This window comes from Polypterus senegalus, chromosome 14 (assembly GCF_016835505.1).
Source record: "Polypterus senegalus isolate Bchr_013 chromosome 14, ASM1683550v1, whole genome shotgun sequence".
NCBI classification, from domain to species: Eukaryota; Metazoa; Chordata; class Cladistia; order Polypteriformes; family Polypteridae; genus Polypterus; species Polypterus senegalus.
The window spans coordinates 126,205,366-126,267,291 of NC_053167.1; the positions used below are offsets into that span (position 1 = coordinate 126,205,366).

Consider the following 61,926-nt stretch of genomic DNA (forward strand, 5'->3'; position numbering starts at 1 on the left):
ATGATGCTGTTGTGGGAGTTGTGATGCAGCAGGCTTAATCACTGAGGCACCATGCTGCCACTTGAAGAGCAGTAGATTCTTTAATTATGCTTCAGGACTGTAAAAATACAGACAGTCCACAAGGTTCTGTGACAGATTTAGATTGTGTCACATAATTTGTACCTACAGTATGTATTGAGCTGTAAGGAACAGCAGTACTTAAAACAGGCCAGCCACCTAAGATGTATGCGGTAAAATGAAACAGAGAAGAAGCCTATTTTTAAGCAACTTGTTAAGACAAAGAATGCCTTACAGAAAGTATGGGTTTTAACTGTAGAACTCAATACAAATTTAAATTTGATCATAAACTGTTTGTTTCTAAACTCTAACTGCCCTAAATGCCCATTTACTAAATGCCTTGACTAATACAGTGGTTATGGGAAGGCTGATGTCAAAGATGGGAGGCTCTCCTGTTTTACTGGAAACTGAAAATATCCTTTTTTTCAGCATCTCAAATAAAATAAAATGCTTCAATCAGCTTAGCACAGAAACATCTTTTAAACTGAAAGACACCTACACAGTAATGTAAACCTGCTAATGGATGACAGTGTAAGAATGCTAAAATAAAACGGTCAAAATGAATCTCTCAGTCACTTAAATGGGGCATCTGATTTTTAATCCGCAGCAAGCAAACCTTTTCACATAATTCCCTGGTACTTGGTGCACTACCATAAACTACCAAGAGATTTGATATCATTTTGTGTCATTTATTTCATGGTGATTATCTGTCAATGTTCTGCAATCAAATCTGTCATCTTTCTTTCTTTCTTTCTTTCTCCTCAGGACCTTTGTTGTTTTTGAAGTGTTGCGGGAGGATGAATTTTCTCCATTAAAAAATGCAGACAGCCAGGACGGCAAGGACAATCCAACCACTGCACGCCATGCCCTTATGTCTCTGCATCATCGATGGGTTCTCAATGCTGGGGGGCACTTCATAGATGAGAATGGCACACGCATACCAGCAATTCCAAGGTAATGAAATAAAATTTTGCTGAAACCAGCAATGGGCATTTAATTCCGTTTGGCACTCTTTTCTCCCATCCCCCTTCTCTATATAAGATGGAGTGGCAACACTATTCACCTTAAGGGCAGTTGAATTTTATTTGCTTATTTTTTTCTTAATGTTGTTACAATAATTACATATACCGTGCCTATTAAAAAGTATTCACCCATTTTATTTGGCTTTTTTGACAATCATCCACAGAAAAATGGCTTTTTAATGTCAAAGTGGAAACAGATCTGTGCAAAGTGGTTTATACTGTGACAAAACCACTAGGGGGCGTGCCAGCCACCCACCCTGACACAAGCAGACATGGGAGGCATAATCATAAAGCATGAGTGCTTTTATTTTTCTTCACTCGTAGAGAATGTCTTCCCCGCTCCCATGAGCCTACAACACAGTCCCAATCCACAAGCACAATATTCCTCTTTTCCTCTCTGTTCTCCTCCAATCGACTCTGGCTCACCAGGTACTGTCTGCTGGCCCCTTATATAAGTGCTTCAGGTGGTCGTTGCCCCACTTCCAGTAGCATTTCCAGGTGTGGAGGAAGAACCACTAACACAGGCTCAGGAACAGCTGCAGAACCCCCTGGCAGCAACTCTGGATCCCATCAGGGCTGTAGACAACTCCATCTCCCATGAAGCCCTTCAGGAGTCTGAGGCATGGGGGCTGCAGCCTAGCGTCCCGGGGATGCTAACACTCTGACCAGGCTTGCTCCCCTGATCCTTTCAGCGAAGAGGTGTCCCAGACAGGTAAGGATCCCAGCCAACTATGACAATATATAAAACACTAAATAATTGATTGCATATGATTGCATAACATGACACGCCTAAATTCTCTCAGGGGCAGCCAATTGACTTTAGAAGTCACATGATTAGTTCCACAGAGATCACCTGTCTGGAGTTTCAGTTTATTGTAGTATAAATGCACCTGAATATATGTGGAAGAGCTAACTAGTGGTGAGTCGTTATGGTGGGCTAACCTACATAGTGAAGTCACAGGAACATTTCAGGTAGCTCCAAGGTGACTGGATACAAGAAAATAGCCAAGTCACTGAATATCATTTAGACTCCATCTAAATCAGTCAGTAAGAGATGGAAAGAATATGGCACAGCTATAAATCTGCCTAGAGCAGGCCATCCACAAAACTGCGCGATCACACAAGAGGAAGACTAGAGAGGGAGGCCAAAATGAGAACTCTGAAGGAGTTACAAGCTACAATAGATGAGACTGTAAAGACTATGCAGACAACAACTGTTCCTTGGGTACCTCCCCAGTCACTACTTTACTGGAGAGTGGCAAAGAGATAGCCACTGTTTTAAAAAAACACACATTAAATCTTGGTTAGAGTTTGCCAGAAAGCACATAGGAGAATGCTGGAAGAAGGTTCTATGGTTTTGGCCATCAACCTAAATCATATATTTGACATAGGCCAAACACAGCACGTTACCAAAAACACATCATCAAAATTGTGAGGAATGATAGTGACAGCATTATGCTATCGGGAGGCTTCTCTGCAGCAGGCCCTGGAAGACTTGTTGTGAGGGCAAAGTGAATGCAGCAAAATACGAGGCATTCCTGGAGGATAACCTGATGTAGTCTGCAAGAAACCTTTACCTTGGGAGAAGAATCTTTTTCCAGCAGAACAATGACTCCAAATGTAAAGACAAAGCTACACAACAATAACAATGTGCTGGAGTGGCCGATTTAGCGTCCACATCTTAATCCACTTCAGAATTTGTGGTTGAACTTGACAAAGGCTGTTCACTCACCATGCCCATGAAACTTGAAGGAGCTTGAACGATTTTGCAAAGAAGAATGGAGGAAAATGGCAGTGTAGAGAAGTGCAAAGCTGACGGAGAGACCTGTGCACACAGACTTGAGGCTGTCATGGCCACAAAGGTGCATCTACTGACTTGAATACTTTTGCAATCAAATATTTTACGTTTTATTCTTTCAAATGATTTAGACCACATTGCTGAGATCTGTTTTCACTTTGACATTAATAACCTCTTTTTAAAACTCAAGTTAAATCCAATGAGACTGAATGTTGTGTAACAATAAAATGCGAGTACTTTTTATAGACATTCAACAATTTTTATTATCTTTACTTAACTGTGCTTACTTCTTTACTTTCATATTAAAAAAATAACCGATTGTTGCCTTGCAATAGATTTTCTGTTATTTTTAACCAATTTTATTGAATTACATTACTGTTTTGTTATTATTATTATTATGATTGCTGTACTTTTTATTTATTTTGTCTGACTTGGGTTCAATTATTCATTTCTTGTTCCTGTATGCCAGTTCTAGAAGTGGACCTGCAGCGACAGGCATCTCCAATGTCAATCAGAAGTAAATATTTTCTGAGTCGTACTCAGTGCATGGTGGTGGGGCTTTGCTACCTCTGCTATAAATATAGTAATAATCTCACATAGTTTGTAGAAATATTGCAAGTATACTGTTAAATTAACTGTGAATCTAAAGGCTGTAAAGGCTGCTCTTTTCTTCCAGTATGGCTGGTTGTATATTGTAGTACAGAACTACTAACTGAGATTAATGCTGCATGTTATTTCAAAAATTAAGGGGCATGTGTTCCAATCAATGTTTTATCTTTTTTGGGGAGTTTTGGCTTTGCTTATATTAATTATGGTGATGAATATAACCATAAGTAAAATTTTAGTTGGGTGTAAGTACAGTAGTTTGCTGATTATGAAAGAAGAATGGATCCTGTTTCACAGCTGTAGCCCTTTGAAATATTGAGAGACCAAAAAGCTCCACCACATTCTGGCTTCAATGTTGCCAGAAAATGGTAAGCCAATTCAACCAGTGGAGACCAGTGGGCAACTGGGAACAAAACAGTAGTAAATGTATAACATGAAGCTGCAGCTGGTAATGAGTCTAAGGCAGTGGTTCCCAACCTTTTTTTGGCCACGCTCCACCTAGGCCTCTCTAAAATCATGATGTCCCCCACTGTAACATATACCTTTATTCTTATTATTACCTATTCAGAAAGTGAACTCCTACTCATGTAGAGGAAGCCCATAATGTCATTAATTTGGTCAAAACAAGCTTCAAAAGAACAATGGAAACAAAAGAGGGAAAGGATAGTTGGATGTACTAAAAGAGAAATCACTAAGAAATTGTTAAAAATAATATATAATATGAAGTAATATGAAAATACAGCAAATACAGTTTTGAAAACATATAATAAGAGACGTGATATTCATAAATATAAAATAACTCTAATGACAACTTTTTATGTAATATTTTGATCATTTTATGTTTTTGTTATATTGCAAAATTGTATAATCATTGTTACAATTCATATTATTTTAATGGTAAAAATGATTAAGTAGTAGAAAAACTCAAGCCGGTTGTAAAATCATAAATCCATCCCTTCTATGTTTATATAAATATATAAATGTCTCTGTAAAAAATGAAAAATTATTTGTATATATTTTTCTATCTTTTTTAACAGTGAATTTCTGTTTTTTCATTTTATAAATTATCGTACCTAAATTCTCTAATTGCCCCCCTAAAATAATCAAATTGCCCACCCCAGTGGGGTGTGCGCCCCATGTTGGGAATCACCAGTCTAAGGTGATGTAAAGAGGGACAGAGGCCGAAAAAGGTTTGGGGTACCCACGCCCCATACACTTGGCACATGATATGCTATAAATGTAGCAAAGAGTAATCACTAGGGACTGAGTCCAAACCGAACTGACAGTACATAGAACAGGCTGGCTTTTATAGAGGATGGACAGGAAGGGAGGGGTGTGCTTCTAGAACAGGAACCGGAAGTGGCTATTGTGCTCGAGGGTCTCGTAAAGAGGGAAGAGAGAGATTGTTAGTACACATTGCCACCCCCTGGCCTGGTGTAGAAATACAATCACTTAATCCTTTCAGCTGCTTACCACACGCACATTTGTGACAGTAGGTATAAACGTTGTCCAAAAAATGTGAAATTAAACAAGTTTAGTGTCAACTATGATTGAAAAGATTTCCTATTTAAATGATATGGAGCCAACTAATGGTATATTGGTCAGCACATCTGCCTCAATGCTCCAATCCTGTCTTCATTACCTTCAATGTTCACCCTGATCTGTTTGAGCTTCTTTAGTGTATCCCTGTTTCCAGCCACATTTCAAGGACAATTGTGTTAAGTTGGTTGACACATTAAAATTGGCCCCTTCCCAGTAATTGTAAGCGTATGCATGAAAATGCCCTGTAAATCAGGTCTGATTTGTGTACCTGATCCTGCTCGGGTATGCCTTGGTTTTTAGTGACCCTATAATGGAGTAAGTAAAAGATGTAAGCTTTGCCTAATCAGAGTTATACTGTCTCAGTTCTGGAAGACATCAGTATTCACAATTTTTTTTGGACTTGTAGAGTCTTCTAAAATGTCCATCCATTTTGGTTTTACTGCATAAATAACTGAAAACAAAGAATATGGACACATAGTCGTACCACACGTGCATTGTGAGACCAGCACATCAGCTTCTGTTTCATGTTAACCTCCCAGCGCAAACAGTATAGGGAGACGTTCAGATAACCAGTTCTGGAACTCATTTAGAAGGCAGTCTAAGGCATGACTAACATGCAGGACCTGTTTCTCTTTAATAGACTTGGGCATGCATTTTAGACAGAGAGACTGCTCTCGACATGCACTTCTGCAGGGCCAAATACAACCCATGAATAGAAATTCATGAAACGCATTTAAAAAAGCCCTAAAGTAAGAGTCGTTTGAAAACCTAGAAAGCAAAATGTCAAATTAAACAAGGATATCAACAAGAGATCAGTTATCATTCTGTTATATTTGGCCGATACCTTACAAGATCAAGAAACAGTGTAATTGTTTACATGTGTGCACTGGAGAGATTAAGTGATCCGCTCAAGGTCAATCTGTAAGTTGATGGCAGAACCGGGTAACTTGCATTTTAAAGTTTAGTGCTTCTGTAATTAGATTGCTCTGTCTCTTTGAGTCAACAGTGATGTAAGTCTGATTAATTGTAAAGCTGCTGTCGACCTCTTGGATTGAATTTACTAGATTTTTGCAGAAGGCCAAGTACACCCAAAAATGAATGCAAAATAGTAGAGAGGCATCACATCTCACTCAGTGCACAACAAGGTTTTCAGCATCGTACAGCTTAGGTGGCTACAGAGTTCAGTTGACAAAGCTCTGGAGAAAGTGATCATGCATCTTAACCACCTTTTAACATTATCAGACAACGCATGGAATTTCACAATTTTAATTTCATTTTCAAAACAGCATTTGGCACTGTACAATTGATGACCGTATGGAAAATTGTAGGTACATGTGGCATACTGTCACCCCATACCAGCATTTTCAGGAATGCTGACCTGGATACAAGTTACTTGCGTGAGAATAAATGACGGCATTGTGGAGTTCTTCCATCCTATTATTGGTGTATGACAGGGCTGCCTGCTGTCACCACTTCTATTTCACCTAGTGGTAAATTTTGTTCTACGAGAAGCAATGGAGGGTCTAAATGTTGTTATCCAGAATAAGGGCAAACTGTCCTTTAGATCTCATCTTTGTTGATTACATAGTGCTGCAGGGACAGATAAGAAGCTGCCTACAGGAGATCACCTCTAGGTCAGAAGAGAATAATGGAAAAGTTGGATTCAGAAAAAAAGTAGAAAAAATAGGTGTCATAGCAATCACAGAACTAACTGTTTGGTCAACACTCAGCTTGTTCACTTACCTTGGAGGCATACTGACCCAACAATGGCATCTGTAAAATGCAGAGCTGTGAAGAAGGCATCAGTTTTCCAGCACATACATCCAATCTGGTAAGCAAGGCAGTAAAAACTAAAATGAAAACCCACTTCTACCAGGCTATTGTTTTTTTTCATTTGTAGTACAGTATGTGAAAATAAAGCAAGTAAAGGCTTGGCCAGAATAGCAGAATGTTGGGTTCAATAAACACTTCCTGTCATATGCATTTTACTCAAGGGTGACTTCTGTGTAGCCACTCTACCATTCATCCCTGATCAATGGAGTGCTACTGAGATGGCCACCTTTCTGACAGGTGTTCCTGTCTCAGCAAAGGACTACTGAAGCTCTGTTAGAGTGACCATTGGGTTCTTGGTCACTTCTCCTAGCCAAGGCCTTTTTTGCCCACTTACTCAGTTTGGTCAGATAGCCAACTCTAGGGAGAGTCCTGGTAGTTCCAGACTTCTTCCATTTCACTTAAGCTGGCACTTAAGTCTTCAATCTGCCTCAATAATGATTTAAGATATGGGAAGTGACGGTGAAGATATAGGGGTGAGAACGGTGCCCGTACACATGCGCCGCACGGCCGCCCTGCTAGCCACTGCCGAGAGTTGATTCTAGAGTAAAATAAAAAAATAACTAATTAGAGTAATAAAAATCACCCTGAAAACGGACAGTAGAGGTCACGTAGTACATGTGTACAAAATTTCAGGTCAATAGGTCAAACGGTTTGCGAGCTTATACAGGTGATTTAAAATCCTGGACAGACAAATGGACAGCCATGGTAACGTATTAAATAAGAAGATATATATAGTGGAAGTTCAGCCCTGACACAGACAGACATAGTGACACGCAGTTCCAAAAAGCACACACACTTTTATTTTCTTCCCTTTTTACAGCACACAGTGCATAATCCCCAGCAATCACTGCTCAGTCCTTTTTTTGTCTTCTCTCTCTCTTTCTCTGGTTCTCTTTCTCTATTCCTCTGCCACCTCCACTCCTCTCCTGCAAGCTCTGTCCTCCACCTCCCGACTCCGGCTCCCCGAAAAGAGTGAGGCGGCCTCTTTTATACCACACCCGTAAATGCTCCAGGTGCTCTCTAATTAACTTCCCAAAAGTGCTGCATTGGCACCCGGAAGTACTCTAGGTTCACCCAGATCCTCTTCTGACAGCGCTTCCGAGTGTGGTGGAAGTGCTGCATTCCAGGGCTCTGTAACTGTCCAGGCGCACCCTGGGCCCCAGCAGGGTTGAGCTTCCAAGCTCCAAGGAGGGCTGCCCTCTTGTGTCCCCGGGGAGGTATTGTCTCTCTACCGGTCCTTCCATCCACAAGGTGTCCCGGTTGGGGCTACACAATATATATATATACAGTGGTACCTCAGGTCACGACCGTAATTTGTTCCAAAACTCTGGATGCAATCCGATTTGGTCACGACCCAAACATAATTTCCCCATAAGATTGTATGTAAATACAATTAATCTGTTCCAGACTATACGAACTGTATGTAAATATATTTTTTTAAGTACAAAAATAGTTAATTATACCATAGAATGCACAGTTTAATAGTAAACTAAATGTAAAAACATTGCATAACACTGAGAAACCCTTGAACAACAGTGAAAACTAACATTGTAATAGTTTGTGCTAGACGCTTACGAACCACTTGCTGTAAACACTTTTTTTAATGAGTTTTAAGTACAGAGAAAAAAAAATTAAATGCCACATCTCTTTGCGAAACTTTTCAAACCATCCTCTACTGGCTTTAAATGCCTCACCTTTGCCCCTCGAAGAAGGATTTTGTTTTCAGCAAATCGCTATGAATCTTCCTGGCTTTCTCGCGTATGATCGCCTCGCTTACGCTATCCCCTGCAAGGTGCTTCTTTTTCAGCCACACTAGCAACATTTGAGAATGGGAAATCATTGGCGCTTACGAACGCGCATAGGGAAACTGGCCGCCAATGTTTTTGTTCACCACCAGAGCGTGTGGTCGTGAACGGATGCAAAATTTTGTCAGACGTTTTGGTCATAACCCGATTTGTACGTGTTCGGAAACGTTCGTGACCCGAGGTTGTACTGTATATGTATTCCTACATACTTTAGGAATCCAAATTCTAGTGTTCCTAGGTCAATCACATTCTAAGGATATTAAGGATTATTCCACATGCAAATAAAAACGTCATTTGGATAGAAAACGTCTGAGCAGCGTCGGTGTCAGGTTATTATGCATCCCAGTCCAAGCCTGTTAGTGCACCAACCAACTGTTCAGTAGCTAACCCGTGTGGCTGGGTTTTTCCCCCTTCATGATCTGCACCCTAAATGAATGCCTAATTTGCAAAATGGTGGTGCCGGCCCTACGTCTGAGAACTAGTCCATCATACTTGACACATCCAATGAAGGCAGACCACCACAGAAACCGAAAAAAGAGAAATGAAATGGAAGAGACTTAGTCATGTCAAATCAATAACAATTACCATAATTATTTCAAAAGCTATATGGAAGAGCAAAAACTGTTTACAACAGGGAGCTATGCTAAAATAATACATCTCCAGGCTTAGTTTAAATACTGAGACTGAGGGAGCATCTCTTCAGTATATCTTTGTCTTTTCTTCACGTAAAACTTGATGTACTGCGCAGTGTATGTTTTATGTAGAATCAGTTAGAGCTTTAAGACGTTTCTCTGGTTGGCATTGCTCCACTCAGAACTTTTGCATCCTTCACATAATGAGTCGCTTCTCACAATGGTACAATATAATGATTTTTTTCTGTAATATGTTAAATCTTTGAACTTTTTGTTCATACCAACATATTTAGGCATGTAGGGATGAGTTTTTTCATTCACGGAAAACTCCTGCTGCAGTGGGCCGGCGCCCTGCCCAGGGTTTATTTCCTGCTTTGCGCCCTGTGTTGGCTGGTATTGGCTCCAGCAGACCCCCATGACCCTGTAGTTAGGATATAGCGGGTTGGATAATAGATGGATGGATGGAAAACTCCTGGCCACACATGTATTTTAACCTCACCCATCTCCAATATGCGCAAGCATAGGTCTTATTGTACTGCACGTACAATAGGCTTGATAAACATCTGATTTGCCTGAAATTGACAAAGCAGGTACACGGCCTGAGAAAAGCCAGGAAACAGAATCCGTTTAAAGCAGGACAATTAACATCTGTTTGGAGCTTTTTGGAAAAAAATGATGCAAGCAGTGGCTAATAAACCATTGATTCCTAAATGGAAGCAAATATCCAAATGAATCCTGCATGATTGGGAAATTTTTTTTAAATTTATCACTAAATAATAAGCTTTGGAATTTTTTTGTACAAAAAGGGGGCTAGTTATAAGAAAGCAGTCTGTTTACCTTCTAGCTCATATGAATTATTCTCCCAACTCTCTGTCTCTCTTTCTCTCTGTCTCTTTTTCAGTCTGAAGGATGTAACCGATCTGCCAATTAAATGTGAGATTTCGCCCCTTGTTTCCTATGCCGGAGAGGTAAGTTTACAAAAGCAAAAGTAAAGTTCTTGAAATATTTTTAACTTTCTGTAATATGGAACATGTTAGTGCCTCCCTTAGCACTTCTGCCTCATGTATCAAGTGTCCTGGTTTTAACTTCCACACCAGGTCTTTGTCCGTGAACGTTTTGCGTGTTCTCTTCTTGTCTGGACAAGTTTGTCTGTTTACCTCAGTTTTCTTCTCATTTCTCAAAGACATTTGTGTTTAAGTATATGAGTGATTCTCAGTGGGGTAAGGAACACCTGTGTACCCAGAGGAAAAACCACAACGTGCAAACTTGACACAGGCCCGGGTTTCAAAAGCCTGTGTCTGTGAGCTGACAACATTAACAACTGCACCACCATTCCACTGCCCTTTGCAATTTCTACATAGAACTTTATAAATACATCTGCAGAATATTAATTAACTTTGTGGTAAAGTATGAATATATTATGCCAAGGCCATTTGGCAAGGAAATTGTAGCTTGCACCGATTCCAGAAAAAAATAAACCTCTAAACCCATAGCCATAAGGGAAAAATCTATCTTCCCTAATGCCAAGCACACATTACAGGAAAATCAGACCCATTTTTAGGCCAGATTCATCTCTGTCTATGATCTCAAAAGTGTTCTGATTTTGGGCAGGTTTTAAACTATTATATTCCCTAATTATCCTGTAATGTCAGGTACATGTGATTAATCTTAGGCATACACAATACACTTACAATCTAGTAAGAGCCACCATGATTTCAAATTATCCAGTATATAATTAAACACCAGGCTCTGTGTGTCCACACATTCTAAGCAATCTGTTTGATCAGTTTGGCTTTGGTGTGTTTAGTCAGTTTGGCTTGGGTGACACAATGAAAGTAGGAAGTGTGACATTCGAGGAGGAATAATGGCGTAAGAGATACGTTGAGAGTGGCACCTTCATTGTTGGAAAGAGTAAAACCGAATAGGAGGCAAGAAAGATGTATCGAAAATGATGAGTCTTAGAAGTGGGCTTTATGGGAACGCACTTAAGAGAGGGAGCTCATTGACACACGCAAATCCAGAGGAAAGACGCTGAAGGTACACGTAGGGCATAAGTTGGCAAACATTTGTTAAATATTCAGTTTCCTGTTTTCAACATCTACCGTGACTAGTCAATAATACAAATGTTCAATATTTACAACTCCAAGTCATTTATTGTGAATGGGAAAACCCAGGTTTTTTATATACAATGTATCTTGATGTATTAGCCAATTAGACACGAATGAAAGTATCCATGTTGCAAGATGTACAAGCCATACCAACACTGTCTTACCCTCCATAGCTTCAGCCATCCAAATTTTCTTTTTGATTTTTTACTACAAAATAAGACGCTAAGTATGATAGCAACTTGAATGTGGCTTTTGTCTACTGGGTTTGTTTTGAAGTCATGTTTTTGTTGACAAAAAATGTGTTGAGATCCCAGGTTCAGAGAGTGTAAATCTTAATGGGTGATCACCTTCTACTGTGTGCTCCAATAAGTGAAGAGAGACAAATGGACGAAAAAGAACTGGTGAAACCTGTCATCATGTGCTGGGGCTATGTGATACCCCATGTCTTCACACTTTAAGGCATAACCTTGACTCCTTGTAGTTCAGGTACCAAAACCAATCACTGATGTGTAGAACAAGACACAGACACAAAAATAAAAAAAATCATGATTTCTTTATTTACAGCGTTTGGGTTATTTTATACAAAAAAGGAAACAAAGCAAGTCCTCTTCCTCTTCTTCTTCTTCTTTATCAGCCACAATGATGCAAAAGAAAAGAACAATATCAATCAAAAAAATATTTACCTTTTAATACTCATGTACAAGTCTGATCTTGAAACCCGAAAAATCGATCATAAAATCAGACCCCGACTTAAACGCTCGTTCAAAAATGCGACATTTGCATTTTTGCCTCCTCCAATCTCACATCAGTTTCTCAGACACATCGAATTTAATTGCAGCAGCGCAGTTACCAATTTCTTTCACCACTTCAACGACGTTTAATTTAAAACCAGCTTCATATTTTCTTCTGATCGAATGCTCCAACGTAGATAAGGGTGTGACGATGTGGGTTCGGCTCCATGCTCCCATTGCTGTTCGGGAGCCCTTGAACCCTACATCGTCGGTAATGTCACCGATGAGCTAGACAGTTGAGGCAATAACAATTGAGCAAGGGGATGGTTCAAAAAGTGCAAAAGTGCTTTTATTAAAAAGACAATTCAAAAACAGTGTTCAAATAAATAGTGATGTGCAGTTCAAAGTCTTATATATAAATAATCCATTAAAGAAACACGCAGAGGTTAAAAACATACAATAGAAAAAAAACAATCCTTTAAAAATCAGTGGGGTTCAAATGATGCTGGAAGCAGTCTTCTAAAACCAATGACAAGTCCGGTGTTCTTTCAAACTAGCGTTAGCGTCTCACCTGCTTCACCCGACTAGGCTTTGCAGCAGGTGAGACGCTCTCTGCAGCTGCCCTTTTCCACTCACACACACATGGTCTGGAGACCTCCCGATCCTGGCTTCGGTCTGGCACTCATCCCAGGCCTGAGACTTGGACTCCTTAGTCTCCAGGACGCCCACAACAAGGACTGCTACACCAAGCCCCCGCTGCCTTTCCGGTCTTCTGCGGCCAGTTGCCTTTCCCTGGTCACTCCCGCTACCTGGTCGCTCAGCAGGAGCAACATCAACTACGACTCCTGAGCATCGGCCTAACACCCAGGTTCCTTGCAGCCGCCCATGAGCGCTCGTTCGCTCGACCACACACTCCTTGTGTGTCTCTCTCTCTCACCGACTTGCTTCCTCGCTCCCCGTAACCGCCGTCCTTTTCTTTCTCTCTTTCTCTGATCTATCTCCTCTCCCAACCGACTCGCGCTTCTTTTAAACAGCGAGGGGCCATTGCAGATGCAGCACAATAGCCACGGGAACAATCACAGATGTGGGCAGTTCCTCACCTGTGCACTCGGTGAGAAACGCCCACACCGCAGATCGCCCCATGGCTTGCTATGGCCACTACGCCCCCTCATGAAGCAGCCTCGAGTTCGGTGATTATTTATTTAAAAAGAAACGGCCTTTGCTCAGCGAGCTGTGGACCCATAACACCACAAAGGGATGCTCTTACGATAAAGGTGTATGAGGGTGTAAGATACAAAAAAAAACACAAATCAGTGAAAACGCCGCTTTGGAATAGTTTGTGTATTACCGCGTGGTCACGTAGGTACATTATAAAATATCAGAAATTATACTGTAAAAGGAAGTCAGGAGAACTTATCTGCAAGTATATATACAGTACAAGAACACAATGAGCTCACTGCCCTCCAAATTGCCCACCACTCTAGGGTGTTGTCACTCCCAGCTCCCTTCACTCTCTTTCTACTTCAAAGGGCTCTCTCTCTATATACCAGCTGGTTAGCAAAAGACAACCTGTTAAACTAAACTGCAGTCTTTTAAACTGATTCAGAGTTTGTTCTGCCAACCCCAAACTCACCTGAGCTCTCTTCCCACACAGTCCTTTATCCCCTATACCTGTGTTCCCCAAACCAGAATTCCACACCTCACCACTTTTTAAAACTGCTTCATTTCTTTAATGCATTTCTGCCAGTGAGACCCTACAGCTGCTCCATCTGTCTGATAACTTACTGTGGCACACCTTTTTACCCTGGGCTCTTCTTTCATGCCAGGACCTTAACACTCTTTTCATTTTTTTTCTGCAGCTGCCGTAAGGTAAGGTAATGTAAGGTAAAGTCCACCCTTGACCCAAGGCACACTTGAGCCATGGCAGTGCTAAATGCAGTAGAAGGCTGCTGCTTACCAGAGCCCATCCATGCTGTGGCAGATAAACAGTGGGACTGGACTGCGTGTCTGCCTGGGGGGTTGCTAACCGAGATTCTGAGCTGTTTTATCATGTGGTGGGTACGGCAACATGCTGTACCAGTGCCTGCTCCCCAACCTGACCTGGTGGTTTAGTGGTTAGAGTTGCCTTCAAGCTCCTTGACATGAGGTTTGAATCCCAGCCTGATCACTGACTCTTGCATGTCATCACCACATTCGTCTGAGTGGATTTTCCTCTGGGGGCATATGGTTTTTCCTCCTACATCACACATGAGTTTGAGGTTCATTTGAAGACTGAATTGTCTTGGTATTCGTGAGTGCGAGTGTATTACATTACAGTGCATTCATCAAGTGTTCAGGGCACTTCACTTTTTTATATTTTGTTATGTTGTACCCTTGTGTTAAAATTATTTAATTTCATTGTTTTCCCTCACCAAGCAACACTCAAAAGTCTCAGAATGACAAAGCAAGAACAGGATTTTAGACATTTGTTGCAATTTATTAGAAATGAATAACTGAAATGTCTTTTTGACACAAGTATTCAGGCCCTTTCCCCTTTGGCAGCGATTCCAGCCTGGAGTTTTCTTGGGTATGACGTGACAAGCTTCACCCACTTGGACTGGGGGATTTCCCTTCATTCTTTTCTGTAGATCCCCTCAGGCTCTGTCAGGTTGGATGGAGACCATTGGTGCACAGCTATTTTCAGGTCTCTCCAGAGACTTTCAAATTGGGTTCGAGTCTGGGCCCCTCAAGGACTCCCTGTGAATATCCTGTGTTGTGTTTGCTTTGTCTTTTTGGAAGAAGAACTTTCGACCCTGTCTAAGGTTTAGAGCACTGGAGCAAGGCTTCATTACGGATATCTCTGAGCTTTAGTCCATTCAGTTTTCCCTTAACACTAGAATAACCAGAGCCTACGAAAAAAACTTGTAGATCCGTCCCACTTTAAATCACTTCTTAAATCCGTCCACACCTCTCCGCCAGCGTCTTTTGTCTCATCTAAATGTGCTGATAAAGACAAGCAGCATGTAGCCGGCTGTTCCATCCCCCCACAGCTGCAGAACGTGCATGAACTTCTCTCAGCTCATGCCTTGATTGATTATTTAGGAGTGAAGTGGAGTTTTAGAATTGAACTAACAGATCGTAAACACATTGTTAAAACAGAAACGTTTTTTATATTCTAGTAGTAGATGACAAAATGTGTAGGCATAAACTATATAATATATGAAGCCTGAAGTTATATGTTTGAGTAAAGGCGCAATTGTTGTGTTATACAGTGGAACCTCTAGATACGATCACCTCTGTATACGAGAAATCCAAGATATGAGGAAAGTATGAGCGAAAAATTTGGATCTAAATACGAGCATTGGCTCGCATAACGAGCCACGAGCCAGGCTGTGGTTATGCGTCACGCGTTTCCCGATCCGCCTTGACTCGGGGATTCACCCAAACTGACACTGCCAGCCCGTCAGCTCACTCAGTGTTCCTTGTTGTCCCGTAGCGTGAGGATCTACGCGTTTGTGGGCTTGTGATTTCATTGTTTCGCTGTAGCTGTTCGCTGTATAAGCGTATCCAAAAATATCGCGGACATGCAGACAGAGAATAGGAGACGATTGCCCTCAAGAGGAGAGAGAGAGAGAGAGAGAGGCGCACGCAAGCGAGATAAGGAGAGAGAGAGGCGAGTGAGAGAGATGAGGAGAGAGAGAGAGAGACGCGTGCGCGAGCGAGCGAGAGAGATAAGGAGAGAGAGAGATAAAGAGAGAGAGAGAGACGCGTGCGCGAGCGAGAGAGATGCGCATGAGAGAAGAACCATCAGCTCAGTTATGCTCACATGACGCTCAGCAGACAAAGTGTATCCATACTACTTGTATTCCAAGACATCGCTCGTTTTATCAAGTCAAAATTAATTAAAAAATTTAGCTCGTCTTGCAAAACACTCGTAAACCAAGGTTCCACTTGTATATATTATTAGTGTTATTTGTTAGGAAAATTGATTTTTATGTTGATATTTTTGGGGGTACGGAACGGATTAACTGGATTTCCATTATTTTCAATGGGAAAGTTTGTTCTAGATACGAGAAATTCGCTATACAAGATCAGTGCTGGAACAAATTAAACTCGTATCTCGAGGTTCCACTGTATTTGTACCTTTTATGAAAGTGTTTCTTTGATATTTGGACTTGGTCTGTCACCCCCATCACCTGCATGTCCTCTCTCATCTTATCCATAAACCTTCGCTTAGGCCTTCCTCTTCTCCTCTTGCCTGGCAGCTCTATCATTAACATCCTTCTCCCAATATACCCAACATCTCTCCTCTGCACATGTCCAAACCAACACAATCTCATCTCTCTGACTTTGTCTCCCAACTGTCCCTACTGAGCTGGCCCTCTAATGTCCTCATTTCTAATCCTCTCCATCCTAATTACACCCAATACAAATCTTAGCATCTTTAACTCTGCCACCTCCAGCTCTGTCTCCTGGTTTTTGGTCAGTGCCATGTCTCCAGCCCATATAACATAGCTGGTCTCACTACCATCCTGTAGACCATCCCTTTTACTCTTACTGATATCCATCTGTCTGTCACCTACATACCTTTCCTAATCAGGTGTAATCAATTTAAATGACCACAGAAGATGATCGATAGAATGGTGTGCACCCGAGCCAAATTTCAAGCATCACAGCAAAAGGGTCTGAATAGTCGTGTCAATGGGATATTTCAGTCTTTGCAAAAATTTCTAAAATTCTGTTTTCACTTTTTCATTCTGGGGTATTGACTGTTGCCAGAAGTGAGGGAAAAAAATGAATGTAAATGATTTTAGCACAAGTCTACAACATAAAGTATTAAAAAGTGACAGGGACTGAAGAATTTCTATAGACCTCATATATTTTTGTGTATTGCATGTTTTTGTTCACTCAGAGATTCTGCTTCTGTGACTTATTTTTTATTTTGATTTCTTACCATCTTGCAATAATAACGATAATTCTTTACATTTATGTATTGCTTTTCTCACTTCTCATAATGATTGGGGAGCCACTTCAACCACCACTAATGTGCAGCATCCACCTGGATGATGTGATGGCAGCCATTATGGGGCCAGTACGCTCAGCACACATTAGCTATTAGGTGGTGAAGGGGTGAGAGAGTAATAGCCAGGGGATGATTAGGTGGGCAGAATGACCAGGCTGTGGTGGGCAATTTAGCCAGGACATCACGATACACCCTGCTCTTTACAAAGGACACCCAAGGATCATTTATGACAACTGAGAGTCAGGGCCTTGAGTTTTACATCTCATCTGAAGGACGGTACCATTTTAACAACACAGTGTCCCCACCGCTGCACTGGAGCATTGGGATCCACCCTTGGATCTCAGGATAAGCGCCCCCTGCTGGCCTCACCAGCACCTCCTCCAGCAGCAACCCAAGCTTTTCGTAGATGGTCTCCCATCCAAGTACTGGCCGGTGCTGAACATGAATGCATTTGTTTCTGTTGTGTATGCGGCACTCCATATACCATCACGTCACCACTTCTGTTGCATTGCTGACGTCACCAGATGACCTGCTATCATTCGGTGGATGAATCTCCATCTCGTATTTCTACACATTAAGCTGCAGCGGAACAAAATGTGAAAAAAGTGAAGGGGTCAGACTGCTGTCTGGAGGCACTTAACTGTTATCTATCTATCTATCTATCTATCTATCTATCTATCTATCTATCTATCAATCATATAGTGCCTTTCGTGTCATCTATCTATCTATCTATCTATCTATCTATCTTTCATATAGTGCCTTTCATATCTATCTATATATCTATCTATCTATCTATTATATAGTACCTTTCATGTCTATCTATCTAGCATATAGTGCCTTTCATATCTATCTGTTTATTTATTTATTTGTATAGAGTTTGGAGTTTATTAAGGACCATGAATTCCGGTCACCCCTAATAGTTGATGAGAAAGGAATTCACGAAATGGTGAAGAATGGAGTATGAAGTCCAAGTACAGGCCCGGGACGCCAGCTGGAACCTCATTGTCTCTGCTCTGTTTTCAGAACTTGTGAAGCTACTGTAGTGTGCAATAAAATGACAACTCTGTGAAGGAAAACGCAAAAGTACAATGTGTACAATTTATTTTCTTAACTATTTTTGTAAGGATGTATTATAAGCCAAATTATCAACAGCTTTAAATTTTAATTTGTAATATTTGTACATTACACAATGGATCTTTTCATAGCTATCTTAGTTTTATTCAGAATTGTTTTTAAATTGTTCCCAATGTAAAATAAACTTAATTTCCAATGTCTTCTTTCAGGCTGGTGTGTTTCATTTTTGCCTGTGCGTAAGTAATGCTAGGTGTCTTGTTAATTGTTTAGTTTGAAATAACCTTTACAGGAATACTTCACCCAAAAATGATCATTTCTGTATGTATCACTTAGCACTTGTAGTTTATAATGAAAGCTGAGCCATTAAGAAGGCTAACAGACTGTCAGGTTATATAGCACCTTGATGTGTGGAGTACAAGTCACAGGAGGTTCTGGTCAGTCTTTATAACACACTGGTGAGGCCTCATCTGGAGTCCTGTGTGCAGTTTTGATCTCCAGGTGCTAGAGAAAGTCCAGAGAAGAGCGACGAGGCTGATTCAGGGGCTACAGGGGATGAGTTATGAGGAAAGATTAAAAGAGCTGAGCCTTTACAGTTTAAGGACAAGAAGATGAAGAGGAGACCTGAGTGAAGGGTTTAAAATTATGAAAGGAATCAGAACAGTGGATCGAGACGATGACTTTAAAATGAGTTCATCAAGAACACGGCAACGAGGAAAATGGCTCCTAAAAGAGAATCCAAGACCATAAGCAGAGTATACAGAAATAAAGCAGAGGAGCAGATACAACTTTTTTATTCACCGATTATAAATCTTAACCATAAATGTCTTTAAGCCCTAAAGTGCACCTGAAGCTGTATGGCTATGGCGTCTACCCCAAATGCTAACTGAATGGGTATCAGCACTTCTCACCAATGGCTAGACACTCAATGTGCTTCGTGCTCAGGTGGGAGGTCATCTTGCAGTACGCAGTGAGCTGGTCAGTCTGTCTGGCAGGCCTCCATCTGCAGGTTTTGAGATGAAACCGCCCAGTCAAAGTGCCCTGAGAATTTTGCATTCTTGGGCCAGTGGGCCGTAGAAGAGAATGAGTGGGCATATTTTTTATTTTTTTTCCCTTGATTTAACCGTGTGCTCCACAGTTTAAGATTAAAAATCTAACAATTCGGACGTGATTGAAGTGCACATTGCAGATTGTCATTTAAGGGTCTTCGCATACATTTTCGTCTCACTATGATTGCAAGGGCTGGTGGTGGTGGTGTAATAGTCTGGGGGGGATATTTTCTTGGCACACTTTTGGCCCCTTAATACCAATTGAACATTGTTTAAATGCCACAGTATTGTTACTGACCATGTCCATCCCTTTATGATCGCAGGGTACTCATCTTCTGATGGCTCCTTCCAGCAGGATAACGTGACATGTCACAAAGCTCAGATCATCTCAAACCGTTATAAAAGAAGGACAAGAGGTAGAATAAAGTTTGCGGTAGCCACTCCATTTACTGTAACTGGCACAAAATGAGCTGTAAATATAGCAAAGAGTAGTCACTAGGGACTGAGTCCCTCCAGAACTCACTATACGTAGAGAACAGGTTGACTTTTATAGGTGGTAGACAGGAAGAGGTGTGCTGGTGGGGCCGGAGCCAGAAAGTGATGTCCTGCTCGATTTTTGGAGAGTCTGCAGAAGAGGAAAGAGAGAGTTTGAGGAAGTTAGTACACATTGCCATCCCTGGCCTGGCATAGAAGTACAATCACTTAAGCCCTTCGACTGCCTCCCATGCACACGTGTGTGACACTGGCCATCTTGAACATGACAATGACTTCACCAGACTCAAATGGCCTCCACAGTCATCAGATCTCAATCCAGCAGAGTACCTTTGGGTTTTGGTGAAACGGGAGATTCATATCATGGATGTGCAGCTGACAAATGTGCAGAAACTGTGGGATGCTATGATGTTAATGTGGACTAACATCACTGAGAAATGTTTCCAGCACCTTGTTGAATCTGTGCCACGAAGAATTAGGGTTGTTCTGAAGGCAAAAGGGGGTCCAACCGGGTACTAGCAAGGTATACCTAATAAAGTGGCTGGTCAGTGTACCTACAAGTCTTACGTCTAGTTCTGTTCTTTCGAAGCAATACAAATAAAGAGATTCTTTTATTCATGTTTATCGTTTTCTGATAAGTATCCACAGTATAAAGAAGACCCCTGGGCTTTGTAGCATTTGCAGGGGCAGATCTTATTCTGTCAGAATATGGACACACAGTATATGCTCACATATAAGTCGGGTCTTGAATCCCGAAGAAAATCGATCATAAAATCAGACCCCGACTTATACGCCCGTTCAAAAATGCGCCACTTAACTTTTCCATCTTCTTGCCTACTCCAATCTCGCACCAGTTTCTCAGGCACATCGAATTTCATTACAGCAGCGCAGTTACCAATTTATTTCGCCCCTTCAACGATTTTTAATTTAAAACCAGCGTCATATTTTCTTCTGATCGAATGCTCTATTGTAGATAAGGGATGCTCTTACGATCAAGGTGTATGAGGGTGTGAGATACAAAAAACACAAATCAGTGAAAACGTTACTTCAGAATAGTTTGGGTATTACCATGTGGTCACGTAGGCACAATACATAGCAAATAAAAGGCCGTGTGCCCCGTGGTTTCTCTCTCAGGTGGCCGTTAGCATAGCGTAATCTCTTAGACCAATAGCGTGAGTTTTCCACATTCGACTTAAACGACCGACATTATAAAATACCGGAAATTACGGTAAAATGCCGACTTATATGCAGGAGAACTTAAACACGAGTATATACGGTAAACTGAGGACAGGGGATATGCTGCAAGTTAAATCTAATTGTGAGGAAATCTATCTTTCTTGCCACTGTGGGAATATCCAGTGGATATGGAAGAGTTTGTTATCAATGGAATGAAGAACACGTAGTGAAGAATTACAACACCATAGCATCAGGGGGCTGGCCATTGCAATAGAAAGTGTGAAACAGTAAATCTGAGAGTCACACGTTGGACAGGACATTCAGCGGATAGCAGGTAGGCCACAGATTGAGCTTACTTACTTAATGTTTTAATGTAAAATTGAGACATAAACAATCAAATCATTTATTTCGGTTTTAGCTCATGACTTAATAGAAATAAACATACAAATCACATCTTCACTGCAAAATTTCTACATTCTTGCATTGTCAGCATTGGCACCTAAAATGGCAATCTTGTGTTTTAGGTTGTGTTTTATACACAAGGCCACACTTTCTACCATCTTTATACTTCCTCCATTCCACGTCTCTTTACAGTTATTGTAATAAACAAGTACCGCATATACTCACGCATAAGTCTTGAAACCCGAAAAATCGATCATAAAATCAGACCCCGACTTATACGCCCGTTCAAAAATGCGACGCTTAAATTGTACATCGTCTTGTCTCCTCCAATCTCTCTCATCAGTTTCTCAGACGCATCGAATTTTGTTGCAGCAGCACAGTTTTCAATTTCTTTCGCTACTTCAACGACTTTTAATTTAAATCGTAGATAAGGGATGCTCTTACGATAAATGTGTATGAAGGTGTGAGATACAAAGAAACAGAAAACAGTGCAAACATCACTTCAGAATAGTTCGGGTATCACTGTGTGGTCACGTAGGCAAAGAGAAGTTAGGAGCACACGCTGATACAGCGCATTGCCGCACACATATATTGATAAAAGGCCGTGTGCCCCGTGGTTACTCTCTCAGGTGGGCGTTAGCATAGCGTAATCTCTTGGATCAATAGCGTCAGTTTTCCGCATTCGACTTATACGACCGACTTTATAAAATGCTGGAAATCATACAATAAAATCAAGCCCCTGACTTATGTGCGGGAGAACTTAAACACGAGTATATACGGTAGTTGATATAAAGACATTATTTCCATTCTATTATTTGGAATTTGGTGTAGTTTGAAAGTTGAAACTCCCTCACATGTAGTAAATAATATTCATCATTCAACAAGAAAGCCATGGTGGGCCGGTGGGGCAGGTGCTGCTGTGTTGGAGCCATTCGGCCATCTTTGAGGAAAGAGACAAAAACATTTCAATGTTGTATCGGGGGACGCAATCCAGCATTTTAATGACAGAATAACATACTTTTATTTTATCAATCAGGAAATGAATGGTTTTGTGCAGTTTTTTTAAAAAATGTTGCACTATTGTTCAGTCCTAAACCCTGGGGGGGGCCGAGTTTAGAGGGCTTTTCACTGCTTTTGAAACCTACTGGGAATGCATCACAATAAGTGAGCATCGTACTGAAGTCTTCCAGCTGTCCGTGTTGGTTTTTTTTTTTTTGCAGCGATTGCTGTTGGGGTCCCGATGCAGCGTCAAACAATACAGACGCCTGTCTTCCTGCCGGCGGAGGGGCAGCCCACTTGTGTGTTAAACAAGAGACTGGCCAGCCTGTAATTTACAGGAATGTCTGTGCAATTGGCACGGCCAGGAGAGCCACAGTCTCCCCTCTGGGGTCCGGCACAGCTGTGCAGCTGCTTTCTGTATTTATATTTTGTGTGAGCGTTGCTTGGACCACTTAAGCATTGTTAAGCTATATAGTTCTAAAAATACATTTATGGGAGCTGCGCTGCCAGAGTGAGAAATGGGCAGCGCTGCCTCACGCTTTGCCTTTTTCTCCTTTGGGAATTGATCTCCTGCACAGTTCTGATGGCTGTCCATCACCATATAAATCCCTGAAATAATGGTTTGGGGGGTGAAGGGGTCCATTCTCTCATCTATCACCCGGATTCTTTGGAAACACACACTTACGCTGGGCCGTCTTAACGTATGGGCACAATGGGCACTGGCCGGAGTCACCAGGCACATAGGGCCCCACAATATCTCTGATGCCTATGTGTGTTTCAGTTTTACTATTGTGACAGATAGGGGGCGCTATCGCTCCCTTGAACCCTTGTCCACGACTCCAGACACCAGATAAAAGTCCAAATGTTGACTTTATTCATACAGCACAGTGCACAAAGCACCTTCTCCTCCACAATACTCATATAATATACCAATATAATCACAATTAACTCACCACCACTCCCAGACGCGTTGCCTTCCTACCACCCAGCTCAGCTCGCCTTCTGGGAGCTCCCACAATCCTTTTATTGTCCCTGACCCGGAAGTGTTTCAATCCCAAGTCCATGTGATCCTTTATCACTTCCGGGTCAGATAAAAAGTCCTTTTCTTCACCCCGGAAGCACGTCATTCCCCTTGTCCATGTGACTCGGACGTACTACCGGGGCGTAGGGTAAATAACCGTTGATCCTCCCTGCAGCGTCACCTAGTGGCCCCCATGGCATCCAGCAGGGCTGTGTATAAAAACTCCAATGTCCATGATGCCCTGCTGGTCTTCGGGGAACCTCCATACTGCAGGGAGGGCTCCACCTGGCGGCTTGGGGGTATTGGCCGGGATGAACGGCCGGACATACACCACTCTATCAAAACACGGGCCGCAGTGCACTACTTTGTCAGGGGGTCTATAATGCTGTTAAGACCACCCTGTGTACACACACACACACTGTCTCATCTAAATCAGCGCTCTTGGAGGGCTGCAGTGGCTGCAGGTTTTCATTCTCACCCTTTCCTTAATTAGTGACCTGTTTGTGCTGCTCATTAATTCCGTTTCCAATGATTTTAATGGACTTGTTTTTTAAGATTTGTTCCCCCAAATTTCTTCATCGTTCCTCACAATTGCTTCATTTCTTTCCTTAAATGGCACCCAAACAGAAATGAAACGTGAAGTGAGAAGACCAACTAAGTCAGGGCCTCAAACTCCAACCAATTTCACTCCAACCAGCTGCTTAATGAGGCGCCGATTCTTGTCGTTAATTAAACTCGTTCTTTAATTCCATGGCTTGTTGCTGCTCTCATTGTGCAATAGCAGACATTTCTGAAATTACTGATTTTCACTTTTATGGTAAAATGTTTTGAGGACCTGAGCAGATCAACATTCCTGATACCTTCATCTTTCTTTATCTATATATATAAAATTCTTTTCGCGTTTGAAATGGAAATTACATATGACCACAGAACATATTATAATGCACTCGCACACTAGCATTTGAAACGGAAATTACGTACGACCACAACAGTCAGGCTACACAGACAAAGTGAGACAGAAGCCGATCGAGAGAGAAGGCTCACAGGCTCGCTGATCAACGTATACGACAATCACAATTGAGGGCCTCACAAACACCCGAACAACGTGCTTACGTACGACCACAACAGTCAGGCTACACAGACAAAGTGAGACAGAAGCAGATCGAGAGAGAAGACTCACAGGCTCGCTGATCAATGTACAGTACTGTGCAAACGTTTTAGGCAGGTGTGAAAAAATGCTGTTTCGTGTTTCATGAAGACAGTTTCATGTCATGGCAAGATAGAGTACAGCAACAAGACACAAGGTAGAAGCACAAAGAAACGGGCAACGCTGAGGATCGTAGACGCAGTGGTCTTCCAAAGGAAACTTAGTGCAGCAGATGAAAGACACATCAAGCTTATGACCCTTCGAAATCGGAAAGATTTCCAGCAGCGCCATCAGCTCAGAACTGGCAGAAACCAGTGAGACCCAGGTACACCCATCTACTGTCTGGAGAAGTCTGGCCAGAAGTGGTCTTCATGGAAGAGTTGCAGCCAAAAAGTCTTACCTCCGACGTGGAATCAAGACCAAGCAACTCAAGTATGCACGAAAACATCGGAAATGGGGTGCAGAAAAATGGCAGCAGGTGCTCTGGACTGATGAGTCAAAATTCGAAATATTTGGCTGTAGCAGAAGGCAGTTTGTTCGTCGAAGGGCTGGAGAGCGGTACAATAATGAGTGTCTGCAGGCAACAGTGAAGCATTCTGGAGGTTCCTTGAACGTTTAGGGCTGCATTTCTGCAAATGGAGTTAGAGATTTGGTCAGGATTAATGGTGTTCTCAATGCTGAGAAATACAGGCAGATACTTATCCATCATGCAATACAATCAGGGAGGCGTATGATTGGCCCCAAATTTATTCTGCAGCAGGACAACGACCCCAAACATACAACCAAAGTCATTAAGAACTGTCTTCAGCGTAAAGAAGAACAAGGAGTCCTGAAAGTGATGGTATGACCCCCACAGAGCCCTGATCTCAACATCGTCGAGTGTGTCTGGGATTACATGAAGAGACAGAAGGATGTGAGGAAGCCTACATCCACAGAAGATCTGTGGTTAGTTCTCCAAGATGTTTAGAACAACCTACCAGCCGAGTTCCTTCAAACACTGTGTGCAAGTGTACCAAGAAGAACTGATGCTGTTTTGAAGGCAAAGGGTGGTCACACCAAATATTGATTTAGATTTAGATTTCTCTTTTGTTCATTCACTGCATTTTGTTGATTGATGAAAATAAATGATTAACACTTCCATTTTTGAAAGCATTCTTTGATTACAGCATTTTTTCACACCAGCCTAAAACTTTTGCACAGTACTGTATATGACAATCACAACTGAGGGCCTCACAAACACCCGAACGACGTGCTTACGTATGAGCACAGGAGTCAGGCTACACAAAGTGAGACAGAAGCCGATCGAGAGAGAAGGCTCGCTGATCAACGTATACGACAATCACAATTGGCGGCCTCACAAACACCCGAACGACGTGCTGAACAGAATCAAATTCGACAGATGCAGTATTCACAGGCTACCACGTCACACAGGCGTCAGGGTCTGTATATGGAGGGATTCAATTAAAACACTGTGTGAGGGATTGCCGGCCGTATATCCAGGCCAACAACCCCAAACCGCCAGATGGAGCCATCCCTGCAACATGGAAGGGTCCCAAATTCCAGCAGGGCATCGTGGAACTTGGAGTTTTTCACCACAGCCTTGCTGGATACCATGGGGGCCACCGGAGGACGCTGCAGGCCCAGGGACTTATACTTTCCCTATAGCCCAGAAGTATTTCACAATCTGCGAAATGGAAGAAATGATATACTTCTGGGCTGAAGAAAAAGAGAAGTTTTTACCTGACCCGGAAGTGCTAGATAATCACATGGACTGAGGACTCAGAAACACTTCCGGGTCGAGGACTATAAAGGACTGTGGGAGATCCCAGACGGACGAGCTGAGTTGGCAGGCAGGGTGGATAAGCGTCTGGGAGTTTGGAGGATTGGTTTATTGTTTATTGTGTATTTCATTATTGAGAATTGTGGAGAGGAGCGTGCTTAGTGCACTTTATTATTATAATAAATCCTATTATTGGACTTTTATCTGGTGTATACCGTGGTGTCTGAGGGTACAAGGGTGCAAGAAAGCCCTAATCTGTCACAACTGAAAAAGATTATTGCCTACATCCAAAAGTTACAATAGGAGAAATGGACATCATGTGTGAGTACTGCCAAGCACAGAGGGTTACATTTGAATCACGTGGGATGTGTTGTCCAGACGGCAAGGTGAAATTAACGCCTTTAAGCCATCCATCTGAACCGTTGTTGTCTCTTATTTCTGGCGCAAATCCACATTCAACGACTTTTCTACAGAACATTACGAAATACAATTCATGTTTTCAGATGACATCGTTTGGCACAACGGCTGCTACCGAGGATTCTGGCTTTATGCCGACATTTAAAATGTGCGGGCAAATCTATCATAGAATTGGGTCATTAATGCCGTTGCCTCAGGAGAGCCACAAATGTTTCTCTTCCACTCAGTGAGCGAAGCCACCGGGTAATCTGCTAGTCTTCTTCCATAATGCGCTACCGTGGCTGTTCGTTTGTCTGTCCAGGATTTTAAATCACCCACAGCTCACAAACCGTTTGAACTATTGACCTGAAATTTGGTACGCACGTACTACGTGACGTCTACTATCCACTTTCGTGGCGATGATTGACCTCCAAGGTTATCCTCTTTTTATTTTATTTTATTGTAGAATCAACTCTCAGCAGTGGCTAGCAGGGTGGCTGTGTGGCACATGTTTACGGGCGCCGTTCTCATCCTCTACCAGCTTCGCCGTCACTTCCCCTACCTCTTCATATCTTAAGTCATTTTTGAGGCAGATTGAAGACTTAAATGACAGCTTAAGTGAAAAATTAAAGAAAATGTACTAAGTAATTACAACACAACCACTGACTTAATTCGTTTTAACGCGAAAAGACGCCGATGAAAGAAGAGAAGAAGCGAGCCGCTAGGGTGGAGAAAACAAGAGCTGCTCAGGAAGCAGCAAGCGCATCAACCTTTCGCGCAAACATTAGGAAGTTTTTCTTTACACAAAGAACGATAGACACTTGGAATCAGAGACCAAGTAGTGCGGTAGACAGTAAGATGTTAGGGACTTTCAAAACTGGACTTGATGTCGACTTGAATAAGTGGAGAGGACTGGCGAGCTTTGTTGGGCTGAATGGCCTGTTCTCGTCTGGAGGGTTCTAATGTCCTAACCTCTGAGCAAATGAATGCTAAACGTACAGAGAAAGAGGAGGAAAACTAGGAACACTCAAGTCAAGTGTGTTCACTGCACGTTATCACGCAGTACACCATTACTGGTTTTCAGATATTGTATGATGGACACCAGTTGTGTTGGCTCATTTTGTATCTCATTATTGTTTGGCTGCTAATTAAGGAAAAAGAAACAATTAAGGGGTCTGAGTGTTCAGGAGCAAGTCCATTAAAATGAATTCAAAAGAAGTTAATGAGCAGAAAAAACAGGTCACTAATTAAGAAAAGGGTTAGAATGAAAACCTGCAGCCACTGCGGCCCCCCAGGAGTGGAGTCTGAGACCACGGCACTAAATAATAAATCATTAAAACATTAGAACAAGCCTTTCAGCACTAAGAGCAGGCAGACTAACATCTGAAGGTCCCTAAACTCCTTCTCTCCACCACACTACTGGCTAATTCATTCCATGTCTCTGTGTTTCTTTGCGTGAAGAACAACATTCTAAAATTTGTGCAAAATTTGCCCCTAACAAGCTTCTAACCGTATCCCAGTGTTCTTCTTGAAGATGGGATGGCAGAGCATGTGGGGGTCATGAGGTTGCTCAAGATGGGCGTGTGGCGCAGATTCAACAAGGTTCAATATGGTTGCGAGACATGGACGCTACCCAGTGATTGGTGCTTTCTGTATCATTTGTTTTACTAAGAGGGTGAACATTGTGGAGGCAATGGAGGCTCTGATTGGGGCGCTCGAGAGGTGTCTGGGCTTGCGAATGTCCTGATAAAAACCAACGTCCAGGCCTTTAATAAACTCTTGGGCACGGCCATGAGCAGTGTGTCTGTCTGCGGAGAGAATGTCAAGCTCATTGAGAGGTTTACTTACCTTGGCAGTGACATTCTTGTCTCTGGTGACTCTTCCGATGAAGTCAGGTGAGCATGGGGGGTCATGAGGTCGCTGGAAAGGGGTGTGTGGCACTCGCTCCCAGTATCTCTGCAAAAGGACCAAGTCTTTAGAGTCCTGAGGCTCCTTGTTTTGCTATATGGTTGTGAGACATGGACGCTATCCAGTGACCTGAGATGAAGATTGGACTCCTTTGGTACTAAGTCTCTTCAGAGAATCCTTGGGTACCGCTGGCTTGACTTTGTGTTGCTCATGGAGTCCCAAGTGAGGCACATTACCTGCATTGTGAGGGAGCGTCAGTTACGGAACTACGGCCATGTTGTGTGATTCCCAGAGGGTGATTTGGCCCTCAGGACCCTCATTGTTGAGGACCTGAGCAGCTGGACCAGGCCAAGGGGACACCCACGTAACACCTGGCTGCGGCAGATAGAGGGTCATTTCCAGGGGGAGGGACTGGACTGCATGTCTGCCGACCGGGATCCTGAGCTGTTTCCTCGTGTGGTGGTGGGTGCAGCGACGTGCTGTACCAGTGCATTCCCCTCAACCTGACCTGACTTTCTTGAACTTGATTTTCTTGAAGGATTTAACAATTGAAGAAGGTCATAGCTCTTATCCACTGTACTCATTCCTTTGATTAACTTTAACATTTTTATTGTTTTATAACAGTACAGGATGGTATGAAGTTGGAGTCTACCTGGACAATATTAAAGAACCATCTCTGGACGTGGAGGTTCATTACAAGATGAGCTTGCTTGTCTGGAGCCATTTTAAAAGTGGCCAACCAACTTACCATGTACAGTCATATGAAAGAGTTTGGGAACCCGTCTTAATTCTTTGGATTTTAGTTTATCATTGGCTGAGCTTTCAAAGTAGCAACTTCCTTTTAATATGTGACATGCCTTATGGAAACAGTAGGATTTCAGCAGTGACATTAAGTTTATTGGATTAACGGAAAATATGCAATATGCATCATAACAAAATTAGACGGGTGCATAAATGTGGGCACCCCAACAGAGATATGACATCAATACTTAGTTGAGCCTCCTTTTGTAAATATAACAGACGCCTCCTATAGCCTTTGATGAGTGTCTATATTTTGGATGGAGGTATTTCTGACCATTCTTCCATACAAAACCTCTCCAGTTCAGTTCAATTTGATGGACAGCCTGCTTCAAAGCATCCCATAGATTTTTGATGATATTCAAGTCAGGTGACTGTGACGGCCATTCCAGAACATTGTACTTCTCCCTCTGCATGAATGCCTTTGTAGATTTCGAACTGTGTTTTGGGTCATTGTCTTGATGGAATATCCAACCCCTGCGTAACTTCAACTTTGTGACTGATGCTTGAACATTATCCTGAAGAAGTTGTTGATATTGGGTTGAATTCATCTGACCCTCGACTTTAACAAGGTCCCCAGTCCCTGAACTAGCCACACAGCCCCACAGCATGATGGGACCTCCACCAAATCTGACAGGAGGTAGCAGGTGTTTTTCTTGGAATGCGATGTTCTTCTTCTACCATGCAAAGTGCTTTTTGTTCTGACCAAATAACTCAATTTTTGTCTCCTCAGTCCAAAGCAAAGGGCTTCTTTCTCATCACCCTGCCATACAGATGTTCTTTGTGCAAATTGCGCTGAATTGTAGAACGATGTACAGATACACCATCTGCAGCGAGATGTTCTTGCAGGTCTTTGGAGGTGATCTGTGGGTTGTCTGTAACCATTCTCACAATCCTGCTCATATGCCGCTCCTGTATTTTTCTTGGCCTGCCAGACCTGCTGGGTTTAACATCAACTGTGCCTGTGGCCTTCTATTTCCTGAGTCCATTTCTTACAGTTGAAACTGACAGTTTACACCTCTGAGATGGCTTTTTGTAGCCTTCACCTAAACCATGAGACTGAACAATCTTTGGTTTCAGATCTTTAGAGAGTTGCTTTGAGGATCTCATGCTGTCTGTCACTCTTCAGAGGAGAGTCAAAGGGAAACTCAACTTGCAATTGACCACCTTAAATACCTTTTCTCATGATTGGACACCCCTGTCTTTGAAGTTCAAGGCTTGACGAGCTCATCCAACTAATTTGGAGTTGCCAGTAATCAGCATTGAGCAGTGACAGGCATTCAAATCAGCAAAATTACAAGGGGACCCACTTTTTTGCACAGCCAGTTTTTTCACATTTGATTTAATTTCATGCAACTTAAATACGGCTTCACTAAAAATCTTTGTTCGGAAAACACCCCAGATGTTCCTAGGAAATGCCACCCTCACTTCTCCACATACAAGCTCCATCCTCTTCTACCCGACTTCAGCTCATCTACTGGAGTGAGGCAGTCCCTTTTATAATGCCCTGGATGTGCTCCAGGTGCTTCGTAATGATCTTTCTGGAAGTGTCGCATGAGCACCCGGAAGCACTCCAGGTGTTCCTGGAATCTCTTCTGCCAGCCCTTCCTGGTGTGGCAAAAGTGCTGCAGTCCAGGGCTCTATAATCTTCCAGGCACCCCCCTGGCGGTGGCTACTAGCCCCAAAAGGTTTGAGCTTCTAAGCTCTGATCCCGTAGCCTAGATGAAGACTCTCGTGGTCCAAGGGAGGTAGCATCCCTCTCCCGGTCCCACCCAGCGTCCCGTCTGGTTAGGGTCCCCAGCCATCCGCCATACCCCTTAATTTCCACTGCTGTCTTTGTGTGATTCACTGTCCAGCTGAAAGAATGTTGCTGGATCGACCTCATCGATACCTTTGAGGAGTTTGAAGACCTGGATTAGGTCCCCTCGTCGTCTCCTCTGCTCAAGACTGAACAGGTTTAATTCTCTAAGTCTGTCAGAGTAGGACATGCCCTGAAGTCCCATGATGCTCCTGGTTGCTCTCTTCTGCACAGCTTCAAGTGCTGCTATGTCTTTCTGGCACTGTGGTGATCAGAACTGCTCACAATACTCCAGATGGGGTCCTACCAGTGCATCATACAGTCTGAACCGCTGTGTTGGCCGGTTTCACTGTCCCCTGGATTGTCACTTGTGAATAAGATCCTGGTTTCTGGTGTCATCTCACAGTCCAAAGACACATTTGACTGGTGACTTAAAATTAGCCTGAGTTTAAATGAAAGTTTGAGGGGGGTCTAAAGAGTGTTGTGTGGGCTTGTCATCCCATTGATGGTCAAAGATGATCAAACACAGCTTTTAAATTATAAAGAAAAGCCAGCATAGCAGTGGTGTTCACAGGGCAATCATGACGATGTTTTTTTTTTGTCATCCAAACTTTTATTATTCCAAACTATGCATACAGCAAATGTCCATTTTGTTTAAACTTCAGTGTGACAGGCCTTGCTGATTGCAAGTCATATCAAATCCAAGGAGGCTTTTCTTTAATCAACCTTAACAAAGCCAATATCTTTGGCGTACTGTTGGAAACATTGACAGCACATCTTCAGCCCGTATTTTCGAATCAGTCCGTGCCTGTTAGAACATATTTGACAGGAGCGGGGACCCTGTCCGAATTTTCTAGGGTGACTCCAGTAGAGCTGCTGCTGACCCATCTTCTCTCTGTCTCGAATTGAAATGTGGAATTAAACTTGAGAACTCTCTGAAAATCCACGCTGACCAAAACTGAACTTTGGTCACAGAGGCGGCCATCCCAACCACCGTGCCGCCCCAGTTGAAGGCATTTCTACATACAAAATGTTAATCTAATTGGCCTGTCTGAAAGAAAGTTCAGGAATGAGGACAGACCACGATACGTTCAGCCACAAATGTTTATGTCTGGACAATCGTTCACCACATCCGTTTCAAGTTCTGCTACAGACACGTTGGAGGTCCACTCTCCCTGAACCAACAGTGAAGCCTCCCTCCTTAGTCAACCATGGAAAATACTTGCGCCCTCTAGGGCCGTCCATAGGAATTATAACACAAGCTGACAAAAAATATATAAATAAAAATAAATCACAAAATTTTCCATCCTTGCTTAACTACCACGACAACCTAGAAGGTTTTCTGTCGGCATTGAGTGGACAGTGCGAGGGCACACTTAACTCATTCGTTTAGTGTCTACAGTTTCACCTCACATGCAAAAGAGGAGAGTGGAGTGAGGTGGTCATCAGTGGAGTCCCTCGGGGGTCTGTCCTTGGTCTGTTACTGACTCTGATTATATATTATTAGTGAACTCGTCAAATTCTGAGATGCAACTAAAGCTGGTGGAATGGCAGACAATGAGGAGGTGGCAAAAGAAAGGAGAGGATTAGAGGAATTACGAGTACCCACTGTGGCCTTTAGAGGGCAATGTGGAGTTATCTCCAAACTCACTATGGCCTGCAGGGGGAGCAGCAGCTCCCCAGACTCGACACAGACAGACAGAAGGCCCAAGTCCAGCACAGCACAGGCTTTGTGTTGTCGGCTGTGGGAAACTCTTCCCAATTGTTTGCCACCAATGCACTGTTATGATAAAACCAGCACAGCTAAATAATAAAGCACTCAGCACTTTGTCTTCCATCTTCTCTCTTCCTCTGACTCTGTCTCTGTCTCTCTCTTTCCACCTCCATTCCTCCTCTATCAAGCTTTGTCCTCCTTCCACTTTACTCTGCCTCCTGGAGCACTGGCAGGCAGCTCCTTTTAAGTAATCTCCGGAAGTCCTTCTGGTGTCCTGAAGCAAATCCCACTACTGACACTGTGTGACCCTGAGCAAGTCACATGACCTGCCTATCCATCCATTATCCAACCCCCTACATTCTAACTACAGGGTCACGGGGGTCTGCTGGAGCCAATCCCAGCCAACACAGGGCGCAAGGCAGGAAACAAATCCTGGGCAGGGCACACAGACCTGTCTATCCTCCACTTGGAAAATGAAAAGAAATGGAACCTTTAATCCCCTTGGGATTAATAAAGTATCTATCTATCTATCTATCTATCTATCTATCTATCTATCTATCTATCTATCTATCTATCTATCTATCTATCTATCTATCTATCTATCTATCTATCTATCAATTGTATCATAAATGTTGTGTCAGCCAAATAAGTAAATGTAAAATGAAGGTAGATGTAAATTGCTGTTGCATTGGATAGCAAAAGGGCAAACACCATGGCGTATGCGAGGATGGGAAAGTAGATGAAAAAGACAAACGTCATTGTGAGAAGTAAAGGTGGAGACGCCATATTAAAGAAATCAAGGCTGAAAGGAGATGCAGGGGTCACACGTGTCTGTTGTGGGTGGATCTCCAAGAGGCGGGGCCAGCTGTCTATCATCATGGAGGGACCGCCCCCCAGCCAGTAAAGCTGCTTCAGTCTGAATGTGCTCTGATGGAGATTGGGAGTGTTTCTTTCTTCTTTGTATTTTTGCTGGATTTTCAGCTATTTTATTACTGATTTAATAACTCTGCTGAAGGATTGTGCCTTTGGTCTTTGACCTCCCTTTTGAGCTTTTGAATTTTTTTTTTGTTGTTTTTAAATGAATATTTTATTTGTAAAGATTCCATGTGGACTGTTTTGTGTTCTTTTTTCACAGTTCTTACTCGTTGTCTTGAGAGACTTTGAATTATTGAGTTTTCCAAGCATGTTTTTGAAAGTAGGAGCCGTAGGCATCAGAGGCAACTTACAACTCTGGATCTCAACAGGAGACAACGAGTCCAAAGAAGAGGAGAATGGAGTGAGGTGGTCATCAGTGGAGTCCCTCGGGAGTCTGTCCTTGGTCTGTTACTGTCTCTGATTTGTATTAAAAACATAGTTTTATGTAGAGATGACACTAAAATTGCAGGGACTGGAGAGGCAGCAAAAAGAATTCAAGAAGACCTGGACAAGCTTCAGAATTGGGTGAACACCTGGAAAATGGAGCTTAATGCAAAGTTCTGCACGTGGGCAACAAGAATATCTATCTATTGTGAAAGAAGCCTGGATCACAGACAGACGCCAGGACACACAGATCTCCCAGCACACACTTTTATTTTCTTTCTTCAATACACAGTCCTTTCCACAGCACATACTGTGCACAATCCACCAGCACTATTGTTCACAGTCTTTTCTTCTCCTTTTCTTTCCTTCTTCTCTGCTTCTCTCCCTCCTCCACTCACAAGCTCTGTCCTCTGCCTCCCGACTTCTGGCTCTCCAAATGAAGTGAGGCGGCCCCTTTTATAAAGCACCTGGATGTGCTCCAGGTGCTCCCTGATGATCTTCCTGCAGCACTTCCTGGTGGGGCGGAAGTGCTGCAGTCCAGGGCTTAGCCAATGTCCATGCTCCCCTTGGCGGTGGCCACGGGCCCCCACAGGGTTGAGATTCCAAGCACTGTTCCCGTGGCCCCAACACCCACCAGGGCAGCTGCCTTCTCGTGTTCCAGGGGAGGTACTGCTCCTCTCTCGGCGCTTCTGTCCTCCAGACTTCCCAACTGGGCATGAACCCCAGCTGTCCGCCACACCATCTGTCTATCTAGTTATATACTAGGGCAGGGGTGCCCAATGCGTTGATTGCGATCGACCGGTAGATCGTAAAGGGTAGTGCAGGTAGATCACATTGCATTCAAAAAAAACATTTTTAGATGTCAGTCTATCATATATCCTCCCTACGGCGTTTGCCACTTGATTGACATAGTCTGAGATCTCACTTGATTGACATAGTCTGAGATCTCCTCTCTTCTAACACACTGGTCATCCCAGACGCGATCAAACGCATGAGCTACTGCAAAACTCCGGCTGTGATCTAGTTAGCCTTCCAATTTATATCGACAAAAGAAGCGATTTAAAAAAAAATGTTTGTGGAGGGCATGGGCTGGATGTGGAATTGGAAGATGATTTTTTTCCCTCACAATGTCACAATCGAAGTGAGTTTGTCTGATCTCTCAATCTATCATTGCTATTCCAAAGAAGGAAAATGTGGAAAGGCACTTTCAACTGTTCATAAAACTACGAAACTGACTTCCTTCCGAAAAGCGATCTGAGAAAGAGAAAGGAGAGGGAACTAAAATCGCAGTTAATCGGACAGCCATCATTTTTAACTGAATTCAAAAACAAAGGCAGACACACACCGAAGCATCGTTCCTGGTGAGTCACTCGATCATTAAGCATAAGAAGTCCTCCCAAGATGGAGAGATGATAAAAGAGGCCTTCATTGAACAAGATGGCTAGGGAGAAATTCTTGCTGAGATTTAAAGACCCCTGGCAGGAGAAAAAGGAGTTTCTCGTTGTCATTAAACATGCAGAACACAAGCAACTTAATAACGATCAATGGCCGCTAGACTTCCTATCTGACCAACATGTTGAATGAGCTTAATTTACCGCTGCAAGGAAAAGAGAAAACCAATATGGTCAATATGATTAGCTCAGTTAATGCTTTCAAACGAAAAATGCAACATCTGTCCTCAAAGCTGCAGCGCCTTGATTTGGGGAAGATCCAAAACCTCGGGTCAGAGATGGAGACGCAATGAATACCATGTGCGCAACTTGACAGCATCCGCTACAGAGCAGATTGAAAATTGTCTGTCAGACTTTATCTAATGGAAAAAAAATAACGATTCGAGTGTTGCCCAATGTAGTGGAGCTAGAGTAGCGTTTCTTCTTCACAAATATACTCAATTAAAAAGTATTGTACAGTAAAACTACTCTTAGAAGTGCAAGTTTAAAAAAGTTACTCAAGCAAATGTAACGGAGTAAAGGTTACTACCCACCTCTGACACTCAGTATATATTATTTTTAGTGTAGGTAGATCATTTTGACCTGGTCATTTGAAAAGTAGCTCACAAGCCGAAAAAGTCTGGGCACCCCTGTACTAGGGGGACATCCACGCCCAGCCCCCAGTTGCAGCCAGAAAATGAGTAAAATCAGTAAATGTACAAAAGAAAAATTATTATTTATTGGAGTCAAAATCAAGACATTCTATAAATATGTAAAAGAAAAATTAATTATTATTTAACGGAGTAAAAATCCTGAAATGAGAATAAAATATTTACTCTCTTACCAATTAGAGTATTCCCGTTAAAGTGACATCCACTATGCTCGATGCATGACTTTCTTGATATTTTAGTTTAGAATTTAAAGACGGAATAGCAATCTGAAAATCTAACAACACCACATTAAAGTTTAATAAATTCTGAAAAGAATGATACCAAACATATATATATATATATATATATAGGTTTTAAAATAAGCCTGATTTAAAGCGTGATAAAAAGGTCACATAAAATCATTGCACAAAATCGTTGCACTTTTAGGCTTAGGATTTCATATACTGTATATAGAGTATATATATATAAATATATATATATATATATTGTCACAAAACAAGACAAAGACAGAAAAAGGTTTGGGGCAGCCACCCATGTAATTTGGTATCCTGGCTGCAAAAGTCGTTTCTTTTCAAAATACCAGCACTGAAGTGCTTACAACAGAGTCCAAAACAAGACTGTCAGAGAAGGGAAAAGGGAAGGCTTTTAAAGGGGGAGGCAGGAAGTGAGGTCATAAGGATTGGGCACGTGTTCATCATTCATTGGATTAGTCCCGGATGTGACATCAGGGGGGCCGGAGCTGGCAAGGTCTGTCTCCATTGGCTCGGTCCCAGAAGAGACGTCCAGAGAGACAGGTGGAACCTCCCGGGTTAGGTCTACAGGGAAGTGAGAAAGAGAGTTAGTGCACTCTGCCACATCCCGGCATGCCTCAGAACTCCCTGCACTCGAGCCCTTTAGCTGCCTCCCATGTGCGCGTGTGTGACAATATATATATATATATATATATATATATATTCTATATAAAAAAAGTAAAAAGTTTTTTCGATAATTTGATTGAACATTCCGGTTGATTTTGCGACTTCTGTCATTGCGCTAAGTACCATAGTTCGCTTGCTGCAGCGATTTATTCATGCGAATCCGAGACAGAGGCTGTGAGCTGAAGGCAGGGGGAAGTGTGGCGTCAGGAGTAGGGAGCTGGGCGAGGCCCTCCTCACTCACATGCCGGCCTCCATTTGAGTTGCTCTACCTCTCGCCATGTGATGGAGCGTACCCTGCCTCTGCTTAGCTAGCGATACCTGTTTGTTCAGCAGACATTACCATCTAGATAGATAGATAGATAGATAGATAGATAGATAGATAGATAGATAGATAGATAGGAAAGGCACTATATGATAGATAGATAGATAGATAGATAGATAGATAGATAGATAGATAGATAGATAGATAGATAGATAGATAGATAGATAGATAGATAGATAGATAGATAGATAGATGTCTCTTTTGAGAAAAACAACTGAGGGAAATTCTGGAGAGGATTTGCTTTTAATTATAATGTTGTGTTGCAAGCTGGGCTGTCAGATTTGTCACAAAGATGCTGTTAATCCCAGAAGAGTGGCGTTGTATTATAAGTCCGATGCAAAGGAATGTGCCATTGACGCGAAGATGACACGGCCCAGCACCTCTCGCCAGGATTCCAGCCATCTGCACCGCCATTCATTCGTTATTCTTTTGAACCTGCCTTTCTATTTCGGGATTACAGAGAGCCCAAGCTATCCCATCATCATCGATCATCAACAAAACTGGATGGGGTGCCCGTCCATTGTACACATGGGCACACACCTACACTCATTTAGAACAATCTGGAAGAAGACAGGCCATTCAGCCCGACAAAGCACACCAGTCCTGTCCACTTCATTCTTCTAAAATAACATCAAGTCGAGTTTTGAAAGACCCTCAAGTCCTCCTGTCTTCCACACTACTTGGTCACTTACATCATGTGTCTCTGGTTCTCTGTGTGAACAAAAACATCCTAAAGTTTATGTGAAATTTACCCTTCACAAGTTTCCAGCTGTGCCCCGTGTTCTTGATGATGTACAAAAGTGGAGGATGATGCACACAGGTAGATTATATCTTATGCAGGAGGATCAATCTGAAGGAGATTAAAGACTGCAAAGTGGTGGCAGGGGAAAGTGTAGTTAGGCAGCATAGGCAGGTAGGATGATGTTGGAGATCAAGAAGGGGAGGAGAGTGAGGGCAGAGCCAAGGATCAAATGGTGGAAGTTCAAAAAGGAAGACTACAAGGTGGAGTTCAGGGAGGAGGTGATACAGGTACTGGGTGGCCATGAAGAGTTGCCAGACAGCTGGGCAACTACAGCAGATGTAGTAAGAGTGACAGCAAGAAGGGTGCTTGGTGTGACATCTGGACAAAGGAAGGAGGAAAAGGAAACCTGGTGGTGGAATGGGGAAATACAGGAGAGTATACAGAGGAAGAGGATGGCAAAGAAGAAGTGGGATAGTCAGAGAGATGAAGAAAGTAGACAGGAGTACAAGGTGATAAGGCGCAAGGTGAAGAGAGAGGAGGCAAAGGCTAAAGAAAAGGCTTATGATGAGTTGTATGAGAGGCTGGACACAAAGGATGGAGATAAGGACTAATGGGCTAGACAGAGGGACTGAGCTGGGAAAGATGTGCAGCAGGTTAGGGTGATAAAGGATAAAGATGGAAACGTACTCACAAGCGAGGAGAGTGTGTGGAGCAAATGTTAAGAGTACTTTGAGAGGCTGATGAATGTTTAATGGAATCTTGGAAAGTGAGAGGATGCCTGAGGAGTGGAGAAGAAGTGTACTGGTACCGATATTTAAGAATAAGGGGGATTTGCAGGACTGCAGTAACTACAGGGGAATAAAATTGATGGACCACAACATGAAGTTATGGGAAAGAGTAGTGGAAGCTCGGTTAAGAAGTGAGGTGAGGATTAATGAACAACAGTATGGTTTCAATCCAAGAAAGAGCACCACAGATGAGATGTTTGCTCTGAGGATGTTGATGGAGAAGTTTAGAGAAGGCCAGAAGGAGTTGCATTGTGTGTTTGTGGACCTGGAGAAAGCACATGACGGGGTGCCTTGAGAGAAGATGTGGTATTGTATGAGGAAGTCGGGAGTGGCAGAGAAGTACGTAAGAGTAGTACAGGATATGTACGAGGGAAGTGTGACAGTGGTGAGGTCTGCGGTAGGAGTGACGGAGGTGGAATTACATCAGGGATCGGCTCTGAGCCCTTTCTTATTTGCAATGGTGATGGACAGGTTGACAGATGAGATTAGACAGGAGTCCCCGTGGACTATGATGTTTGTGGATGACATTGTGATCTGTAGTGAGATTAGGGAGCAGGTTGAAGAGACCCTGAAGAGGTGGAGATATGCTCTAGAGAGGAGAGGAATAAAGGTCAGTAGGAACAAGACATAATACATGTGTGTAAATGAGAGGGAGGTCAGTGTAATGGTGAGGATGAAGGGAGTAGAGTTGGCGAAGGTGGATGAGTTTAAATACTTGGGATCAACACTACAGAGTAACAGGGAGTGTGGAAGAGAGGAGAAGAAGAGAGTGCAGGCAGGGTGGAATGGGTGGAGAAGAGTGTCAGGAGAGATTTGTGACAGACCAGCAAGAGTGAAAGGGAAGGTCTACAGGACGGTAGTGAGACCAGCTATGTTCTATGGGTTGGAGATGGTGGCATGGACCAGAAAGCAGGAGACAGAGCTGGAGGTGGCAGAGTTAAAGATGTTAAGATTGGCAATGGGTGTGAGAAGGATGGGCAGGATCTGAAATGAGGACATTAGAGGGTCAGCTCAGGTTGGTCTGTTAGTAGAAAATGCCAGGGAGATATGATTCTGTTGGTTTGGACATGTAAAGAGCAGAAATGCTGGGTGTACTGGGAGAAGGATGGAAATGCCAGGTAAGAGGAAAAGAGGAAGGCTTATGAAGAGGTTTATGGATGTGGAGAGAACAACAACAACAACATTTATTTATATAGCACATTTTCATACAAACAGTAGCTCAAAGTGCTTTACATATTAAAGAATAGAAAAATGAAAGACATAATTATAAAAAATAAATCAACATTAACATCGAATAAGAGTAAGGTTCAATGGCCAGGGGACAGAAAAACAAAAACTCCAGACGGCTGGAGAAAAATAAAATCTGTAGGGATTCCAGACCATGATACCGCCCAGTCCCTCTGGGCATTCTACCTAACATAAATGAAACAGTCCTCTTTGGATTTAGGGTTCTCACGGAAGGGCTTGATGATGATGATGGTCACGTAGACTTCTTCCTTTTAATCCGTCCATCATTGTTGGAGCATCATGAAGCTTTGAGTAGGTGGAGGTGGCGCAGGCCACCACCACAAAGAAACCGGAAAAAGAAACAGAAAAGAGAGTAGGGGTCAGTACCGATTTTAGAGCCACCATGAATAGTTGTTATGATGAATTGAACATACAGAGTATCAGGATTAAGTTAAATTACGATTAAAATGAAGTTATAAAAGGCCATGTTAAAGTAATGTGTTTTCAGCAGTGTTTTAAAGTGCTCTACTGTATCAGCCTGGCGAATTCCTATTGGCAGGCTATTCCAGATTTTAGGTGCATAACAGCAGAAGGCCGCCTCACCACTTCTTTTAAGTTTTGTTCTTGGAATTCTAAGGAGACACTCATTTGAGGATCTGAGGTTACGATTTGGAATATAAGGTGTCAGACATTCCGATATATAAGATGGGGCGAGATTATTTAAGGCTTTATAAACCATAAGCAGAATTTTAAAGTCAATTCTGAATGACACAGGTAACCAGTGTAGTGACATCAAAACTGGAGAAATGTGTTCTGATTTTCTTTTCCTAGTTAGGATTCTAGCAGCTGCATTCTGCACTAGTTGCAAACGATTTATATCTTTTTGGGTAGTCCTGAGAGGAGTGCGTTACAGTAATCTAGTCGACTGAAAACAAACGCGTGAACTAATTTCTCAGCATCTTTCAGTGATAAAGAGGTCTAACTTTACTTATGTTTCTTAAGTGAAAAATGCTGTCCTAATGATCTGATTAATATGTGATTTAAAATTCAGATTACAGTCAACAATCACCCCTAAGCTTTTTACCTCCGTCTTGACTTTTAATCCTAATGTATCCAGTTTATTTCTAATAGCCTCATTGTATCCATTATTGCTGATCACTAAAATTTCAGTTTTCTCTTTATTTAACTTGAGAAAATTACTATTCATCCATTCTGAGATACTAGTCAGACATTGTGTTAGTGAATCAATAGAATCGGGTCATCAGGTGCTATTGATAAGTACAGCTGTGTGTCATCAGCATAGCTGTGGTAGCTCACGTTGTGCCCTGAGATAATCTGACCTAACGGAAGCATGTAGATTGAGAATAACAGCGGACCCAGGATAGAGCCTTGTGGAACACCATATTGGATATCATGTGTCTTCGAGTTGTAATTCCCACAACTAACAAAATATTTTCTCCCTGTCAGGTAGGATTCAAACCAATTTAAGACACTGCCAGAGAGGCCCACCCATTGACTAAGGCGATTTCTAAGAATGTTGTGATCAATGGTGTCAAATGCAGCACTCAGATCTAAGAGGATGAGAACAGATAAATGGCCTCTGTCTGCATTTACCCGCAAGTCATTTACTACTTTAACGAGTGCAGTTTCTGTGCTGTGATTTGTTCTAAAACCTGACTGAAATTTATCAAGAATAGCATGTTTATTTAGGTGGTCATTTAACTGCATAATGACTGCCTTCTCTAGAACTTTACTTAAGAAGGGCAGTTAGAGATGGGTCTAAAATTTTCAAGAGCTGAGGGGTCAAGATTATGTTTCTTAAGTAGGGGTTTAACTACAGCAGTCTTAAGACAGTCTGGGAAGACCCCAGTATCTAGTGACGAATTTACTATGTCAAGAACATTATCAATTAGCACGCCTGATACTTCTTTGAAAAACCTTGTTGGTATCGGGTCAAGGACGAGGTGGAGGGTTTTAATTGAGATATTATTTTTGTAAATCAGGTAAATCTATCCTAGTGAAAGAGTTTAATTTGTTTATAACAGGATGTTGGGGTTTAGGGGATCCTTAGTGTTGGGGAGATATACTATGTTATTTCTAATATCATTAATTTTTGATTGAAGAATACAGCGACAGCCTCACAGGTTTCACTGGAAGCACTTAGGAGGCATTCCTTTGAGCTACCTGGGTTTAGTAGGCGATCAATTGTTGAAAATAAGACTCTGGGATTACTAGCATTGTTATTTATAATCTTGAGAAATAGCAGCGTCTCTCAAGACGGACAGTGTTATTGTATTCTGTTATTTTGACTTTTAATATTTCGTGGTGGATAGTAAGTTTACTCTTCCTCCATTGACGCTCAGCTCTACGGCATGTTCTCTTTAAATCAGACACTCTTTGGGTCTTCCATGGTATACCAATGCTAGAAGATTTTTTCACTGTCTTTTCAGGTGCAACTATGTCAACAGCAGCTCTCACTTTAGAATTAAATCTTTCCACCTTACTATTTACATTGTCCTCGCTATTATAGCTGGCACTATAAACGGACTGATTGCTTAAAATGTTTGTAAGTTTTAAAGCTGCTGCGAATCAAAGAAGCGTTTTTAACAATATGCTTCTCATGAGTGTTTTTATCATTATTTCTATATTAAAAGTAGAAGAAAATGGTCTGATAGACCAATATCAATGATCTGTTTTATATCAACTTTCAGTCCTTTAGTAATCACTAAGTCTAATGTATGACCTGCTTTATGTGTAGGCTGATTTATGAGTTGTCTCAAATCAAAAGAATCCAGGAGGTTCATAAATTCTTTTACTTTTAGATCACACTGATTATCTATATGAAAATTAAAGTCGCCAACTATTAGGAGTGTGTCATAATTAGTAATTAAAATTGACATTAAGTCAGAGAATTCCTCAAAAAACGACGCGTTATATTTAGGAGGTCTATACACGGATAGTATTAGAACTTGAGAATCTCCATGAATAACAACGGCGAGATACTCAAAGGACTTGAACTTACCAAAACTGACATCTTTACATTTTAATCGCTCGAGTAAATGTTAGCCAATCCGCCCCTTTTCCCTGGCGGTTTGAATGAGTAAAACTGTAATCCGGAGGCAGATTCGATTAAAACTGACGCGCATCTGAATTCAAGCCATGTTTCATTTAGTGCAATAAGATCTATTTTTTTATCACTAATAAGATCGTTGATAAAAAACGTTTTGTTAGTTAAAGCTCTAACATTTAATAGTGCCATATTTAATGTTTGGAGGTGCAGAGATGAGTACTATGTGCGTTATTGTTATTTGGAATAGGAACTAAATTATTATTATTAGCGCTCTGTGTATATTTTTGTTTAATCTGATCTGTTTTATAGTTTTAATACATTGTTCCTCTAAAATAGTGATTTTAATTAGATTATTGGAGTTTATGCCGTATTTCCTAGGTTTTCTACGTGCATTGAGATTGCTTATTACAGTATTAATGGTGTGAACTTTAACGGAAGACTCTATTAAACATTCATCATGTCCTGGCACAACAGTATTATTTCGGACGGGGTTAAGAGCAGAGATAGATAGTCAAGAAAAACGAATTACCTTCGATATGTTTTCGGAGAGGACCCGGCCGAAACTGTTCGGATGCAGGCCATCACGCTTGAAGAGACGCGCCTTTCCAAAAGAGATTCCAATTGTTGATGAAGCCGACATCCTTCTTCTTGCAGAAACCCTGTAGCCAGTTGTTCAACCCTAGCAGACGACTGTAGTACTCGTTGGATCGTCTGACGAGAGGTAGTGGACCCGAAACGAAGATCTTTGCCGAGGTCCTCTCCTTCGTGTCTCTAATCAGAGCTGCGAAGTCAGCCTTCAGGATTTCTGATTGTCGGTGCCTTATATCGCTTACGCCGCATGCAAGACGATTGATCCAACTGCCCTCTCCTTGTGTTTCTCGTAGACTGCTGGCGACGCTTCATTACATCTCGGACACGAGCACCGGAAAACAAGAAACAAACGATTTTGCATTAGGGCATGCGACATTAAGGTTTCTAACGATGGAATCACCTACCACTAATACATCACCAGGTGCTGAAGGCGAAATGGGGACGCGTAGAGGGTCAAACCGGTTCTGAGATAAAATGCTCGCCTGTGCCGATGGAGGCGCTCTGGCCTTGAACCCCGCCTGCATAGCTGAAATCCACCGAGGTCAGCAGCGCGCCGCCCTACGAGACGCTGGGTGAGGTCGGCACAACGCTGGGTTGATGTTTCACGCGGTTCCAGATGGCAAGGACGGTTTATCCAACAGCCGGGCCTTCAGATTTCTCAGGTATTTCCGTCGGGACAGGAGTTTCTGAATCTTTTCATCAAGTGCTTGGAGTTCCTCAATTACGATTTCAACGCGAGTTACCCCACTGTCGGCCATTTTCTACTTCGTGCCCTAGGAGAAATGAGAGAGAGAGAGAGAGAGGTTAGCTGAGAGAGAGAAGAAATAAAGGTGGTGGGCGTAAAGGAACAAGATGCAGAGGGCAGGAAGATATGGAAACATATGATCTGCTGTGGCAACACCTAACAGGAGCAGTCGAAAGACAAAGAAGAAGAAGACAACTCACTACCTGTACCCCTGGAATCAGCCTGTTCATTCTTTGCTGCACATTTTCCAGTGCTGTTTTGTCCTTTTTGTAACCTGGAGACCAAAACTGCACCCAGTACTCCAGATGAGACCTCTCCAGTGTGTTATAAAGCTTGAGCAGAACCTCCTTGGACTTGGACTGCACATGTCAGGGCACTATATAATCTCACATTCTGTTAGCGTTCTTAACACTGTCTTTAAGTTGATAGTGTTGAGTCCACTACGACTCCTCAGTGTGCAGTGACTTATAAAAATATACGTCAGGGGTTTAAATTTGTACTTGCTAACCTCCTCAAGAACTTAAGGGTAAATATTATTTGGTCCTGGTGATTGGTTTGACTACAGCTTATTTAATCTGAGCAGTACCTCTCTCTATACAATTTAAATTTCCCTCAGTACCTCCTTAGCAGTCCCTGTTACCGCTGGGAGGTTATTCACTTACTCACAAGTGAAGACTTCAGAAAAGCTCTAAATGCAGCCCTTAGTGGGAAACCATTGCACTGTAAAAATTTGGTACTGAAAGAAATGGCTTGACAGAAGGGTCAGTGCAATGCGTGATGAAAACCTGCAGGGAGACGATCACTCGTCAAAGCCCTGGGAGTCGAATAAAGCGCCTCGTATACAAATGGCATCCTTCAAGGAGCACCACGATGCATTCTTGGCTTTCCATAATGAGTATGGAGTCGCTTCTGTAAGACAGCATTGCCTTGTAATGAGAAAGAGACCCGCCACGCATCCTTTCAAGTTGTCTTTTTTGAGAAAAACAGCTGAGGGAAATTCTGGAGAGGATTTGCTTTTAATTATAATGTTGTGTTGCAAGCTGGGCTGTCAGATTTGTCACAAAGATGCTGTTAATCCCAGAAGAGTGGCGTTGTATTATAAGTACGATGCAAAGGAATGTGCCATTGACGCGAAGATGACACGGCCCAGCACCTCTCGCCAGCATTCCAGCCATCTGCACCGCCATTCATTTGTTATCCTTCTGAACCTGCCTTTCTATTTCGGGATTACAGAGAGCCCAAGCTATCCCAGCATCATCGATCATCAACAAAACTGGATGGGGTGCCCGGCCATTGTACACATGGGCACACACCTACACTCATTTAGAACAATCTGGACGAAGACAGGCCATTCAGCCCGACAAAGCACACCAGTCCTGTCCACTTCATTCTTCTAAATTAACATCAAGTCGAGTTTTGAAAGACCCTCAAGTCCTCCTGTCTACCACACTACTTGGTCACTTACATCATGTGTCTCTGGTTCTCTGTGTGAACAAAAATGTCCTAGAGTTTGTGTGAAATTTACCCTTCACAAGTTTCCAGCTGTGTCCCTGTGTTCTTCATGAACTCATTTTAAAGTCACCGTCTCGATCCACTGGACTAATTCCCTTCATAATTTTAATCTCCTTTTGCTTTAACTTTAAGTTGATAGTGTTGAGTCCACTACGACTCCTCAGTGTGCAGTGACTTATAAAAATATACGTCAGGGGTTTATATTTGTACTTGCTAACCTCCTCAAGAACTTAAGGGTAAATATTATCTGGTCCTGGTGATTAGTTTGACTTCATCTTATTTAATCTGAGCAGTACTTCTATCTGTTTTTAAATTTTAATATCCCTCAGTACCTCCTTAGTAATCCCTGTTACTGCTGGGATGTTGTTCACTTACTCACAAGTGAAGACTTCAGAAAAATGTGAGTTTAGACCATCTGCTATTTCACTGTATGCATGGTTTTAATACTTCTTTATTATCCATGGTGCACTTCACCTCCTCCTTGACTGTTCTTTTACTATTAAAAAACTGAAACTGATTGCTGTGGAAAGAAAGTAGAGGAGAATCTGGAGAAGTTCTCACATGGGTATGAAGAGAGCATCCAGACTCCATCTGGACAATAACTGGAATGATGGACAATGTTCTAATATACATTGTGCTGTCAGTTTATCAGGTCCACCTTGCTCACAGCGTGTTATAATGCCCTGGGTGCCCGTCTTCCAGGACATCGACAGTCAAAACTGAGGATGGACTGGGCAAGTGAGAAGGCAACAGCAAGTTTGAGTTTTAAAAGTGCAAAATGTATATTTATTGAAAAACAAGAAGAGTGTCACCTTTGTGGTGCAGCTATCCATAAATAACAGATAAGGCGGCCTGGGATGAGGCCTGTTTCCAGGCAGAGCAGGTAAGGTCCTGGGTTGGCTCTTGTGGTATGTTTGAGGCCTGCACTCCTTACACCATCTTCTGTGCTGCTGCTGCTTCCTAACAAAATGACGCTCCGCTGGATCAACCTCCTCACCCTCCTCTCCCACCATTTGAAGGGTGGACAGGCCTCTAGGGGCTGAACCGCAACTCTTTGGATTTAGTGAAATAAAAAAAAAGAATAAAATTAAAATGTAAAACATATACAAATACAGTATTTAAGACATATAATACTAGACAATCAAAGTGAAAGACACAGAATTCAAAGACAAATATGGCTAAAAGCACCCGGTCATCTGTGAACAATAAACAGCAAGCAAGTGAATAATGACAGATGGCAAAAGGGGGGAGATGCAATGAATGGATACGCAGATTAAAACAACAACAACAGCCCCCCGTCTGTGTGTCGACTCGTCTCTACTACTTATCATGGTGGTGTCGTCTGAGTACTCTGTGATGTGGTGAGATGTCGTCTTGGTGGAGCAGTGTGAATGGTACATAATTTAAAGAACTAGAAAACACACTACCATCATAACAAAAACAATATTCATAATAACATGCTTCATGAAAAAAAATCATCAAAAGAAAAAAAAATTAAAAGACATCCGAGTTTGTGACAAAACCTTAGTTAGGCCAAAACTATAGGCCTACATTTTTCATGGAGGACTCCCTTCCCATCTCTCTTTGTTAGCATTCGTATGACTACTGCCGATGTCATGCTACTCGACTTCTAGTAGCAGGGGATGTCAAATTTGAGAACTGCTGTGCTGCTCTCATTGCCTGTGGGTGGGTGTCAGAAATCACGACTAGAAATGACAGGACATGTCACATTAGATGACTTTCTAAAGTACTGGGAGTTCTCCCCTTTTTCTGATAGCCATTGACCTGATGGAGCCCAGGCTTTACAAGTACCCACTGTGAGGGACACTGCACAAGGACTGGCATTCTTTTGTGATCCTCACCCGGCCAGGACATGAAAGGCATTTAAGGACAGGGGATAGCAGTGTGCTCAGGACATTGTCCCCCTGAACTACGGTACCACCACGGATTCCCACAGGATACACTGGGAATTGTAGTTCATCATCTCAGCCCTGTTGGGTTCCATTGGTGTCACCAGGAGGTGCCTGAGAAACTAGCAAGCCATAATTTGTTGGGCTCCAACATGACCCAGAAGTGTTCCCGGACCACAGTTTTGGGACACTTGGAATTACTCCTGGGTTTTATATAAAAAGAGCTGCCAACCTCAACTCAGAGAACCAGAGTTGGGAAGAAGAGGACGAAGTTTGCTTGGAGGTGCAGAGGAAGAGACAAGAGTTACTGATAGCGAGAGAGAATTGTTGAAGGTTGAAGCGCTGGTTGTGGGGTGCGAAACACTTAATTGTAAGAGTTTCCCACAATAAAAATCCTCTTTGCTCATAGTGATCTTGTGTCGAAGCCTGTGTGTTGGGAGTTTGGGGAGCTGACAAGCTTCAAACACCTGGCTTTGGAGATTGTAGCTGCTGGTAAGTAAGGTGGGATCGAGCGTGAGCCGATCACTTATCAAATTTAGTGAAATTTCAAAGCAAACAGCCCACACAAGAGTAAAGAAAGGTTGTTACACACGTAGAATAAAAGGCAAAAAAAGAAAAATATTTCTTCTTGTTAAACTTGTTAAACTGCCGTTGTTCTCTGGAGATTTTCTTCTCAAGTTCTCTCATTTTCAGACTCTGGTTGGGCCACTCAAGGCGGAGTTGCCCCTAAGCCACTCCTGTGTTGTCCTTCCTTTGTGTCCCGTTGTGCAGTCTGCTGTTCTCATTGGGTCATCCCTTCAGCATTCCCACAATCCTGTCTAATCTCAAAACCCTGACACTGAAAACCAACCCCACAGCGTGATGCTGCGACCACCATGCTTCGCTGATGGAATGCTATTGCTGAGTGATGAGTGGCACCTTGGTTTCCTCCAGACAAGATGCTAGAGTAGAGAATCTCATTTCTCACAGTCTTTGCAAACTACAAGATGGCTTCCATGTGTTTTGTACAAAGAAGACACTCTTGTCTGGCCACTCATTAAGTGCAGATCACGTGGAGTGTTGCAGTGATGGTTGTCCTTCTTTAACCCATTTCCTAACAGGTTCTCTAGATCTCAAACAGTGTGACCATTGGCTTCTTGGTCACCTCTCTCACCATGTCCCTTCTCTCATGATTACTCAGTTTGGCCGCCTAGCCAGCTTTAGAAAGAGTTGTGTTGATTGCACACATTCCTTTCAAGAATTATGGAGGCCAATGTGCTCTTGGGAACCTTCAATGCTGCAGGAATTGCTTGTAGCCTACCTCAGAGCTGTGTCTTGACACAATCCTGTCCTTAAGCTCAGCTGGTAATTCCTTCAACCTCATGGCTTGGTGTTTGCTCAACCCTGGGGCCTTCTATGGTGAGGCGAGTGCCTTTCCTAGTCATATCCAATCCATTAAATTGACCACACTCAGGTGGACTTCACTCAAGGGGTAGGAACATCTAAATGATGATCAATAGAATGGGACGCATAACAAGGACAACACAGGTGAGGTGTCTTGAGTGGCCCAGCCAGAGCCAGGATTTGAACCCAAGTGATCAGCCCTGAAAATAAATGTCCGCTGACAGAGCTTGAGAGGATCTGTGGTGAGAATGGCAGTAGATCTCCAAATCCAGATGTGTGAAGCTTGTTGTGTCAAACCCAAGAAGTCTCCAGGCTGGAATTGCTGCTGCAGGACCGAGGAGAGGCTCTGAGTACTTGTGTCAATGGGATATCTTAGTTTTTTTTATTTTCAATAAAAATATTTTTAAAAATCCTGTTTTTACTTTGTCATTCTGAGGCACTGAGTGTTGTTCGATGAGGAGAACAATGAAGCTAAACGATTTCAACATAAGGCTTCAACATAGTGGTTGTCACAAAAATGACACAAAGTCATCAAGAAGGTTTGGGGCAGCCACCCATATAATATGCCTTGGCTGCAAAAGTGATTAAATGAATGTGAGACGTTCACAAGCATGAGTCCAAAACCGAACTGAACTAAAGATGGCGGCTTTATATGTTGACACCGAAAGTGATGTCATCAGTGGAACTGGAACCAGAAGTGATGTCATCAGGGGCACCTGAACTGGAAAGTGATGTCATCAGTGGCGCCAGAACAGGAAGTGATGTCATCAGTGGCACCTGAATCGGAGGTTATGCCATCAGTGGTGCCGGAACCATAAACGGCGTCATCAATAGCTATGGAACCGAAAGTGGCGTCATCAGTGGTGGTGGAACAAGAAGTGACAAATAAAAAAATGGAAGTGATGTCATTAACCGGAAAATGACATCATCAGTGGCGTCAGAACCCTGTGGGACATCCCATGGATGGTCTGCAAGGGATTGAGACAGAAAATCAGTGCACCTCGCCACCTCCTGGTCTGGTGTGGAATTACTGTCATTCAAGCCCTTTTAGCTGTCTCCCAATCGCACGTGTGTGACACGGTATATGAAAAAGTGAAGGGGTCTGAAGACTTTGTGAATCCAAAGTACAATTGATAGTCAAGAGTTCATGGGAACCCACAAAAATGAATTAAAGCTGCCAATCATAACACTTGTGATGTAAATAATAATAATAATAATAATAATAAAGAGCTCAACAAAAAAACTTTTTTTCTTAGTGACGGCTGGCAGCTCCACCCGGCCAGGATGCCCCTGAGATGGAAGGATGGGGGAAGGCCGGAGGACACTGTCAACCCCAAGACGCTAGATGACAGCTCCCCTGGACTGATTCCCACAACCCTGCTGGGCACCGTGGGTACCGCCAGGGGATGCTGTGGGAAGATGGAGGGAGAATAAATTCTCACCTAGCCCAGAAGTAGTACTGTCTAAAGGTCAGAAGCCCCAAAGTACTTCCGGGCTCATTAAAGAACTTAAGTTCTCCTTCTGACCTGGAAGTGCTAGCAAGTCATGTGAGAAGAAAAACAGAAACACTTCCAGGTCAAGGACTATTTTAAGGACTGCTGAAGACCTTGCAAACGAGCCAGAGTCAGGTGGTTGGTGGACGAAGCTTGCTGGGAGGTGTGGAGGAGAAGAGAATAGTGATTATTGTGCGTATTTGCTTGTTTATTGGTGGTTGTGGTGCTTAAGGCACTGTATAAGAAGAAAAGGTGAATAAACTTCTTCTTGGTGCTTTTAACCTGTGTCCTGTGCATCTGTCTGTTGGGTTTAAAGGGACAACAGTGCCATGTAGTGTCCACAGTGTCTTGGTTTTAGGCCTGTTCCTGTGGTCCGCATCAGCTCTAGTTTCTTAGATAGGATTGAATTTATCAAATTTTAGTACAAGGCCATCTCTATAGTCTTGGAAAAGGTAAATTACCAAGAACATCAATGGGTGATTTGTGTAGCCTTGAAGATGGTTAACTTTCTTCTTGGTCAATAAAGTGGCCACACAAAGTATCCTTGCTTTTTATGCCTTTGGGATAGTAGAGCCAAACATGAACATTGGGCAAGAAAAGGGAATACATGGTGGCTGGAGGACAACATGTAATCAATGAACCTTTGGTAGAACGAGGTAGAATCCTACTGCCACCACTACATATAAAGCCAGGCCTGATGAAACAATTTGTAAAGGCTTTGAATAAAGACGGCTCATGAACAGCGCAGACGTTACCCGGACTTACCAAGGAAAACCTGAAGGCAGGAATTTTCGATGGTCTACAGATCAGACCACGACCCACATTTCATAGCATCAATGAATGAAATCAAATCATCTGCCTGGTCTTCATGTGGTCATGTTGTGCAAAACTTTCTTGGCAACAAGAAAGCAGACAACAACACGCAATTAGTAGACGATATGCTCTTTCATTCCAACGGCCTTGGTTGTAATAAGAGTGTTACAGTCCTTACCATCTGCACAGTCACTTAGGTCGCTTTCAAGAGAACCTTGGTGACTTAAGCGAAGGGCAAGGTGAGCGATTTCACCGAGACATAAAATCAGTGGAAGCCAGATACCAAGGAAGATGGGATGCACACCTGATGGCAGAATATTGTTGGAATATTATGCAGTGTGGTGCCAACAGGGGGCGCCACCAGCCACCCTACGCGACACAGAAGGCACAAGTTCCAAGCACACACAATTTTTATTTTCTTTTTCTCCCTTGTGGGAAGCGTCTTCCACCGTCTACCACAAGTCTAGCACAGTCCCAAAAACACAAGCACAATGCCACACAAATTCTTCTTCTTCTTCTCTTTCTCTTTTTCTTTTTACTCCTCCATTCCTCCTGGCAAGCTAGCATTCCCCTTCTCCTGACTCCCTGGGTAGCAGTTGCTGACTCCTTTTGTAAGGCACCCAGAAGTGCTCCAGCTGCTTGATGACGCATTTCCGGCAGCACTTCCAGGTGTGGCAGAAGAACTGCCCATGAGGGCTCTGCAGCTGGTGCAACACCCCTTGGCACCACCCATGGTTCCCAACATGGCTGCACCAAACTCCATTTCCCATGAAACCCTGCGGGAGTCATAGGCACCGCTCGCTGCAACCCAGGGGGGCTGCCATCTAGCAATCCGGGGGAGGTAACGCTCTGGCCACGCTTGCTCCCCAGGTCCTGCCAGGATGGAGGTGTCCCAGCCGGGTCCGCCACAGCGGGACTGTCCTGTCGTATCCCACTCTCGGACGTCTTACAAAAGGAGTTTCTTGTGTGTTGAATGACTGGAAAGTTTGCATCACAAATCTATGCTTTTGGTATGAAATAAGTAGATTTCCATGTAGTACACTTTTCTTTTAATATTACACTAGGGGGCTTTTGCTCACCAACCCCCTGGGCCAGCCTCCGTTACTTCACAGTTCTGCCACTCGCGTATGGGGAAGCGGATGTACAATTTAAACAGATTGTTATTTTCATGGGAATTGTTACATATGCATAATTGAACTAACTACTTTACATTAGAGCAAGTAATTAACCGTAGGAAAAAATAGTAAAACATAATAATTTGAAAGTAAATTATGTTTCATGTTGCGTAATACAATTTCGTTCAGTTTGGCTCTGAAATTAACACGCAATACTTCTTAAACTAACACTTTTACTGTAAAAACAATTTTTTGAATGAACTTTTCATCAATATCGCATTGAATTTTGATTCTGTGTTTGGAGTTTCATCGTGACAACGCAACGTTTAACTGCCCATGAGTGAATTTTCTTTCTTTCTCTCTAATAAATAAACCGACTTTTTCGAATGTGTGTCTCTGAGGTTTGTTAATTGTCTTTGCAAAAGCTATTCTAACGAGAAACTGTAAACATTTTAATACAAATGGCAGATCAAGATCTCCCCTGAAGATGTGCTACATTACCTTTCTTTGATACATCCTTCTTTCAACAGTAATTCGGCCGCTGGAAGACCAGACGGTGTTAACGGTTGTAGATATTCCTCGTGATATTGTAAGTTGTTGTTTTCATCTTCCATAACATCACCACCAACTGATTCAGCAGAGTCTATTGACACACATTTTAAACAATTTGCCGTGTAACCGATCAACAATTTTGGCGTCAATTCGTTTGACTTCATCGCTTCTCTGTGCTAGGATTGCCCGTGAATTCATTTCTTCTGTTGACAACCCTTTGTGATGAAATTCTTCAATATGATTTGGACATAATAAGTCTTCTTTATTTGGGATCTTAAAGTGAGGAAAATGTTAAAATCTATAAGAGCTGAGAGAGCAAGAACTGTGTCTGTCAAAAGGATTCACATGAATGAGAGGTGAGAGGACCGTGTGAGTGGGTGTAGATGGTTGAGAGGAGGGCATGACTTGAAACAATCTCATGGCCAAAAGTCTCATCTCGCGGGACTTGAAAAAAATCTTCGTCTCATCTCGTCACAGGATTTTTTTATATAATAGTGAGATATGTTTCCTTCATGCTTAAAAGATATTCATTTAAACACTGCATTAAAATATTCTGATTGTTAATGGGCGAGCCGAGTGAAGATTGGTATGTGGCATATGTTCTGTATCTTAAAAACCAGAACTGATAGAAGCCATTTTTGAAATCAGCAGGTCAAATGTACCCAGAAACAGGTCTAACATTTGAGGCACCAAAATGGGTGTTGGCCAGTAATAATAATAATAATAATAATAATAATAATAATAATAATAATCCTTATATATAATTTGATACTATGTGTTCACAGCAATACCTCGAGCAGCCACAAGAGCAGCGACCACGGGAAGGATGCATAGGAAACAAAATCACATGACTGACGAGGAACGTAGACTTGCTAATGCGACCAGAAGTACACAACGAGCACAACAAACGGATGAGCAGCGTACGGCTACAAATGCTACTAACGCTGAAAGAAATTGTGCAAATCAGACACAAAGTACAGATGAAGAACATGTGCTACAGAATGCTACTAACACTGACAGACATCGTGCCAGCCGTGCACAAGCGACTGAAGAGGATCGAGCAGCTGCAAATGCAGCACAGGTTGAAAGAAATTGAGCAGCCTGTGCCTTGAGGCGGCCGAAAAGGTCTATTTTAACCACAAATCAGTGCCATGGTAACAAAATCATTTCAAGGACTTAACAAAACAAATAATTCTTTACAGAGAAAGTATGCATTTCACAAACGTTGAATTTGTAGCCTGATTCGATCGGGCTCCCAGTCGCTAGTAATAATAATAACAATCTCTCTATTATAAAAAAAAATCTACTAGGGAGACGAGACGTGATCTTCTCGGAAGACAATTTGACGAGAGACACTTTAACACTTTAGCAAGACAATTTGACGAGAGACACTTTAACACTTTAGCAAGACAATTTGACGTTCCGTGAGACAAGGCAGTGAGACAACATTTAAAACAAGTTCACAGACATCAAACCTAGCAGTTGCTGGAATGCTTTGGGCAGACACACTTCATGCACTGCCAGCTCTTAAAACAACGACAAGCAACAAGCAGAACACGTAGCTCGCCAGCAGATGATCCGACCGCTTCCCCTTAGTGTGTTTTCAGACCCATACACAATTCGAGGGGCCTGAGACACGAAGTGGCAAAAAGACAGCTGCTGTACAGGCTTTTGAATGATCAATGTGCAGTGCAACAAACAGAACACGCAGCTCGCCGGCAGCAGCAGAAAGACAGCAGATGATCTGACGGTATCTCCTTAGCATGCATTCACCTGCCTCCCCTTCACAACACGAGCAGCATTATACGTCCTACGAGAAAGAGATTTAACCACGCCTGGGGCTGGAAATAAATGACAATTATTGTTTTTTACAAAAGTTTTAAAGTAAAAGTGAAAATAATGCATATGTAACAATTCCCAGGAAAATCACAATCTCTTTAAATTGAATATCCAGTAAACCAAACCTGGGGGTGGGCGAGTGAAGTTACCAGGGGGCGGAGCCCCCTAGTAAATAATAATAATAATAATAATAATGATGCATTTTATCGACAGCCTCCCAAGGTTGCCACTAGAGGGCCACACTGCTGCTCTGCCCCTGTAACCCAGTGATTCTTAACTTTTTCTGATTCACGGACCCCTTTAAGAATCTGAATGAAAACTATGGACCCCCCTTCCCCAGGAATATTCACATAAACACAACTCTGCCTGCAATGAATATAATGTACTTTATTTATTTTACTTTATTTATCGAGATCTGATTGTCTCATACATATATGACATACACAAAGTATTATTAAACTTTAAAGTAAACAATCTAAAACAATCACTCCTTTGTTATGCAAAACGTAATGGCCAGTCATTATAATTATGAAATATAATCCTTTTGTGTAAATTAAAACAGATCTACTACTACTACTACTTTTTCTACTACCATTACTACTACTACCACATCTACTCTAAATCAACAGTGCCAGGCTGTATATTGAATGTTCATTTTTATCTGACCCTCACGGACCCCTGAAACACATCCATGGACCTCCTAGGGTCCACGGACCTCAGGTTAAGAACCTCTGCTGTAAAGGGTCACCACACCTCTAGCAATGAACAGGAGGGACAGCTCACTTGAGAGGGGCCCACCAATCCAATTCAGCAGTCAAGGCTCTAACCCCCATGACGTCACCAACGGCTCCACCATCCCACCCGTGCTCACGTTTTTAGAATCCCGTCCTTCCATCAGGCACTCCATGAACTGCGCAGACATCCTTCATTCTTGTTAAATCTGATCCACACCTTCAGTCCGGCAGCGGAGCCCATCAAGGGTTGGCTGGCAGGCCAGGCTTTGTATTTTCTTGAAATCCGAGCCCCTCGGAAAAGCAGCAACAGCTTCTCTGAAAAGCAGCTGCCGATGGCTCGATTTCAGGAACTTCACCACACGTGATTCTAATGAGGAATCTAAAGTGCACACGGATTCAGATGTTATAGCGCTGGGCCAGCTGGCCGCTCTTGGGATGACATTTTAACTTCAGGATTGCAGCAAACCTTCAGGATGTTTGTTGCTTTTCTGTTCGGGTGCACTGAGAGGTTTCTCGATCTCTTAAGTAATCGATGGCTCGTTCTCGAACAAGACACGCACAGTCTGGTAGTAAACAGGAGGCCTAGGTTTGGGGGTCTGTAGATGACATATCACAGGTGGAAAAAAAATGTTTTTTTTCCCACCACAGGAACTTTGTTTTCAGGAAGCGATGAGTTCCTCTTTGAAGTTGGCCCTGTGCTACTTGGGGTCCCCGGCCTCTTGCATGTGTTGCGTTCCCACCACACAACAGGAAGTGTATTCTTCATGCAAAATATGGGATGTGTAAAGAAGAGTGAGATGTGTTTGGGGAGTTCACAAGGGAGACCCCGAACCCCGCTTCTTGCTTTGATGTGGTGTATGGCGTGGCACACCAGAGAGGCGGCTGTGAAGTGTAATGTGATGTGAAGTGCGTTGTGATCAGAATTTCATGGGGGGACCCCCTGCACCTTCTTTGCTTTGATGTGATCGGGGCTTCACGGGGGGAGATTGTTGCTACAATGTGGTGCGCTGAGAAGATACAAAATGAACCGAGGGGCAATTGCGGGTCCACAGGGAAGCCTCCCACCTTACTGCTTCAAAATGATCGTCAACTTCCATCCATCCATCCATCCATCCATCCATCCATCCATTATCCAACCCGTTATATCCTAACTACAGGGTCACGGGGGCCCGCCGGAGCCAATCCCAGCCAACACAGGGCACAAGGCAGGAAACATACCCTGGGCAAGGTACCAGCCCACCACAGATGATCCATTTTCCGAACAAAGATTTTTAGTGACGTACTATTTAGTTGCATGAAATTAAATCAAATGTGAAAAAACTGGCTGTGCAAAAATGTGGGTCTGATTTGAATGCCTGTCACTGCTCAATGCTGATTACTCGCAACACCAAATTGGTTGGATGAGCTCGTCAAGCCTTCATAGACAGGTGTGTCCAATCATGAGTGGTAAAAGGTATTTAAGGTGGTCAATTACAAGTTGTGCTTCCCTTTGACTCTCCTCTGAAGAGCGACAGACAGCATGGGATCCTCAAAGCAACTCTCCAAAGATCTGAAAACAAAGATTGTTCAGTCTCGTGGTTTAGGTGAAGGCTACAAAAAGCCATCTCAGAGGTTTAAACTGTCAGTTTCAACTGTAAGGAATGGAATCAGGAAATGGAAGGCCACAGGCACAGTTGCTGTTAAACCCAGCAGGTCTGGCAGGCCAAGAAAAATACAGGAGCGGCATATGAGCAGGATTGTGAGAATGGTTACAGACAACCCACAGATCACCTCCAAAGACCTGCAAGAACATCTCGCTGCAGATGGTGTATCTGTACATCGTTCCACAATTCAGCGCAATTTGCACAAAGAACATCTGTATGGCAGGGTGATGAGAAAGAAGCCCTTTGCTTTGGACTGAGGAGACAAAAATGGAGTTATTTGGTCATAACAAAAAGTGCTTTGCATGGTGAAAGAAGAACATCGCATTCCAAGAAAAACACCTGCCTACCTCCTGTCATATTTGGTGGAGGTTCCATCATGCTGCGGGCTGTGTGACTAGTTTAGGGACTGGGGCCCTTGCTAAAGTCGAGGGTCGGATGAATTCAATGCAATATCAACAAATTCTTCAGGATAATGTTCAAGGATCAGACACAAAGTTGAAGTTACGCAGGGGTTGGATATTCCAACAAGGCAATGACCCAAAACACAGTTCGAAATCTACAAAGGCATTCATCCAGAGGGAGAATTACAATGTTCTGGAATGGCGTCACAGTCAGAAATACCTCCATCCAAAATATAGACACTCATCAAAGGCTATAGGAGGCGTCTGTTATATTTACAAAAGGAGGCTCAACTAAGTATTGATGTCATATCTCTGTTGGGGTGCTCAAATTTATGCACCTGTCTAATTTTTGTTATGATGCATATTGCATGTTTTCTGTTAATCCAATAAACTTAATGTCACTGCTGAAATCCTACTGTTTCAATAAGGCATGTCACATATTACAGTTTTTCTCGATTGGTTTGGCTCATTTCCTGAAACCGAGATGACATTCTCAAAATAACATGGACAAATCTCCAAACCACCTTGCAATTGTTCACAACAGAATGTCATTTTTCATTGGTTTAATCAAATTGCAAATGCTTTAGTACATGTCTCAAGTGACTCTGTGCTTCTTTTCAAATGATTATGTACAAGTAGCTACAGTTAGCACAATGAGCCCACATTTAGCACATTTTCCAAATAAATAGATCTTGCCGATCTAAACTGATTAGTTGATTTTTCAGTGAAATGGTCACTCACTCCAAAACATATCAGCATGGTTTCATTGTGTAAGTCATCATATGCACAATTGTCTGTTCAACTGTCAAAATTAGTCAAAGATATAATACCATGAAAGAATATCTTGGAACATTTGATAAAGTTATGACAGTACTTGACAATCAATCAGGTGAAATTAGAACTAACGAAGGAGTAGTTTCCCACCTCTCAGATGACCAATCAAACAGGTTGTTCAGATACCTGACAGGTGTTGTCTATGATTATGACTGCTGCCAAAAGTATATAGACAGAGCTTGGCGCGGGGCCAGTTTCATTTGCAGTGTGAACATGGAAGCACCTCGCCAAGTACAACAGCAACTTCCTGCTCGAGGAAGAGGAGGAAGGAGGAGTGAGAATGCGTGGAGGAATAGGGGGAAGAGGCCGAGGAGCACGGAGGCACCATGATGTCCCAGATGAAATCCGGGCCACCCTTATTGACCACGTCATAAACCATCGCCTCACAATGGCAGAGGCAGGTCGCCGAGTGCAGCCTAATGTGCCTCGGTCTACAGTCTCCTCCATCATCCAAACCTTTCGCAGGGAAAACAGGTACAGAACTATGCTATTGAACTATTCAGTGTTGGTGTGTGTGTAGGCCTAGAGTACTGTAATATCGTCATGTGATGTTATATGATACTATAAAAATGACAAAGACAAAAAAATGGAGAAAATACTGTGAATAGTATTCCAGTCACTGTGCAGTGCATCACACTTCTAGTACCATACGACAGCAGTACAATTACATTGGTAACTCATTTTGTAACAAATTTACAGTGTTGACCTTTGACCTGTATGTCTAGGATTGGACGACAGCCTCAAGTGGGTGGCAGAAGAAAACTTCTAAATGAACAACAAGAACAAGAAATATGCAACATGGTCATTGCAAATAATGCCATCACACTGAGACAGATTCGTAATGCAATCCTGCTAGACAATGTAATGTTCCAAAATATAAACTCTATCAGCATCTCCACAATAGACCGGGTATTGAAGAAACATCAGATGACCATGAAACAGATTTACAGGGTACCATTTGAGAGAAACTCTGACAGAGTGAAAGGGCTGCGGTACCAGTATGTGCATGTAAGTCAACTACTGGTTGTCTATCATTGTAACACTATTACAGTAAGACATGGTTACCACTGTTTTTTTTGTTTTATGTTATCCTTTTCACCTTCAGAATCCAGCTTTGTGTGACTAGAGCATGCGTGCATCGCACGAGAAAATATCCGTTGATGTGGATGAGAATTTATGGCCTGACAGAGAGCAGCGCGTCGATGGCCAGGAGGATGAGGATGGTGGCCAGGAAAGAGAGGGTGACAATGGCGACCACTGAAAATATTACTGTACTATAGTTCTGAGACTTTATTTACAGTATGGTGGGCTAGAGTTTTTTTGGTTTTTTTTGTTTGTGTTTATAACTGTTCACATTTACAGAATCCTGTATATGTTTTCTTTTCACAGTATGTTCTCTAATGTTAACATTTCTTTGTACGAATAAAAATGTTTACAGTTTCCTTGAGTATGAGTGGTTTATTGGAGGCTGATTTTACTGTAAAATCTTTTGGTTTTATTCATAGTGGTATTCTGTTGCTAGACCTGTGCCTCAGTGACAAAACGTCTAAGCATTTTGACTTGCAGTGCTTAAACAATGCCAAAGGTATAATGCATTTTGGGGGCATTGACTATTTATATGGGAAGGATATTTAGTTTTGACACATGGATAAACTCTTTTGGGAGAGATATGAGCTTTTGCAGGGGATCCATGGTGTTGTGCTAAACCATCCGGGGTATTCTGACAAAAGCACTAAATGAATGCACATGTGCCAAGGCAATTGAGAAGGATCTGTGCTATTCTGACTGTACTGACCTTTTATATGGGAAAGGAATCTGCTTTTGAAGCATGGACGAAGAGTTCTGGGTAAGATATTTTGTTTTGCTAGTGAGCTATAATGTTGGGCAGCACTGTAAGACTGTTTGGCCAAATGACCTTATGGTTTTGAGAATGTCATCTCGGTTTCAAGAAATGAGCCAAACCAATCGAGAAAAACTGTAAAAGGAAGTTGCTACTGTGAAAACTCAACCAGTGAGAAACAAAAATCCAAAGAATTAAGAGGGGGTCCCAAACTTTTTCATATGACTGCACATGTGTTTTAGAGGGTAGCTGCTCATTGGCGGAGATATCACGGCCACGTGCTCAGACGCTCTCCCATCACGATCAGATATAGTGCCAACGTTTGACATTGGAGAGTACCTACCTTCCGCTTGGCCAGAGACACCTTGACAACTTTTTACATTTTTGGCAAAGAGATCACAGTTCTTGCCACTGATAGCAAAACCAATAATATTATATATCAAGAGGCCTTCAAATACAAAAGCTATCAATATAAATTCTTCTCAATGCAAATTATTACATTGTTCATTTTTTGTATTGATTTTTAAAGTTTGTCCTGTTTCACTACTATGTGGGCGGAGCCGCAGGGGACAGCTAGTTTTAAATAAAGAAGGAAAAAATAAAAAGTGCACAGATCACCAAAGGAAAAGTCTACAAGTGTGTAAGATTTGCATACCTTTTCATGAACAGTTTTATTCTAGTTTCACTAGGGCAGGGGGTGTCGAACTGCAGGCCTGCAGGTTTTCATTCTAACCCTTTTCCTAATCAGTGTGCAGTTTTCACTGCTAATTAACTCCCTTCGTTTCAATAGCCCTGTTTTTAAGGATTCAGTCCTCTCAATTGATTCTTTTCTTCATTAAACGGCAGCCAAACAGAAATGAGACGTGAAATGAGCCAAACTGGAGCTTCCACCTCCAACCAATTTTACTCCAACTGATCTCTTAATGAGAAGCCGATTCTTGCTGATAATTAAACCCGTTATTTAATTCCACGGCTTGTTGCTGCTCTCATTCTGCTACAGCAGACATTTTCAAAACCGTTGGTTTTCTGTTTTTTCTAAGAATGCTGTCAAAATGTTTTGGTGATCTGAGAGACCAACCTTACCGAGACCTTCACCTTTCTTGAAATAATGTGGCGAGTTGGTCACATGGCATCTCATTATTGTTTGGCTGCTAATTAAGGAAAAAGA

At 42.5% G+C, this 61,926-nt stretch overlaps 2 protein-coding genes and 1 long non-coding RNA gene across 4 annotated transcripts in view; 1 reads left to right on the plus strand and 2 right to left on the minus strand.

Moving 5' to 3' along the window:
• Positions 1-18,410, plus strand: part of uap1 (UDP-N-acetylglucosamine pyrophosphorylase 1) — a 118,499-nt gene extending 100,089 nt beyond the window's left edge. The window contains exons 8-11 of one of the 2 annotated variants that reach the window (XM_039734769.1): positions 823-1,011; positions 3,347-3,394; positions 10,197-10,263; positions 18,011-18,410. In XM_039734769.1, the coding sequence (XP_039590703.1) occupies positions 823-1,011; positions 3,347-3,394; positions 10,197-10,263; positions 18,011-18,100 (394 nt within the window). In that variant the 3' untranslated portion in view covers positions 18,101-18,410. The remainder of the gene's footprint in view (positions 1-822; positions 1,012-3,346; positions 3,395-10,196; positions 10,264-18,010) is intronic. The other variant, XM_039734771.1, reaches the window with a different exon arrangement.
• Positions 18,411-31,763: 13,353 nt separating this feature from the next.
• Positions 31,764-32,064, minus strand: LOC120515088 (40S ribosomal protein S29-like). The gene has a single exon (XM_039735814.1). It carries the CDS (start codon positions 32,059-32,061, stop codon positions 31,891-31,893), a length of 171 nt encoding a protein of 56 aa, XP_039591748.1. The 5' UTR covers positions 32,062-32,064; the 3' UTR covers positions 31,764-31,890.
• A 12,614-nt stretch (positions 32,065-44,678) lies between these two features.
• LOC120514927 lies at positions 44,679-56,290 on the minus strand. Its single transcript, XR_005630546.1, has 3 exons — positions 56,178-56,290; positions 47,014-47,253; positions 44,679-44,717 (listed from the first exon to the last, which is right to left on the minus strand). It is a non-coding gene; the product is annotated as an uncharacterized LOC120514927 (long non-coding RNA).
• Positions 56,291-61,926: the final 5,636 nt, after the last annotated feature.

Excerpts from the sequence above, each read along its gene's own strand:
- LOC120515088 (XM_039735814.1), bottom strand. The coding sequence starts at position 32,061 with ATGGGTCAGCAGCAGCTCTACTGGAGTCACCCTAGAAAATTCGGACAG.